General features: G+C 44.8%; 1 long non-coding RNA gene across 4 annotated transcripts; it reads right to left on the reverse strand.

Moving 5' to 3' along the window:
- Window positions 1–1,552: 1,552 nt before the first annotated feature.
- Window positions 1,553–50,028, reverse strand: LOC141041629 (uncharacterized). 4 transcript variants are annotated; one of them, XR_012202391.1, is made up of 11 exons: window positions 49,691–50,028; window positions 49,049–49,134; window positions 48,729–48,827; window positions 6,169–6,354; window positions 5,173–5,400; window positions 4,608–4,803; window positions 4,145–4,288; window positions 3,634–3,800; window positions 2,627–2,989; window positions 2,515–2,537; window positions 1,553–2,145 (listed from the first exon to the last, which is right to left on the reverse strand). It is a non-coding gene; the product is annotated as an uncharacterized lncRNA (long non-coding RNA). The 4 variants fall into 4 exon arrangements; XR_012202390.1 differs by having other exon boundaries at window positions 2,515–2,544; XR_012202389.1 differs by lacking the exons at window positions 1,553–2,145; window positions 2,515–2,537; window positions 2,627–2,989; ... (3 more) ...; window positions 5,173–5,400; window positions 6,169–6,354 and adding an exon at window positions 36,374–36,685.
- Window positions 50,029–72,089: the final 22,061 nt, after the last annotated feature.

The following is a 72,089-nucleotide window of genomic DNA, read 5'->3' on the forward strand; positions in this document are numbered from 1 at the left end:
GCTTGCTGCAATGTCACCACTTATCCTTTTGATACCCATTAAGCTTTGCTAGTCTTGATACCCATGGTAATGGGATTGCTGAGTCCTCGTGGCTCACAGATTACTACAACAACAGTTGCACGTACAGGTAATGCGATAATCATGACGTGAGAGCGATGTTTACTTGTTTTGGAGTCCTTCCACTACAAAAAAATACACTTCTGTGATGATACGTGTTTGTCACAGTAGGTCACGTTTTCTGTCATGTATGTACATCAATGACAATTTTATTACAGAATCAAGATAGTCATACCTGTGCTGTCGTAGAAGTGTTCCATGACATTACCAAAATTATCATAATGGAAGTGTCCACTTCCATGACGATAAATCGCGCGTCACAGAAGTTCTTTCGTCAAGGGTGACCGACATGTGGCATCCACCGTAACGGAACGCCGTTAAGCTATTGGGTCCGGTTTTGGATCCGATAACCCGTTAACAGCCCCGACCAATGGGGATTTTCCACGTGTAAAATCATCATTGGCTGGAGGAAACACGTGTCGGCTCACCGTTGGGACAGATGTCATCCACTCGTTGGACCCAAAGCGCCTATGATACGTTGACACATCACACGGCCCAACAGAGGCCCATTCCTGTGAGAAGGCCGGCCCGTTTGACTTGGTCAAAAGGGGGCGGGCCGGCCCACGGCAAGCCTGTTAACGGCCTGTTCGCATATAGCCCATTTACAGCCCGCTAACCCGGGGCCCGTTTACGGCCTACCCGAATTAGGCCCAGTAGCGTCATCTGGGCCGTCCAATATAATTCTAGCCCGTTTTAACTTCCGGCCCATGTATGGCCCATGACGTCTTTCGGCCCATATGAGGCCCTTAGTAACCCTCTGCGCATTAATGGCCTGTGGTAAAATTGGCCCGTAATGAACAGTGTATCACTTTATACCCATTAACGGCCCATTATTCCGTTGGGCCATTTCCAGCCCATGTTATCTTTCGGCCTTCTCAGGGCCCATTTATTCTTGGGCTCCTTTCCAGCATTCGTTTACTTTCGGCCCATTACTGTCATTTTCTACTTGTGGGCCAAATTCAGCCCGTGGTTACAGTCGGCCCGTTTGTGGCCCGTTAATACGTTGGGTCGTTTCCATAGCGTCATCAAATACGGCAGATTAATGATGGCCCGTTATGGTCGGCCCATGAACGGACGATTTTAACTCTAGCCCATTTACGGCCATAATGTGGTTTGTTATTGGCCCATGTTTGGCCAACCGATCATACGGCCCGTAGAAGGCCCATTGATGATACAGCCCGTAGAAAGCCCATTGTGTCTACGGCCCGTATAAGGCCCATTGTTTCAACGCCCCGTAGAAGGACCATTGTTTCTACGGCCCTTAGAAGGCCCATTGTTTTTATGGCCCGTAGGAGGCCCATGTTAACTACAGTAAATATGTAGCCCATGGTTAATGTGGCCTAGTTTTAAAAAATAGGTTATTGCGGCCACTAGCAACCGCGGAAAAAGAACTGCACTGACTACAAGAAAACAAATAAACAAGACAATAAGGAAATAAATAAGCAAGCAACTTACGCTAGGCTATCACGACTATTACACATATTACATCCACTGGGCATCAAAGTTCGCCACCAGTGCAAATATAGGGAACAAAGCAGCACATAAACGCCGCATCAAAACAAGTCCAGAACTAGAACCACTTCAGAAGAGCTCAAGAAACAATATCCTAGGTACCCATAATGCTAGCAAGATGCTTAGCAAGCTTATTAACTTTCTCTTGTTTGGCGCTTAAATCCTCCAGCACTTGCTATTGCACCAGAAAGTATGCATCAGAATTCTGCAAGGACTTCCTCAGTCCTTCGGCTTCCTGTTGCATAACATCTGATCGATGTCTTTCAACTTGAGGTTGAGACTCAAGAAGCCAAACTGATTCAGGCAGCGAGTTCGAAGAGCTGGTGCCAGTAGTAGTAGCCAGTAACTCAAACACTACATCAAGACAGGACTTTGGGGTTGTCTCAGTGTCTTCAATATAGTTTTTATCACCTTTCTTGGAGACCAACAGGGATGTCTCACTATCTTGAACCCTATCTGCATTACTTCCTTTACCATTGCATAACGGGGTACCTTCTCCAATATTTTATCCGCGTTCTAAAAGAGAAACAAACAAACACATCACAGGTTTACAATGTAGTATATGAAACTCATTTTGGTAAACCAGTTCAGTAGTAAGGTGGACAGGATAACAGCATGAAACAAACATATATCTATATAGTATGGTCACTGTATGGTCTATATCATTCTAGTTTATGTTGCCAAATCAAGATAGATACAGTTCGAATCATATCTATTTAAGACAAAGCAGCATAGACAGAATATAAGTGTGGGAAACTACACAGCAATAACAACACTTGTAATGTGCATGGCATGACAACATAACTGTTTATTCAATTGAAACTGAAATCAACATAGAGCAAGTTACAATAGCAAACACGTTAAAGAAACAGGTTTAAAACATACCTGTTGTGCCATTGGAGTTTCAACTGCATCCTTCAAATTTGAAATTAGTTGGTATGAGTAAATACAGTGATGCAAGAGCAAAGTGGTATGAACCATAGCTATGGCACCTGACCTGAGAACAATTCTTCTTCTGGTTTAAGCGTTGACTTGGGGTTCGGAGTGGTGGTCCTCGTTCTTTGGGCACTGCAGTTGCCTTACTAACTGTTCGTGTTTGGGTGCTCTGTGGTGGAGACGGTGTTGTGTCAACAGGAACTAGGTTACTATCTGCTGGGGTTGGGGTTAGAAGGGGTGTAGCTGGTTCTCTGTCCAACTGGGTAGGGGTACAATCTGCGTGAGTTTGGGTTATGTGTGGTGGGGCTGGTTCTTGGGCAACTACAACCGTGGTTCTATCTCCATCGACAGGTAGCACGATCTTTTTTGAAGACCATGTTTTTACTCCCACAAATACTGCCATCACCCCGTCCAATTGAAATGGCTAATAAACAAGAAAAGTAATTGAATGTACAGACATTGTAAGATAGACAGGTGCAATGGATAGTAGGGAAGAAAACAGGGCATGAAATAATTCACATTTATGTTGTCTAACCAAACAGAATAGCAGGACATAATTTCACATATATGATGGCTAATTAAACAAGATAGCATGACACAATTTCACATGTATGATGGCTAACTAAACAGGATAGAATGACATACTTCAAAATATGATGACTATGTAAACAGGATGACATGATATAACTATACGATGTGTCTATTAAAGTGGTTGGCATTCCATAAATCACAAACATGCCGTCGATGGAAACATGATGGCATGATATAATTCACGGATAGAATGACATAATTCAAAATATGATGACTATGTGAACAGGATGAGATGATATAACTATATTATGTCTTTAGAAAATGGGTTGCCATGCCATAATTCATATACATGCTGTCTATGCAAACATCATGGCATGATATAATTCAAATATATGATTTATATACTCAGGAAGTGAGCAGAGGGCAATCGCATATATGATGTGTCAACTAAGGAGATGGCATTCAATATCGTGTATATGATGTAAAAACTAAGCATTGCAATACAACATATGCATGATATGAGTAATGTAACCCTACCAAGTTTGAGCATACACCTCAGGGGGATAATACGACTGGTTATCTGCCTCTGAATCCTCCTCTGAAGAGCTATCTGTAACCAGCAAGATGTCTACTTCAACAGGTAGCATTGTCTGCTCTGAAGACCTTGTTTTCACTCCAGAATTCTCCATCACCAATTCAAATGGCTGATGCACAGGAAGAGCAGTTAAATATACAAACATTGTCGACAAAAGCAATGAGAAATACAAAAAAGGACGGCATGATATAATTCACATATATGACGCTTGGCTAAACAGCATGGCATTGCATAATTCACATATATAATGCCTTGCAACAAGATAGCATTGCATAATTCACATATATAATGTCTTGCAACAAGATGGCATTCCATAATTCACATATTTGGTAATTAGACACTAAACAGGTGGCATTCACATAAAGCATGTCTAAACTAAGAAAATGACATAGCAATGCAAGATACCATACGCACGATATGAGCAACATAACCCTGCCAAGTTAGAGCACGCACCTTGGGGGGGAAATAGGACTGGTCATATGTAACCTCCTCTGAGGAGCTATCTGTAACCAGCAAGACATGTGCTTCGTCAGATAGCATTGTCTGCTCTGAAGACCTTGTTTCCACTCGAGATTTTTCCATGACCGTGCCGAATGGCTGATGCACAGAAAGAGTAATTGAATGTACTAAAATTGTTGACAAATTTAACACGTAATAAAAAAATGATGTCATTATATAATTCACATATAAGATGACTGGCTAACCAGGGTGGCATTGCAAAATTCACATATATGATGCCTGGCTAAACAAGATGGCATTGCATGATTCACATATACGATAAAGAAACTGAACAGATGGCATTGACACAAAGCATGTCTAAACTAAGCAGATGACATCTTTGATGTATACAGTAAGCAATGCAAGGCACCATATGCATGATATTACCAACATCAGCATGCCAAGTTAGAGCGAAGACCTCATGGGGTAAATAGGAGTGGTCTTATGCTTCTGAATCCCCCTCAGAACAGTTATCTTCCTCTTGATTACGATCTGAAATGGGTGGAGGGGGGCTGCCTTTGCGCCCACCATGGAGCGATGTCTGCATGAAATTTTATTGCCACGCAAGGCTCGTCTCTTTTGCTCTACATGTTCAGTTCCACTGTGTACGATAACTGACATGCATAGGAATAAAACATAGTGAGATTATGTAAGGAGTGCATGCACAAATCCAGAATGATGGTAGCAAACTGTGGATAGACCCAAAACCAATGATAGCAGGCAGATAATAGCTTTAGTTAAAAAAATACATATAATGGCTCCTTTAATGTTTGTTTGCACCCAACATGAAACTCATAGTAGACACCCGAGATTAACCAGATAGTATTGATTGTTGCCCCAATATGTACCCCACAACCATTTAAAAACTCAAGTTTCAGCATAAGTTTGGACCTGACTCGGAGTCTAATAGGTGAACACGACGATAAAGTAGCATGTCATCATATTAAGCATGCATAACGTAAGCAGACATGGAAGAGTGCGACCTCTCTCGCGGACCCGTGTAGTCCTCAAGGTCATCTGCTCAGTTGATGATGGTAATGCAGTTGTCGTGGCTGCCGGCGGCGGGGAAGAAGATCTGAGGCAGCGAAAGACAGTCTGGAGAGCGGATCCCTGCTGTGGTGAACCCTTCCGTCGTTGGAGCAGCTAAGCTGGGGTGGAACACAGCACCGCAGGAGCAGGACAAACCACACAAGGTCTTCTTTGACACATATCTGTAACAGAAGTAATTGTGTAAGGGCTTGTTTGAATTTGAGGATTCCAACAATGCAGGGATAGGAAATAGACAGGAATAGGATAGGAATGCACGTGCAAAATAGAGAATTTAAAAACACAGGATTTCTGCCAATCTGGGTGTTTGGTTCACAAGAATTGGAAGATCACAGGATGCAAATAAGCATGGTGAGATTAAGTCAAACCACAAGAAAATGTACGGTTATAATACTATTATGCTACTATCTCTTAGTCTTGTGCTTCATGAATAGGAATTTGAAAAGGAGGACAAGTGGAAATTAAAATTCCTATGGTTTTTCTTTCAAGGAGACACTAAAGGAACAAATCCTACAGTTTTCCTTTGCTCCATTCCTTTGCACCAAATTCATGAAAAGTAGTACCATAGGAAACTTTCCAATTCGTATGTTTTTCATTCACTTTTCCTTGCAAGCACTGGCGATTCTAGTAGACAGGCTTGAGCAAGGAAAAGCCTACACTAAAAAATGTTTTTGTGCTACTTCTATTACTTTGGACCCAGGCCACTGCCCTACTAGCTCAACTCCCAGGGCCATCGACAAATGCATAGCTCAAACGCGCAGAGATAAATAATGATGGCATTCAAGAGAGTCCATCACAGATAGCTAAGTTGCCTGGTACCTCACTGCTTGTCATATAGTAGGATAAAATAATCATATTTCCTGTTACTCCGTGTTCTCAGTGGACAATATATATAACATGTAGAGTAAAAAGATATGCAACAAGTGTACAACCTCTTTGGCGAAGCCATGTCGATCTCAGCATGATTGGGTTGGCCGGTGAGGATGCTCCGGCTGACTTGGCTGTCGGAGGAGGGGAAGAAGATCTTAGGCGTCTGGAGATGGAGCCCGAGGTACTGCTCCGCTGTGATGGAGGGTTTCGTTGTTGGAGCAGCTCCGGTGAGTTGTACGACGCCGAGGCTGAAGCAGGACAAGAGAGACAACATTAACCTGAGTGGAATTCTAATAGCATCTCCAATAGATGACGTAAAATACATAACCACAAAGTGCTAGATGTATACATCAGCTGCTCATCTCTGAACTTAACTGTCGAAACTGGATTTAACTATCGAAACTGAACTTAACTGTCGAAACTGAATTTTGCTGTCGAAACTGAATTTTACTGTTGAAACTGAACCCACTAGAGGTGAGGCTACACGTCAGTCGACTGACTTTTTCATCTCTGGTCAGTAGATTTTGCAGCCATTGGATACGAAATCAAGGGGCTGCAGTTCATCTTCAACCTCCACCCCCCTGAGCCGCCAGCCACCACCGGCCAAACAGCCGCCCGCGGCCGACGGTGTGCCGCCCCGCCCGACCCGAAAACACTCCCCACCGCCGGTCCGCCGCCGCCCCGGCCATCCCTCTAGGCCCCCCCATGCCGAGCTTTTTCTCCGGTGATCCCCACGCCACCGCCCCACCACCGCCGGCGACCACCGCCCCCACCCTGAACTCTAAGATAGATAGTGGGGTGTCTCTCCGGCGAGCCACCCTCCCCGCTGCGGCTGGTTCTTCCTTAACTCCGGGGAGCCCCCCCCACCCCCACCCCCTGAAAATCGACTGACCCAAAAGTCGATTCAGTCGACTGAAGTGTAGTTAAATCGGAGCAGCATCGCAAGCAAGAGCAAGAGCGAGAGCAGCAGCGTGAGCAAGAGAAGACAAGGCAGGGGACCGAGAGCAAGAGCAGAGCAGCAGTGCGAGCGACAGCTAAAGCAGCAGCAGCTCCTACTGATGTGGACGTCGCCGCCGAGGGAGCGACGCCATGGAGGAAGTGGTCGGCGACGCCGCAGTGGATGGAGCCGCGCCGTGTCGGCTCGGGACCGAGCGCCGGCAGCACCGTGAGATCGAATCAAGCAGAAAATGTGGCGATTAGTGTACAACCTCTTTGGTGCCGCCGATTAGGCCGCAGCTTCATCCGAGGAAACGGTGATGATGATGCTCTTCCGGTGGTGCAGGTGAAGACGGCGGTGAGCGAATGGAGGTGGCGCGAAAGACGAGGGGAACATCGGGGCAGCTCCTTGGAGGTGGAGGACGGGGTGGCTGGACCAGCAGGACTACCAGATCGACGACGGATCCTCATCCGGTACGGTGGATGAGGGACGTCGAGGTGTTACTGTGGACGATGTCATCGGGGAAGAGGCTCCGGCTGGGTGGCGAACGAAGGAGGGTGTGGGGCTTCGCGGGTTTTCCCGGCCTCGGTGTACGAATGGGTGGGCGGATGGGATGGGAGTGGGGAACTATGGCTTAGGGACGCGCTTGTCCGAAATGTGGGGTAAGTTATGAAAGTACCCCCACCGATTTGAGGCGGTTCTTTCGGTTCAGGGGTATCACGGGCATTTCGTGTGTCGGGATTTCACAGGAGGTGGGAGTCTTCGCGCGCGTTGTAATTTTGGAATAGCAAGGCGCGGGTTGAGATGGAGGGAGTTGTCGGAGCACAACGAGACAAAATTTATCTTAAATATTTCGGGGTAACAAGGCGCGGGTTGAAGAGGCAGGAGTTTCACAGCACGATAGACAAAGACGCTAGCTTGAAATTTTGGCATAACAAGGCGCGGCTTGAAATTTCGGGAGAACAAGCTTAACGTGTACCAAAAAAGACGATTTAGACTAGTATGATATACTACGTACAATGTGTTTAACACGCACAACACACACAGACACCATTTAGACTAGTAAGGTACACGTGCATTGCACGCATGAGATTTGGCAACCAGATTATGAATAAATACCACATTATAGCATGTAAGCTTTGAGTCATATATGCATGATGTAGATGTTCATTTAATTCTTATAGTTTATTTCATTCAAAATCATTTAGTTTTTATAAGAAAGCTAATCTATTTTAAGATTCATGGAATTGTGCGTTGTAAGGCATAAAGTAAAAACAAATCATGTAGAAAAACATTTGGGCAATTATGATACAGAAGATTCTAGAACAAAGAAGAAGTGCTTGTGTTTTGAGGTTTGTGCATTATGCTTAAGTTCAACCATAGAGTCTTCTAGATTGTACATGTGGCAAAATCTGTTGGAATCTAGATGATATCCAACGGCCAGTAGTGCTCAAATTTGCCAGCTCTGCACCATCGGATTGGCCTCATCCAACGACCATCTTTCAAAGTTAAAGTTATCCGCACACTATATAAAAAATATAAAATATAATATATATATATAGGGGTATAGATATAGATATGTGATGCGAAAGCCACCCATCATCTCCAATTAGAATAGTGTGTCCATGCACGGATGGAATGTGGCCAAACAATGTCTGCCATCGGTATCTCAAATTCAAACCTGTCTGACCTTGTTCAATGTGTATACATTATAACATGCTCATTTCCAAACCACACCGCGCAGATCTCCGTTATATTCATGCATGCATGGGTTTTCAAACATCATGATCTCTTATTCAAATATTTGAATTCAACTTTACATTGATTATGACCTCACCTAGTCTTTTACACCCACACATTGGTCTTCTCTTTATAATTGTACCACTAACTTTCTCTCGTGCATGCATGCACACACACTACCAATCGGCATTATCCATCGCACACATGCAATCTTTTTCTTCAGGTCGGTCTCCCATGAAGGCGCACACACACATCCCCCTCTCCAACATATCGGGCATTCTTTATCTCTCACGTGCATGCGCAACGATCAATGTTCCTCTATGTGTGTGTATATAGCTAGGTATTTCATAGTTTTCCACATAAACCGATCAATCTATATATCTAGTGAGGTCTCACCCTCTTTCCCACGTCCAGATCGATCAATCTATACCTCTCTATATAGGATTACATATATAGCTAATACACCCACATTAATTATATATCCAACGCCCCCCTCTCACCATCCATGCCTTCCGCTTCATCTCTCAGACGCGCGCACAATGGCGAAGACAGGGGGCAGCAAGGGCCCTGCCCCAACCCCCTTACATCACTATATATCGAGGCTAATATGAATGTGATCATTAGACAATTGCTGGTAAAAATGGTTTAAGTTGATGAATTGGCCCTCCTCGTAAAGGATTAGCAATGCTTGGCCCCGTAGCTCATGGGACATTTTTCATGGCTCCGCCACTGTGCGCAACAGCGCACGTTTTCGCCCCCTCTCTCTAATCGATCTCGCAGTTGTGCACTCCTTCATAGTCTCCCTCCACTCGGCCCCTCGCACTGTCTTCTAGCCCCCACCGGATTTTGCCACATGTACAATCTAGCAGACTCCATGGTTGAACTTAAGCATAATGCACAAATCTCAAAACAACAGTGGTTCTCCTTTGTTCTAGAATCTTCTGTATCATAACTGCCCAAACTTTTTTTCTAGTCGAATTGCAATTATTTGTTTTTACTTTATGCTTTACAACGCACAATTCCCTGAATCATAAAATAGATTAAGGGCTTCTTTGATTCAAAGGATTCTCAAAGGAATTTTGGAGGATTCTAATCCTTAGGAATTTTTCCTATCTTGGTTGTTTGATTCGTAGGATTGTGAACCATAGGAATTTTTCCATATGATTCATTTGCACTAGATTGCATAGGAAACATCCCATCCACTCAAACCTCTTTGAAAGAATTCTGTGTTTTTTCTATGCACAATCAAACACTCGTACAATCATGTAGGATTCAAGATGACATTCCACTCTAATCCCATGTTCTTCCTATTCCCGCGTTTTGGAAATCCTACGAATCAAAAAGGCCCTAGGTTTTTTATAAAAACTAATTGATTTTGAATGAGATGAACTATAAGAGTTAAACGAAGGTCTACATCAGGCATATATGACTCAGAGCTTACATGCTATAGTGTGGTATTTATTCATAATTTGGTTGCAAAATCTGACGCGTGCAATGCACATGTACCTTACTAGTACTTCGAGTATGTGCAGAACACAATGGCACGCTACACAGTGTCTCTCTTACGGTTCATGAAGCCACGTGGCACATGTGGAGGCGTTGTCGCCACATCCTTGTGTGGATTGATCACAGTGACGTGCTGCTGGTTCCAGAAGAATGTACTCATCCTCCCTGAGCCACACTAGCGGTACATGCACGAACCAAAGATGTGCACTATAACACCCCGCATGTAACTTGCCATATTTGTAACTCCGACTCTTGTCATTTTCGGCTATGTGTTATGATATTCCCTCCGTGGGCGGGTTTTGTTTTTTCCGTTTTGCATTTTGTCATGTCTTGCATTTTCATATCATGTCATCATGTGCATTGCATTTGCATACGTGTTCGTCTCTTGCATCCAAACATTTTCCCCGTTGTCCGTTTTGCAATCCGGCGCTCCTATCTCCCCCGGTGCACCCCTTTCGTTTTCTTTCGTGTGCGGGTGTCAAACTTTCTCGGAATGGACCGACGCTTGTCAAGTGGCCTTAATATACCACCCGGAGACTACCGGTCAAGTTTCGTTCCATTTGGAGGTCGTTTGGTACTCCAACGGTTAACCGGGCATCCGCAATGTCCATTTGAGTGTCCAGCAAAAAACCCCTCCAAAACCAGCCCAAAACCCACCAAACTCTCTTCCATGCTCTAGGTCGTTCGATCACGATCGTGTGGGCAAAAACCGCACCTCATTTGGAGCCTCCTAGCTCCCTCTACCTATAAATATGTGAGCATCCCGAAAACGAATCGCAGTCCAACCCTAACCCTCGTCCCTCTCCGCCGCCGGACACGTCCGGGCGAAGCCGGACGCGTCCACCCGCGCCGCCACTGCCACGTGGCACGTCGCCGTTCGTCGCCGCCGCCGAGGCCCGCCGGCTCGCCCGCGGCCCTCCCGGCCCGTCGCCGCGCCCTCCCGCACGCGCCTCCGCGCCACCGCCGACCGCCGCCGCCCAGGGCTCCGCCGTCCGCCGCCGCTCCTCCCGTCGGTGGTCCTCCTCCGGCCCCGAGGTCGCCGGCCTTCTCTCCTTCCCTGCGCCGGCGCCGCTCCCTCCTCCCCTCCGGCAAGCTCCGGCGAGGGCTCCGGCCACCGTGCGCCGTACCCTACCGAGCCCGAGCTCGAGCGAGTCCGGCCAGATCCGATCGGTAGCCCCGTTGACTTTCTCCTCGAACCCCCCCAAATATTTTCTAAGTCTTGAGATTTTAACAGCATATGTCCATGTTCCTAGTTGCATAACTTCTTGCATGTAGCTCTGATTCGTGCATGTAATATGTCAAATTGTTTGTCTCACGATGCTCTTCATTTTGTTAAATTGCAGCATGTTCATTAGAGGTCATCTTGATGCCCAAATCTATGTTGGAAGAGGGCTAGTTGCTGTTATTCTCTGGTTCTTATCAGAACTTGGCGATTTGTCATTTTTGTATCATTAAATCTGTGCATCTTATGGGCATGAGCTCTACATGTGTTTTGGAGTACGCCATGCCATCTTTCCAAGGGTGTATGCCATGTATTTTTGTGATCTCTGTGCTGACTAGCACAAGCATGCAAAGTAGGCTCCGTAATGTTTCTGATTTCAGGGACTTGGTGATTTCTCCACGTCTTTGTCTGCTGTTATTTTGTTGCCATGTAAACTTGATGCTACAGAGAGATCCATGCATTGTTTGGAGATGTTCAGTAAGGATGTTTTGTATCTATAGTTGTAATATATTCATTCCTGCAATTTTTTGCAATTGTGGCGTGCCATAGCATGACTAAATCTTGCTCTACTTTTGCTATAAAATATTTCTGGCAGATTCTTAACATGATATGCAATCTTGCCAAGCTTATTGTAGTTGATCCATACATGCTATGCTTTTGTTCTTGCCATGAATAGCTTCATAAACATGCCATCTTGCTGTAGGTGTGATTGGTTTGTCATGCGTTGCTCTGTAGTGAGTGCTTCAAGCTCACAAAGATGCCTACATATTATTATTTCTGCCATGCTCTGTTTTCTGCTAAGTCTGAAACCTGATAACGAAACTTGCTATGTTTACATGCTTGCCATCATATCTTCTGGTCCGTTTTGGCTTATGGTCAGTAAGGGACTTTTTCCATGTGCATTTAGAATAACACTACCATGCCTTGTTTTGCTATTTTAAGTTCCTGTAGCATGTTGATTTCGTGCTCTGAACATTGCTACCTGATGCTGTTATCTGCCAAGCTTATTTTAAGTTTTCTGCCATGTGCATTTAGAATAACACTACCATGCCTTGCCAAGCTTATTTTAAGTTTTCTGCCATGTCCAGTTTTTCACTAAGTCTGTGATCCTGTTATCTTTTGCACTTTTGCCATGCTTGTTTGAGCTTGGTATGTTGTGATCTAGCCATAGCTCAGTGTTCATCTTTTGTCAAGCATCTCCTGTAGATTACTGCCATGTGCTTTGTTGCTATGTTGGAGTGCTGTAGCTTTGTTGCTGGTTGCATTTTAAGTGCTATCATGCTGTTAATCGCAGATTCGTGTCATTCTTGTTTTGCTTGCCATTTGCAAACCGTGCATCCGATTCCGGTGATCTCTATATCGATTTCGACCGAAATCATCTCATCTTTCCAATGGCATGCTTGGTTTGCCAAGTTACTGCCATGTTCATCATTTTCCTTCCGGAGCACGCATATGCATCGCACATCATATCTTGCATATCATACATGTTTTGCATCATGTTGCTTGTGCATTTCTCGTGGTTGATTGTGGTTCCGTTTGTTTGTGTTCTTGTCTTGGGTAGAGCCAGGAGACGAGTTCGTGAACGAGGAACCTGTTGAGTACGCTTACGAGGATCAAGCTTTCGACAACTCTGAGAACCTTGCAGGCAAGATGACCACCCCTCGAAATCACTTCTATCTTTGCTTTGCTAGTTGTTCGCTCTATTGCCATGCTCGCTACCTATCACTTGCTATATCATGACACCCATTTTGCCATGCCAGCCCCTAACCATCCTTTCCTAGCAAACCGTTGTTTGGCTATGTTACCGCTTTTGCTCAGCCCCTCTTATAGCGTTGCTAGTTGCAGGTGAAGTTGAAGTTTGTTCCATGTCAGAACATGGATATGTTGGGATATCACAATATCTATTATTTAATTAATGCATCTATATATTTTGGTAAAGGGTGGAAGGCTCGGCCTTATGCTTGGTGTTTTGTTCCACTCTTGCCGCCCTAGTTACCGATATACCGGGATTATGTTTCTTGAGTTTGCGTTCCTTACGCGGTCGGGTGATTTATGGGACCCCCTTGACAGTTCGCCTTGAATAAAACTCCTCCAGCAAGGCCCAACCTTGGTTTTACCATTTGCCACCTAAGCCTTTTCCCCCGGGTTTTCGCGAGCCCGAGGGTCATCTTTATTTAAACCCCGGGCCAGTGTTCCTCTGAGTGCTGGTCCAAACTAGAGCCACTTGCAGCGCCACCTTGGGGAAACTCGAGGATTGGTTTTAGCTGTACGTAGTGTTCATCCGGTGTGCCCTGAGAACGAGATATATGCAGCTCCTATCGGGATTTGTCGGCACATTCGGGCGGCTTTGCTGGTCTTGTTTTACCATTGTCGAGATGTCTTGTAAACCGGGATTCCGAGACTGATCGGGTCTTTCCGGGAGAAGGTTTATCCTTCGTTGACCGTGAGAGCTTATGATGGGCTAAGTTGGGACACCCCTGCAGGGTATTATCTTTCGAAAGCCGTGCCCGCGGTTATGAGGCAGATGGGAATTTGTTAATGTCCGGTTGTAGATAACTTGTCACTTGACCCCAATTAAAATACATCAACTGCGTGTGTAGCCGTGATGGTCTCTTCTCGGCGGAGTCCGGGAAGTGAACACGGTCTGAGTTATGTATGACGTAAGTAGGAGTTCAGGATCACTTCTTGGTCATTGCTAGATGACGTCCGTTCTGTTGCTTCTCTTCTCGCTCTCATTTGCGCAAGTTAGCCAACATATATGCTTTTGCCGCTGCAGCTCCACTTATTACACCTCCCTTTCCTGTAAGCTTAAATAGTCTTGATCTCGCGGGTGTGAGATTGTTGAGTCCTCGTGACTCACAGATTCTACCAAAACAGTTGCAGGTGCCGACGATGCCAGTGCAGATGATGGCGTCGATCTCAAGTGGGAGTTCGACGAGGAACGTGGTCGTTACTATGTGTCTTTTCCTGATGATCAGTAGTGGATCCCAGTTGGGACGATCGGGGATCTAGCATTTGGGGTCGTCTTATTTTCATCTGGCTTTTGGCCGTAGTCGGTCTATATGATTGTATTTTGGATGATGTATGAATTATATTCATGTATTGTGTGAAGTGGCGATTGTAAGCCAACTCTTTATCCCATTCTTGTTCATTACATGGGATTGTGTGAAGATGACCCTTCTTGCGACAAAACCACTATGCGGTTATGCCTCTAAGTCGTGCCTCGACACGTGGGAGATATAGCCGCATCGTGGGCGTGACAAGTTGGTAATCAGAGCCATCCCCGACTTAGGAGCCCCCTGCTTGATCGAATCGCTGGCGTTGTTTAGTCTAGAGCAAAATGTTTTGAGTCTTAGGATTATATATATCGGAGAGTAGGATTCTTTTTATTCCTCAGTCGCTTCGTCGCTCTGGTGAGGTCTCCTGACGTAGAAGTTTTGACTTTTCTCTCCTCAAATTTCACTAAAAAAAAATTTAGGATCACGCGGGTATCTTGGAATCGTTCCGATGGTTTTGTGACGAGAACATTGTTCTTGGTGCCCCCTGACATTTAGGAGTGGTGGCAGTGTCCCGGGGAGTTGAGCTCCGAGGTGTTGTCGTCACAATTTTATCGTTGCAGTTCTGGAATACCTGAGTTTCGCCGACATCGAAATCTCTTTTATGCAGTTGTTGGTGAGATCACCTCGACGCCACCTAGTAATGGGGCAGGAGTTCGGGAGTATTGCCATAACTTGTATAACGGATGTTTTTCGAAGGTTGAGGTAAACGATTTCCGAAGATTTCTTGGTAATGTGTTGACGGATGGATACAGCTTGATCTAGGGATTGCTAGTTTGGGTGATATATTTTGTGTCCCCTGTATCCCCACCACCAGATTGCATAACCAGAAAGTTTCGGGAGTTTATAAGTGGGAATTCAAGTAACCTTAGGATATCTTTCCGACAGACGCATGATATGAGATTGGGGTTCGACGTCTAGTGGTCCGCCTGTACACGGTTGATTTTACAGTGGTCTCGTAGTGTCTTAAAGAGTCCATGGCTATGCCGACTCGGGGACGCTTCGTATGTCATGTGCACAGCCTTGTACATGATGGTGCTGTACGATTGAGCCCGTGTGGGCCCCACCACGAAAACTTCGGCCGAAATCTCTATCATATGTTTGTTCCGGCTTATTCTGCAAGCCAATACTTTGTTTTATTTTGAATTGTGGTATTCGAGTTGCTTCGAATTCATATGTTGATTCCATATCTTTTTCAAGTGGCTACTCAACTTATGGAAGTGTGATGATTTACTACGGAATTCATTCGTTCATCTTTGTTCGAATGTTTATTGTGAAGACTATATGTTGCAATTTCTATCCGTTGATTCTACTTGTATATTTGTCTATCAAGATGCTAACGGATGTCACCCTCTTCAGGATGGCTCCACCAACGCGTCAGAATCCGGATCGCAATGAAGGGAGTCAAGCTAACCCTCCGCCACCACCTCCACCTCCAGAGGCATGGCAAGCTATCATGGCAGCCACCAACGCCAATGCTCAGATGATTCTGCAACTCTTGCAAGAACGTACTCAAGGGCAAGGCAATCAAGGCAATCAAGGTCAAGGCAACAATCAGTTTCACTTTGCCACTCTCAACCAGTTTCTCGCAAATCAGCCCAAGTCTTTCAGCTACTGTGCCGAGGCCACGGATGCCGATGATTGGCTCGTGGACATCAACAAGCATTTTGAATGTAGCAATGTCAGGCCTGAGGACTATGTTAAGTTTGCTTCTTTCCAGCTCAAGGACCAAGCTGCTGATTGGTATCAACAATACAAAGATTCCAGAGGAGGTCGTGTGATTATTTGGACTGACTTCTGTCGGGACTTCAAAGCGCACCATATTCTACAAAGTGTTGTTGAGAGCAAGCGTGAGGAGTTCCGCAATCTCAAGCAAGGCAACATGTCTGTGTATCAATACAACATTCAGTTTCAGAAACTTGCTCGCTTCGCTAAACAAGACGTTCCTGATGAAAAGAGCATGATCTATCACTTCAGAGGTGGCCTTAAAGAGGATCTGCAGTTAGCTCTCGTTCTTATTGAGCCTACTCAGTTTGATCAATTCTACAATATGGCACTGAAGCAAGAGGCTGCTCAGCTCAAGTGTGAGGCTTCTAAGAAGAGAGTCAGAGACGCAGTTCAGTCTTCTTCTTCCTCACTTGTGACAGCTAAGCAACAGAAGTTCTGGTTGCCTCCTCCTCCTCCGTTTCGTCAGCCTTACCAGCAGAAGAACAAAGGTGGCCATGGTTCTTCCAACTCTGGCTATCAGAACAAGTCTCAGAATCAAGCTCCAAAGTCCAATGCTCCTTATCACCGTCCACTCTCAGAGGTGACTTGCAACAAATGTCAGCAGAAAGGTCACTATGCTAACAAGTGCTTCAACCAAAGGCGCCTTCCTCCTCCTCCTGTCAGATCTTCCAGCAATGCAGTGGTCAAGCATAATCCAAAGTCTGCAAAGGTGAACATGATGAATGCAGCTCAAGCGGAGGAATCTACTGATGTGATAATGGGTAATCTTCCTGTTAACGATATTCCTGCAAAAGTTCTTTTTGATACTAGTGCATCTCTTTCTTTCATATCAAGACCTTTTGTTGCCAAGCATGAATTTGTGACGGAAAAGATCCCTATCCCGTTGAAGGTTGTGTCTCCGGGCAAGCAAATGGCATCTAATAATTGTGTCCCGGATGTTTCCATCAAGATGGGCGACTATAAATTTCAGTCTTCTTCAATTGTTCTTGGTGACTCGGATATTGATCTTATTCTCGGGATGGACTGGCTTTCTAAGCACAAGGCTCAACTTGATTGTGCTGCCAGGGAAATTCAATTGACACACTCGTCTGAGGATGTGATTATTTATGCCGCTCGTGATGAAACCATTCGGTTTTTCTCTCTCAACGAGAAGGGCGAATTGAATGCCATCTCTCAAATTCCAGTCGTTTGTGAGTATCAAGATGTTTTTCCAGAAGAGCTTCCGGGTATGCCTCCTCATCGGCCAGTTGAGTTCGTTATCGAACTAGAGCCTGGCACTGAACCCGTTTGCAAGCGTCCATACAAGCTTGGACCCAACAAGCTGAAGGAATTGAAGAAACAGCTCGATGAACAAGAGCGTCTGGGTTTGATCAGACCGAGTTCTTCTCCATGGGGTTGTGGTGTTCTTTTTGTCAAGAAGAAGGATGGCATGGACCGACTTTGTGTCGACTACCGCCCATTGAACAAGAAGACAATCAAGAACAAGTATCCACTTCCCAACATCAATGAGCTATTTGAGCAACTCAAAGGGGCTAAAGTATTCTCGAAGCTTGACCTTCGTATGGGTTATCATCAGATTCGCATTCGTGAAGAAGATATTCCCAAGACAGCATTCAGAACAAGCTTTGGTTCTTATGAATATACTGTCGTGTCTTTCGGCCTTGTCAATGCTCCTCCAGTGTTCTCTCGGATGATGAATTTCATCTTCAACCCCTATACCAACGAATTCGTCTTGGTGTATCTCGATGATATCTTGGTCTTCTCCAAGAATAAGCAGGATCATGCCAAACATTTGCGATTGGTGCTCGACAAGCTCAGAGAGTATCAATTCTATACGAAGTTCTCCAAATGTGAGTTTTGGCTCGATGAAGTTCTTTTCCTTGGCACATCATCTCTACCAAGGGCATCGCTGTTAACCCCGAGAAGGTGTCCGCAGTTGTGAATTGGGAACCTCCTCAAAATGTCAAGCAGCTTCGCAGTTTTCTGGGTCTTGCAAGCTATTGCCGAAGATTCGTTGAGAATTTCTCCAAGATTGCAAAGCCTCTTTCCAACCTCCTTCAGAAGCATGTGAAGTATGTCTGGTCTCCTGAGTGTGACGTTGCTTTCAACACTCTCAAAGAGAAACTTGTCACAGCTCCTGTCTTGACTCCTCCTGATGAATCCAAGCCGTTTGAAGTTTTCTGTGATGCTTCTCTCCAAGGTCTCGGTGCTGTGTTAATGCAAGAGAAGAAAGTTGTGGCCTATACCTCTCATCAGTTGAAGCCTAATGAGAAGAACTACCCACTCACGATCTTGAGTTGGCGGCAGTTGTCCATGCATTAATAACGTGGAGACATCTCTTGTTGGGAAGACAAGTGGACATTTTCACCGATCACAAGAGTCTTAAGTATATCTTCACTCAGCCCAACCTCAACCTCAGGCAGACTCGATGGGTCGAAATGATTCAAGAGTACAATCCGAGTATTGAATATACTCCAGGCAAGGCTAATGTCATTGCAGATGCTTTAAGCAGGAAGGCTTATTGCAGCAGCTTAATTTCTCAAGCTATTCCAACCGGATCTTTGTGAAGCTTTCCGCAAGCTGAATCTCCAAGTTGTTCCTCAAGGCTTTCTTGCCAACCTCATAGTCTCTCCTACTTTGAAACATCAAATTCGTGAGGCACAACTCCTTGATGCCATGGTGAAGAAGGTGAAACATGGTATCGACAAGGGTCTTTCCAAATACAAGTGCTATCGCATTGATGACAGAGACACTTTATTCTTCGAGGACCGGATTGTGGTTCCTAAAGGTGATCTATGGAAAGTCATAATGAATGAGGCGCACAATTCTCTCCTGTCCATTCATCCTGGAAGTACGAAGATGTATCATGACCTCAAGCAGTCGTATTGGTGGACTCGAATGAAGCGAGAGATCACTCAATTCGTGAATGAATGTGATGTCTGTCGAAGAGTGAAAGCAGAACACCAACGACCAGCTGGTCTCCTCCAACCTCTTGCTATCCCAGAATGGAAGTTTGATCACATCGAAATGGACTTCGTGACTGGATTTCCCAAGTCCAAGCGCGGAAATGATGCTATCTTCATTTTCATTGACAAGCTTTCTAAAGTGGCTCAATTCCTTCCAATCAAAGAATCCATCACAGCAGCTCAGCTAGCAGAGCTTTACACCTCCAGAATTGTCTCCTTGCACGGCATTCCACAATTGATTTCTTCTGATCGTGGAAGCATCTTCACATCTAAGTTCTGGGACTCCTTCCAGAAGGCCATGGGCACTAACATTCGCTTCAGCACAGCTTTCCATCCTCAAACTAGTGGCCAAGTCGAGCGAGTCAATCAAATTCTTGAAGATATGCTCAGGGCTTGTGTCATTTCCTTTGGCATGAAATGGGAAGATTGTCTTCCATATGCTGAATTCTCCTACAACAACAGCTTCCAAGCGAGTTCGGGCAAGGCCCCATTCGAGATTCTCTATGGCAGAAAGTGCCGTACTCCTCTCAATTGGTCAGAGACTGGTGAACGCCAACTTCTTGGCAATGACTTAATCACTGAAGCTGAAGAAATGTGTAAAGTCATCCGTGATAATCTCAAAGCCGCGCAATCGCGTCAGAAGAGTTACTATGATAGTAAGCATCGTAATTTGGCTTTCGAGATCGGAGACCATGTCTACCTCCGCGTCTCTCCAATGAAAGGCACTCGTCGCTTCGGTATCAAAGGGAAGTTTGCCCCTAGATACGTGGGTCCTTTCAAGATCACTGGCAAAAGAGGCGACCTCGCCTATCAACTTGAGCTTCCTTCCAACTTCGCGAACGTGCACGACGTGTTCCACGTGTCACAGCTCCGCAAGTGCTTCAAGGCGCCTGAGCGCACTATCAACTTCGAAGAGATTGACCTCCAAGAAGATTTGTCTTATCATGAGCACCCCGTTGCTATTCTTGAAGAAACTGAGCGCGGGACTCGCAACAAGTCAATCAAATTCCTGAAAGTGAAGTGGTCGCACCATTCCGACCGGGAAGCCACCTGGGAACGCGAGGACCATCTCCGTTCCGAATATCCGGAGTTCTTTCAGTCCTAGATCTCGGGACGAGATCCTCTCGTAGTGGTGGAGTGTTGTAACACCCCGCATGTAACTTGCCATATTTGTAACTCCGACTCTTGCCATTTTCGGCTATGTGTTATGATATTCCCTCCATGGGCGGGTTTTGTTTTTTCCGTTTTGCATTTTGTCATGTCTTGCATTTTCATATCATGTCATCATGTGCATTGCATTTGCATACGTGTTCGTCTCTTGCATCCGAACATTTTCCCCGTTGTCCGTTTTGCAATCCGGCGCTCCTATCTCCCCCGGTGCACCCCTTTCGTTTTCTTTCGTGTGCGGGTGTCAAACTTTCTCGGAATGGACCGAGGCTTGTCAAGTGGCCTTAATATACCACCCGGAGACTACCGGTCAAGTTTCGTTCCATTTGGAGGTCGTTTGGTACTCCAACGGTTAACCGGGCATCCGCAATGTCCATTTGAGTGTCCAGCAAAAAACCCCTCCAAAACCAGCCCAAAACCCACCAAACTCTCTTCCATGCTCTAGGTCGTTCGATCACGATCGTGTGGGGGAAAACCGCACCTCATTTGGAGCCTCCTAGCTCCCTCTACCTATAAATATGTGAGCATCCCGAAAACGAATCGCAGTCCAACCCTAACCCTCGTCCCTCTCCGCCGCCGGACACGTCCGGGCGGAGCCGGACGCGTCCACCCGCGCCGCTGCTGCCACGTGGCACGTCGCCGAGGCCCGCCGGCCCGCCCGCGGCCCTCCCGGCCCGTCGCCGCGCCCTCCCGCACGCGCCTCCGCGCCGCCGCCGGGGAACCCCCGCGCCGGCCGCCGGCGCCGCCGACCGCCGCCGTCCACCGCCGCTCCTCCCCTCGGTGGTCCTCCTCCGGCCCCGAGGTCGCCGGCCTTCTCTCCTTCCCCGCGCCGGCGCCGCTCCCTCCTCCCCTCCGGCAAGCTCCGGCGAGGGCTCCGGCCACCGTGCGCCGTACCCTACCGAGCCCGAGCTCGAGCGAGTCCGGCCAGATCCGATCGGTAGCCCCGTTGACTTTCTCCTCGAACCCCCCCAAATATTTTCTAAGTCTTGAGATTTTAACAGCATATGTCCATGTTCCTAGTTGCATAACTTCTTGCATGTAGCTCTGATTCGTGCATGTAATATGTCAAATTGTTTGTCTCACGATGCTCTTCATTTTGTTAAATTGCAGCATGTTCATTAGAGGTCATCTTGATGCCCAAATCTATGTTGGAAGAGGGCTAGTTGCTGTTATTCTCTGTTTCTTATCAGAACTTGGCGATTTGTCATTTTTGTATCATTAAATCTGTGCATCTTATGGGCATGAGCTCTACATGTGTTTTGGAGTATGCCATGCCATCTTTCCAAGGGTGTATGCCATGTATTTTTGTGATCTCTGTGATTACTAGCACAAGCATGCAAAGTAGGCTCCGTAATGTTTCTGATTTCAGGGACTTGGTGATTTCTCTGTCTTTGTCTGCTGTTATTTTGTTGCCATGTAAACTTGATGCTACAGAGAGATCCATACATTGTTTGGAGATGTTCAGTAAGGATGTTTTGTAGATATAGTTGTAATTGATCCATTACTGCAATTGTTTGCAATTATGGAGTGCCATAGGATGACTCAATCTTGCTCTACTTTTGCTATGAAATATTTCTGACAGATTCTTAACATGATATGCAATCTTGCCAAGCTTATTGTAGTTGATCCATACATGCTATGATTTTGTCCTTGCCATGGATAGCTTCATAAACATGCCATCGTGCTATAGGTGTGCTTGGTTTGTCATGCATTGCTCTGTAGTGAGTGCTTCAAGCTCACAAAGAGGCCTACATATTATTATTTCTGCCATGCTCTGTTTTCTGCTAAGTCTGAAACCTAATAACGAAACTTGCTATGTTTACATGCTTGCCATCATATCTTCTGGTCCTTTTTGGCTTATGGTCAGTAAGGGACTTTTATCATGTGCATTTAGAAGAACACTACCATGCCTTGTTTTGCTATGTTAAGTTCATGTAGCATGTTGATTTCGTGCTCTGAACATTACTACCTGATACTGTTTTCTGCCATGTCCAGTTTTTCACTAAGTCTGTGATCCTGTTATCTTTTGCACTTTTGCCATGCTTGTTTGAGCTTGATATGTTGTAATCTAGCCATATCTCAGTGTTCATCTTTTGTCAAGCATCTCCTGTAGATTACTGCCATGTGCTTTGTTGCTATGTTGGAGTGCTGTAGCTTTGTTGCTTGTTGCATTTTAAGTGCTATCATGCTGTTAATCGCAGATTCGTGTCATTCTTGTTTTGCTTGCCATTTGCAAACCGTGCATCCGATTCCGGTGATCTTTATATCGATTTCGACCGAAATTATCTCATCTTTCCAGTGGCATGCTTGGTTTGCCAAGTTACTGCCATGATCATCAATTTCCTTCCGGAGCACGCATATGCATCGCATATCATATCTTGCATATCATACATGTTTTGCATCATGTTGCTTGTGCATTTCTCGTGGTTGATTGTGGTTCCGTTTGTTTGTGTTCTTATCTTGGGTAGAGCCGGGAGACGAGTTCGTGAACGAGGAACCTGTTGAGTACGCTTACGAGGATCAAGCTTTCGACAACTCTGAGAACCTTGCAGGCAAGATGACCACCCCTCGAAATCACTTCTATCTTTGCTTTGCTAGTTGTTCGCTCTATTGCCATGCTCGCTACCTATCACTTGCTATATCATGACACCCATTTTGCCATGCCAGCCCCTAACCATCCTTTCCTAGCAAACCGTTGTTTGGCTATGTTACCGCTTTTGCTCAGCCCCTCTTATAGCGTTGCTAGTTGCAGGTGAAGTTGAAGTTTGTTCCATGTCAGAACATGGATATGTTGGGATATCACAATATCTATTATTTAATTAATGCATCTATATATTTTGGTAAAGGGTGGAAGGCTCGGCCTTATGCTTGGTGTTTTGTTCCACTCTTGCCGCCCTAGTTACCGATATACCGGGATTATGTTTCTTGAGTTTGCGTTCCTTACGCGGTCGGGTGATTTATGGGACCCCCTTGACAGTTCGCCTTGAATAAAACTCCTCCAGCAAGGCCCAACCTTGGTTTTACCATTTGCCACCTAAGCCTTTTCCCCCGGGTTTTCGCGAGCCCGAGGGTCATCTTTATTTAAACTCCGGGCCAGTGTTCCTCTGAGTGCTGGTCCAAACTAGAGCCACTTGCAGCGCCACCTTGGGGAAACTCGAGGATTGGTTTTAGCTGTACGTAGTGTTCATCCGGTGTGCCCTGAGAACGAGATATGTGCAGCTCCTATCGGGATTTGTCGGCACATTCGGGCGGCTTTGCTGGTCTTGTTTTACCATTGTCGAGATGTCTTGTAAACCGGGATTCCGAGACTGATCGGGTCTTTCCGGGAGAAGGTTTATCCTTCGTTGACCGTGAGAGCTTATGATGGGCTAAGTTGGGACACCCCTGCAGGGTATTATCTTTCGAAAGCCGTGCCCGCGGTTATGAGGCAGATGGGAATTTGTTAATGTCCGGTTGTAGATAACTTGTCACTTGACCCCAATTAAAATACATCAACTGCGTGTGTAGCCGTGATGGTCTCTTCTCGGCGGAGTCCGGGAAGTGAACACGGTCTGAGTTATGTATGACGTAAGTAGGAGTTCAGGATCACTTCTTGGTCATTGCTAGATGACGTCCGTTCCGTTGCTTCTCTTCTCGCTCTCATTTGCGCAAGTTAGCCACCATATATGCTTTTGCCGCTGCAGCTCCACTTATTACACCTCCCTTTCCTGTAAGCTTAAATAGTCTTGATCTCGCGGGTGTGAGATTGCTGAGTCCTCGTGACTCACAGATTCTACCAAAACAGTTGCAGGTGCCGACGATGCCAGTGCAGATGATGGCGTCGATCTCAAGTGGGAGTTCGACGAGGAACGTGGTCGTTACTATGTGTCTTTTCCTGATGATCAGTAGTGGATCCCAGTTGGGACGATCGGGGATCTAGCATTTGGGGTTGTCTTATTTTCATCTGGCTTTTGGCCGTAGTCGGTCTATATGATTGTATTTTGGATGATGTATGAATAATATTTATGTATTGTTTGAAGTGGCGATTGTAAGCCAACTCTTTATCCCATTCTTGTTCATTACATGGGATTGTGTGAAGATGACCCTTCTTGCGACAAAACCACTATGCGGTTATGCCTCTAAGTCGTGCCTCGACACGTGGGAGATATAGCCGCATCGTGGGCGTGACATGCATGCACGCCACGCACGCACTCATTCCCTCGCATGCACACGCGGGTACACGGGCGGACGCAATTTTGTCCAAGATCCACCCCATGTGATAATTTGACGCGTGTAAAGTCCTTCACTTCATTGATGGTCAATTAATACAGCGCATGCAAATTGAGTGGACGTGAGGGCGGAAGAAAGACATTACTACTCCACTGCGCGCATGTGAGTAGTTAAATCATGGGTTGCTAGTAGTACTTCCATTGGTCTCCTTCGTATTTTGTGCCAATTTTTGACTGTAACATAATATTTACGCATCTGAGCAGTGTAGTCTACTTGGAATTTATGTTCCAGTAAACTCATCGAGAGCCGTTTCGGGCCTTGAAACCAAAACCCATCAATTTTTCTTTACCTTGTTCCCATCACATTCGAAAGTACTAGTGCTACAATTAAGTGCAAGCCTGCTCACACCTACTAGTACATACCAAACCTGAACGTGTCCCCACTATGTAGGTATTAGTACTAGTGCTAGTAATTAGGTTATAAAAAGGGGAACTACCTAACCGAAAATTACTCTACCTTTCCTCCTCATAAGTGCTTCTTCTTCGTCCGTCCTTGCCATGTCCGGTGCGCAGAGCTCTAGGTCAAGAACTACTCGTAACAAGGGAGTGGCAAACAAGGCTGCGGAAAAAAAAGAGGGCTCGTCGCCAGGCAGAGACCTCGAAAGATCTCTCACGGGCTGGCGATGGCTCCTAGGAGCGCCCTAGCCGCGGAGGCTAACATGCCGAGCTGGCAGCGCTAGAGTCGTTATCCCTTGACGGCATGCTCGATCAGCTCAATAAGCACCTCAATAAGCATAAGGAGTTCATCCACGGCTTGGTGGGGCTGCTGAAGGAGAGCCTCGATGACATGCCCGCTGAGCTCAATAAGCAGGGGGAGTTGACCGCCGGCTTGGTGATGCTGCTGAAGAAGAGCGTTGCCTCGGAGAAGAAAGCGACCAGCGAAATCCTGCAAACTTCAGGAGGACAAGGCGAAGCTCTGCCACGAGCTCGACCTGCTGAAGGAGAAGAACGCCGGCTGGAAGAAGCTACATGAGAGTAGTAGTTCCTCGATGAAGATGCTGCAGACCCTCGTCATGGAATAGAAGGAGGAGTTGGCGAAGCTCCACATCAAGCACCCGGCTGCTGTCAAAGTATGTAATGCGGCCGTGGAACAGATGATGAAGGCTCATGTCGAGAAATCCCGCGTCATGAACAGAATGAAGAAGATGGCGGAGGAGACGCGCACGGAGATGGAGGTCGTGGAGGTGATGAAGAAGCAGTTATGACTCCGCGGCGAATTAGATCATTTGGGGTGATAATCTTCCTTCTTCTTTTGCTCCTGTGTTTCTTCTTTTTCTTCGCGTGTTTCGCCGCACGTGTCACGTTCTCTGCGAGGCATGAATAGAACAATGCTAACAATGAGATGACTAGCAAATTAGATCATTTTTTATCGCCATATGGCACTGGGCTGCCGTGTTTCGTGCTCCTCCGTCGTAGTACTATTCCAGTGGAAAACTTGAGTATACCGCACGGTTCCTTGCTCCTCCTCAGGTCATTGGCACATTTATACGAGCAGTCAAATCACAAGGCCCCGCCTTATAACAGTAATGAGCCGTCAAATCACAAAGGCCCTCGCCTCTCGTGAAAAGTACCAAGCTAGACTGCCCCGCCCTGTAGCCTTTTAAAAATGTATACATTTGTACAGTAGTAGTATCGATGGATTGCGCCATGGAGCAAAACTAACAAGATGAAATTAAAGAAAAAAGGTGGTACATATAGAGAGCGCTCGTCGCCAAACTATGCATAGACTAGTAACATAGACTAGTAACTAGTCTATGTTACTCTCCACTTTGACCAGCCAAAGTCGAGGCGCGGTTACCAACGAGGGCCTGGTTGTTTCTATACTTGGACAACTCACCCGTCTGCATGCGCACCAGGCAGACGAAGCTCGTGTCGTGTTGGTGCCTTGTGCGGCCTGCACATTAACCAAAACCTCGCGCCTCCATCTTAGCCTCCGCGTTTTAAACTTCTCAATCTCAAGGCCAAGGAGCAATGTGAAACCTATGATAGAGCCAATCAGATGGTTGAGAACACTACAATTCGTAGCTACAGATGCGTGTGTGAGAGAGGACGAGTGTGTGAGTGCACCTCTTCTCAGAGTACAAGTGTATGTGGGTGGCATCAACCTAGGGAGCAGTGATGGTGCGTGCGAGAAGTCCCGAGAGATAGGTGTAATGCGTCTGAAAAAAGACTAGTCTATAGCTCGCCATGAGGCTATTCTTGTCGAACGCCAAGCGTAAGATATGTATCCGACGGTGCCAGTTTTTGCATGTACACAGCAGTAGAAAAAGAACTAGTACCATGGCATATGCTACACCACGGCCGACAAAACGTGCCGACGTTACGCCATCCGGGAATAGTGCCGCACTTCGAAACTAGAACCGTCAATAAATTTTGAGCGCGCCTCGTCACATTCCAAATTACTACTACTACCACACTATATTTAATTGCAAACCTGTTCACACCGATCACAACCTAAACGGTTTCCCACTTAGGAGCGTATTAGTAGTACTCGGTTATAAATACTACTTGTCGGTGGAAAACGACACCTATGGGATCACAAGAATCCCTACTACGGTTGCCGGGGCGCGGGGTTGTGAGAAGAGCAGGATTAACAGTCAACACAAAGATCATTTACCCAGATTCGGGCCGCGAGGATGCGTAATACCCTAGTCCTGCTTTGGTGTGTATTTGAGAGAGTTCTTGAGCTCTCGAACTAGCTACGGTAGCTGCGTAGTTCCAAAGAGCCGAATCCCTCTCCAGTATGCCATGGGCCTCCTATTATAGTCGAAAGGGGCTGCCACAATGGCACATAGGAGGTGGAAAGGTCTACAGTGTTGTGAGCTTATCGCCCGTATTACAGGACAAGACGCATTTAATGCATAGCTTAGGTGTCCCTTAGCTTTATCGGGGACGGGAACGAGGCCCGTCCCGTTCTTCGCCGCCTCGCCTTGCTTCGACACGCGCCCAGGCCAGCGATGCATGCGGCGCCATGTAGGCAGGCAGGCAGCTGAGGTGGCGTGGTGGTAGGGTCCTCACGAAGATCTGCATGCCACCACGCAGGTGCTTACTGAGTTGGCTCGGAAGCCGCCCGTCGCCACGTAGGTGCCTGCCCAGCTGGTTGGGCTGGCAGCTGCATGCGAACGGTGGTGAAGTATTGGCTGGTGCGGGCCTGGCAGTGGCCCCGCTGACGCCCTCGGCAAGGGTCTTGCCGTGGCGTTGCAGTCGTCCCCGGCAAGGCGCTTGCCGAGAGGCTTGTGGATCTCCTCGGCAAGGATCCCGCCGAGGGTCGGCGTTTTCTGGTTCTCATCTGATCTCGCATATCTATGGTCTTGACAAAGATCTGCATGCCACCGCAGAGGTGCCTCCCGAGCCTTGGTTCCAACGTAGTTGGTTGGTTTGGAACCTGTGGGCTCAAGGGTGGCTCACTCTGTTGGCGTCGGGCGTGCCGCCCAGGCAAGGCCCTTGCCGGGGCTGTCGAGGCTGCCCCGGCAAGGGTCTTGCCGGGGGAGCCTGCTTCGCCTTTCTGTCCTTCGTGTTCTTGGTCTTGGCGTTGTCTTGGTTGTCTTGTGCTTCAGCTTGTCTCTGGCTTTCCTCCTTTGCCCTGCTACGTGCGGTCGTGGCGCGCGGCTCTGACTGCCCATGCACAAGTAAAGGGGTCAAAAGGAGAGCCCCTACTTTTGTACACTGACACTACTATGCTAAGATGACTACACATTCCTCCTCAACTCCTCATCCACAAAAAACAATCAAGTCAATCAAGCCATAGCCAGCGTGAGTTCTGGGTCGAGAGATTTCCACCAGGGAGAGGTGAGCATGGAAGAGGAAGCACGAGAGATGTCCTGCCTCGCCACGAAAGTAGCCGACATGTCCAGCCGGGCAGTAGTAGCAGCACAGAGGTCCCGCCGCGCCGCCGAAGCAGCACGGAGGTCCCGCCGTGCCGTCGATGTAGCAGAATGGTCCGGCCACGTAGCGGAAGAAACAGAGATGTCCCACCGCACCGCCGAAGCAGCACGGAGGTCCCACCGCGGCGCGGCAGCCTGGGAAAATTTCTCGCGGGCAGGCGAGGACTCTTACAGGCGCATGCATGCGATGGTCCATAGCCAGATGAATCAGATCTCCGGCTGGGCGAGGTTGCAGGACGAGGCTACCGGCGTCATCCGGCAACTAGGGAGGGCAATGCGAAGCTCCGAGGCGAGCGCGACCTGCTTAGGGCGAAGATCGCCGGAAGGGCGAAGCAGGAGGAGGAGAACGCTGCCTTGTTGCAGAGGACGGGCGTCATCATCAAGAAACTTATGGACGAGAATGCCATGCTCCGCACCGAGCACAACAGGCTGGTGGAGGAATCCATGGATGTTGCCAAGCAGCATATTAAGGACATGAAACTGATGAAAGAGATCATCGCCCGCTGCGAGAACTAGTCTCCGTGACCTGCAGCGCATAAAGAAAGTAGAGATCAGCGAGCCAGATCATTGTATGCGTCTTACTTCTTCTTTTGCCCTTGTGTATTTCGGGCGTAGCCGCATGTGGCTTTTTTTATTACCTTCCTAATTATGTAAGACAATTATTATCCACTCTCGTCGTCCTTATATATATTCATCAGTCTTGCTATAAGTCGCAGTAGATGCTATATAGGTCCGTCGGATCTTACATCAAGATCCGTGCAAAATTTTCTTTTCAGATTTTCTTTTTTCTCTCTTAAATCTCAGTCGAGTGAGACATTGCCATGCCATTAAACAGAGGCTCGGGCGCCATTAATGGAAATCTTGGGAGAGAGGTGGATGGTAAATGGAGGTTAAAGGGCTCTCCTCCCGATAAGCACGCGCAGGGGTCTGATCGCACGCCTCCCGTACTCAAATAGCTACCCTGCACGGCACCTCCTAGCTAATAAAAAAAGGGGACGCATGGCGGCACGTAAATGGTAAATAGAACGCCTGCGGTTTCAATAATACTTGTGTTTCCGATAGTAACGTGACAACACTTGTTCCAAAATGACTTTGTTGATTGTTAATGTGTGCCATGTCATGACACCAAGCCAAGTTTCATGATTTTCATTCGTGTTTCGGATTTACAGAATTAAAAAACCAAGTTTCTCAATGTTTCCAGCCGAGCCATGATGCCCAGATGTTTGAATTTCATTCCCATTTCTGGCATGGGACCTAGAAATTTACCCGAGGACACACATGTGATTTTTCAACCAGCTTTGGTGCACTGGAGCATGTGCTTGTATTAAAAATTTGAATTATGCACACAAAGGTGACACGTTCCCTCTCAGAACCACAGGCCTTCTTGAGAGAAGCTCCGGTTTGCAAGAAACTTATACCAAAACTTGTTCCTATTCTGCAATTTTTTTTACCACAGCATGGTAGTACCATGACATGACACCATGCCAAGTTTCATGATTTTCAGGCGTGTTTTGGATTTACAAGAATTTTAAAACCAAGCTTCTCAATGTTCTCGGCCGAACCACGATGCCCAGATATTTGAATTTCATTCCCATTTCTTGCATGGGACCTAGCAATTCACCCGAGGACACACATGTGATTTTTCAATCAACTTTGGTGCACGGGAGCATGTGCTTGTAGTTCAAATTTGAATTATGCACATTAAATGACCAGAAACACAATTAATCTATACCTACTAATAAAGCAAGGTGCGTTTCTCCGATTTTTTCATCCGTTCACCGCCGAAAAGATTTTTATTTTATTCGAGGTGGTACTAAATTTGTTTGCGTCCATCTATTAGAAAAGGAAATATTCTTTTGTCCAGAATTTCGTATCTAGGCCACGCGCGCTCCGGCGCAGTGAAACAAGCCCACTTAATTTACTACTCACGTAGTGGGAAAAACACTATTTGCCGCACTGTACGCCATATAGTCGCAGCTTCGCACAGGGCGGCCAAAACTGGACCGGCCCATTTTATTTTTTTTCTTTACTTATTATTTTCCATTTTATTTCCTATTTATTTTTTATTTTTTCCCATTGAACTTTATTTTTTTTGTAAATACAAAATTTTCAGAATTTAATTTTGCTTCAATTTTCGAACACTATTAAGAAGTTTAAAACAAATACATTTTTGAATTGTTTTTCTGCAATTTTATTTTTCTCGCTCCAAAATTTGTTCAAAATTCAAAAAATATAGTTTTTTTTCAAATTTTATTCATATTTTCCAACAATAGTTATATATTAGAAAATGTTCGAAATACGGGCTCTGGCCCAGCGAAGTCAGCCCACTTAATTTACTGCCCACATAATGAGGACATTCCTATTTGCTGCATAGTGCGGCATATAGTTAGAGCTTCGCACATGACACCAAGATGGGCAAGACCATTTTATTTTTTTCCCTATTTTCATTTTCCTTTTTCTTTCCTGTTTATTTTGTCTTTATTTCCTTTGGAAATTTCTTCGCTTTTCGTTAATTTGAAATTTTTAGATTTCAACTTTGGTGAAATTTTCGATATTTTTTCACAATTTTGAAACGCATACTCTTTTAAATTAATTTTTTGGCATTTTATTTTCTTTTTATCGTTCCAAAAGTTATTCAAAATTCATAAAATGATAGTATTTTCTAAATTTGTTTGAAATTTTCAAAAAAAAGTTACATTTTAAAAGTGTTCAAGATTCGAAATATATTATTTTTTACTGAAATGTTCACAAATTGAAAATAATGTCCGCATTTCAAAAGCACAATTTTCTAAAGTAGTTCTGAATATTGAAAACATGTTCCTGTGTTTAAAAACAATCACAAAGTCAAAATATATTCGTCATTTTATAAAAGGTTAACATTTTCAAAAAATGTTTCGATTTCAAATTATCTCTCCCATTGCAACGCACGGGCATATGTGCTAGTGTATAAAAAAGGCCAAACGAACCCGGAATAATTTCAAAATTTAACAGGGCACTCATATAGTTCTATGTTGCCTCTGTAAAGAAAATCTGGGGGGAGGCAGAGTATATTGTTTCGCACACAAAGGTATAAACAAATAAAGAAATTAGCATACCTATTTAATTCTTGGGTTATTATTATTTATGCCACTAGTTGTGTATCACTACTCAGTTTTGCCATTAGAAGTTACAACTACTCAAAAAATGCCATCGATCCGTGAGATGCCTGCTCAAAAATGCAATTAGATATCTAAAAATGCCATCGTTAAGTTAGATGTTTTCTCAGAAATGCCATTATACATTGTTATTTTCACGTCAAACCCGTTGACCATGTTACATGACAAAAATAAGCCGATTCTCACAACGATAAGTTAATGGTGTCCAGCACAACACACCCCTCAAAGAAAACTAAGCACCCTGGAATTCTTTGACAAAACTAAGCACCCTGAAATTCTTTGACAACTAAACTGCTGGCTATATGATGTTGGCCATATATATTGTACGTATATAATGTGAAGAAATGAGTGGTAGTACTATACCAACTAAAAGATGAAATGTACGAAATATAACGAGAAGAAACATAACATAGTTCTGGTGGGGGCTTAGCACAACACACCCCTCAAATAAAAATAAGCACACCAGAAATTAAACTAAGCAACTAATCCGGTAGACACTGCATTAGGACCACCATGAGCAACGACACTGCCACCTTACTCGGAGTCCTCGTCCACGTCCTCGACTTTGTCCTTGTCCCTCTTCCTCTTGGGCGATACTTCTTTGCTTGAACCGCTCACTTGGCTCTTGCTCTTCATCCAACCCTTGTAGATATTGAAACAAAGGTAGCCATCCATTGCAGCGTAGTGGATGTGGTCTATATCTAGTACAGTCCACTGCCATGCGCGATGAAACGTGTGCGGAGGTTTCTTCAGTTCACCGTACGAAGGATGAACCATGGCTCCTACCAGGGTCAGCATTGAAGGCTGATCAAGGGAGGGCACCCGCCCTTCCTTCTTGAGGTCGAAGGGGTCGCGTACAACGAGGCCTATCGAACCCAGGATTTCATTGTCGTTCCTAAAGTCTACAGTAACGAATTTGACTCGGCCGCCCTTGAGGAACTTCTTAAATTCCTCGCACTCAACGTCGGCATGGCATATGTGGTAGACCAAGCATAAGCCATGCACGCAAACCTGGATCACGGCGGGCTTCTTCTTCTCTGCCTCCTTTAGATTCTTCTCGCTTCCTAGGACTGTGGTTTACTCAACATCTAGCCCAGCGACCCACTCATCATTTGAGTTTTCGGACATGCGTTTGAAGCGAGCAAGGCATTCTTTCACCGTTGCGGAAGAACGGGTGTAGATGACGTCGAACTCATCACCGGTGATGGTTATAACCTTGTACTCACCGCCGATCATGGAGATTTGGGACGCCATGGATTTGGGAGGAGGGTTAGGATTAGTGGAACCGCCGTAATGTGAAAGGACGGGAAGACTAGGAGCGGTTTATCGATTGTAAAAATGTCGAGTGGGGAGGCGTGTGCGAATGGCAGGGTAGTGGCTTGCCTGGTGGATAAATGGATTCATGCACAGTACTATGGGGGCCTAATTAGATGTCATGTCTACTCGACGCCCAATTAAATGGCTTTCGATGTCATGTCAAGCGTCGGAAAAATTACAGGTGATACGAAGCTTTCCATTCTCCCATGATACGGGCTTCTGAGAGCCCTTGGATCTGAGATCGAATGGTTGCATGGCGTGATTCTAGACCTATGGGTGAATATCCTATCCTGGAGGGTTATTCTGCAAATTTTCAGCAACTTAGCATACGACCATTCGATCTCAGATCCAAGGGCTGCCAGCAGCCCGTATCATCGCCGCGCCTACCACGACCGTCGCCTCGCTCACGCGGTCGCGCCCTTGGAGGTTTAACACGGTGCGTTAGGCTATCTGATTTTGGCATGTCATACATAGTCATCACTTAGTCACTCATACAACAAGGTTAGCTATAAGGTTGGCTATAAGAGTATTTTTTGTTTACTTCTCTCTATCTCTTTCTTTGTAGTATTTATTGCATTTGCCAAGGAGTGATCACTTCCAATGAAATGGTGCTTAGATGAGGTGCTATGGGAATTAAATGGCTTAGCAACTCAAGTCCCCAATGCATAGGTGCTTAGTTTTTTGTTGCTAAGTTTGCTTCATCTAGGTACACGCGCTTATCACCGTTTCTTCCTGGGGTCACCAAACTAGTCTCTCTCTTCTTAATTAACTTGCCACATCAGACTTTATGCCTATGTGGCAGGCTTAGCACCTGTAGGATCAAGTACAATAGTGGGCTATAAGCCCGCTTTACATGGCATTTTTGCATATGTGGGGGAAAGAGGCAAGGAAAAATTGGAGGAGTGGGCTCTCAAGCAAGAGCCAGCCTCTACATGGTGGAGCATAGGGAGAGGCACCTGTATGGAGGTGGTCGGGAATCGGGAGACTCACGCCGGTCATAGCGTCGTAGTTAAAATGATAATGGCAAGTCAAATCACCGGGCCCCACCTGTCCAACAGTAAATCACTGTCAAATCACACAGCCCTACGTTTGCAGCAGCCTACTACCTCATCTTCTCGCGTCTCTGTCGAACCGACTAGGCGGAACTGCCCCGCCTACCGCGCGGGAAAAGCCCCGCCCTCGACTTTTAAATAGTATAGTATACTAATTTTGTATCCATGGATTGCGCCATGGAGCAAAGCCTCAAGAAAACGGCGGTACACATGTACGGAGTACACAGCACACCCGTCGCGTTCGCGTCGCACCTCAGACGGTCGGTCGGTCTGGCATGCCGCTCTCCGAATGGAACGCGCGACATATTGCGTTTGCACACACATGTGGGACCGCAATTGAGAACCGACCATAGGCACACTCCCCGGCCCCGCAAGTCGGGTGAGTTAATAGAAGAGAGAGACGAGCGATAGTACTACTAGAGAAGTGTTGTAGGAGTACATACGTTGGTACCTAGACGATCCCTGCAAGACACGGAAGATCAGTTCGTCCATGCATGTGACCAGACTCCAGCAGACACGCCTGGATTGGCTATCGTCTACATATCATGCAGGATGTGTTGTACAGGGTTGTAGTTCTGGTGAGAAATCTAAAAAAAGGTTTCTTGTCATCTCGCAAAATTAGGTGTCATGTGCTTCGGATCACTGCAAGGGTTAAACAGCGACAACTGAGTTGGGCTAGTCATTGGGGGCACATGCACGAAGACTACTCGGCTGCCATCTAGGTCAAGCTGGTGTTAATTAGGACATCTATCGACGGACCCCTTTTCTACGAGTTTATCTTTAATTTGAGCTTTGATCCTCGTCTAGTTTGTCCGTCGGGATTTATCTTGTCTCCTTTGGGCAGTGAGGTTATGATTTCTTGTCATGTGGCATTTTTCGTGTTATATGTTATAATCCGGTGCTTCAGAACAAAATGACGACAACTGCGTCTCCGGGGCACGTGCATGAAGACTTCTCGACAGTCATTGCCGAGGTCAAGCCGGCTCCGGCCGGTAGACAAAAGAAAACTAGTACTCCACTATATAGGCAGGAGCCTCTGCGCTTGCTTGCTAGTGTTGCTCTCTTCACAGTGTCTCGTCCTCTCTAGATCTAAACACGACAGCGGTGGCCACACACACTCTCTCTCTCTACTCACCGCTGGTAACAGATCCAGCCGGATCCTCTCCACCGGGGAAAGTGAGAAGGTGCAACGTTCATGCGGTCGTCCTCGGCGACGGCTCTTACCCACCGCCGGTGCATCTCGATCAGCGTGCCTTGCCGTTCTCTCCTAAGCATCGCTGGCGAGGGAGGGCCTCCCACCCTTTCTTCCTCGCTGCCGTAGTGTGGGCAGATCCGGCCCCCCGCCGCCCACCTAGCGACATCCCGGCGACCCTCGGGTATAACTTCCTTCGAAATCAGCCTTGCTCTACTTCCCGAGCTCCTGACGTCGCTACATTTGTATCTTTTACTATTTCTCAGGCCCCCTCGTAGATATGATCGATCGGCTGTTCGAAAACCACCTAATTTTTTACTGTTAAGAGGTAAAACTAGTTCATGCACTCGAATCTAGTAGTACCTGATTCAAACAAGGAAGAAAGGGGGTGGGGGTGGGGGAAGATTTGTTACCTGAATCTAGGACTTGGTCGAAAGAGGAAATAATGGGGGCGAATAGTAGCAGAGACTGGCTATCCAACTGGTCTCTAGGTCTAATAGGGAAATAAAGGGAACGCAGTACAAACTCAATATAAACCCGATCTATTGGTTGAAAAGGAAAGAAAGTGGGGACTGGGGGACAAGTCAACAGAGTAAGTCCAGCACTAGATTTGCTAGCCTCACACAGTATAAGGTGGCTATATACCGAACAAAAATGGGACCAACCCAGATATCCTCTTGTGATGTTTGTTGCCCCGAGCCGCTCTTATCTAATGCCACTGGTAAAATGTAGCAGTCGCACTGTTAAAAGTAAGGACACGTTAAACCAATGTTGTTTTCAATGTAATACCTCCAGTAATATGAATCAATGGCACTTTTTTCATGTCCTGCTAAATTTCCCATTAAGATAAGTTGCTTCTTTTCGTTAGAGATGCAACTGTCCTGGTCCGCCTACTCTCCCGTGCCCAAATACCAACTCTGTAGCAGCTGTTAATGTCATGTTGGTGGTAAAATGAAGCAATGGCACCATTAAAGTAATGTCGTATTTAATGGTTGTCATAGTTAATCCTAATGCCCACACTAATATCTAGCAATGCTGCTAGAAATTGCTACTGTCCTTGTACGATTGCCATTCAGATAAGGAACATGTTTTTTTCATTTGATGCATGTTTCATCACTTGTTAGTCACCCTCCTTTCCACCTTTTTTGTGCAAACAGAGATATTCATTTCACGCTTGATCTTAGTTGAACTGCACAAATGATATCCAAATTATAGTTGAACATTCCAGTAGCTTCACGACCAACCTTGATGTTGCTCAATTTTATTGCAACTAATGAAGAAGATAGGGACTAAAAGAGCCAGCTTCAGCATCCCAGTCTAAGCACTCCCGGCCTTCATCCTTGCGACGCACGGTACACCTCGTTTGCCACCTGCTCGACCCTAGTGTCACTGATAAAATGAAGTAATAATACAGTTAAAATAGAGCGAGTGTCCTCTCTATCATTTCATTTCCAATGTAGATAAAGAAAGTGCTTCTCTTTGTTAATGTATGTTTCATCAACTAGTCCCATTGTTAATGTTTAAGCGTTTCTGCAAACTGGGGTGCTTAATTTTAGTTGATCTGCACAAAAATAGAGATTTGAATGTCTCAAGGCCCCTCCTTGTACTACCACTGTAAACTGATGTTCATCACTGGCAGAAGATGTATCAGGGAGACTTGGGACGATTTCCAGTATGAGGCGTGTCATACCGTATGAGACGTCGCAGGGCCCATATCGCCCTCGCAGCATGCCATACTATGATACTATCGCAATATTTTCTTCTATTTATTTTGCGTGTTTCATCAACTAGTGCCACTATAATGTAATCACGCTTTTTCATTATTTGTGCAAACAGGGTTATTCAGCTGCATTTTGGTGGAACTGCACAAATGTACAGATGGAACCGGCATATATGCAGAGTGCGAGGTGTGCCAAGTAAAAATTACCAACACCAACCATGCTCCATGCACGCATTGGCATCCACCACCACCAGTGGGATGTGTGGCACTCTCTGTGGACGGATTTTCTCGGCAGAAAATCCTCTAACCAAATACTAGTAGCTTATATTGGCAGTTTTCTAGGGAGTACTCTTTTCTGAAAGAAGCACCAATCTATTTTTCTTTATTTGTACACAGTGTCACAACTTTGACCCAAAGGTCCAGAGCTATTTAAGGGTGATTGGCGTAGTACTCGGAGACTGATTGTAAGCATGATTTTCATTAGCTGTCACACTGATTGAAGCATGAGCAGGTGGAAGATTAGGTTAGTGCGAAGCTTACCTTAAACCCTACCGCCGCCGTTGAAACGAGGCGAGCGTCGAGGGAACCGTGGAGAATGGCGGGGAAGCGACGTCGTGCCATCCGGCCTCCTCAGGAACGGCACACCGTACTCGATCGTTCATTATCCTCTGGGTGCTCGACCTTTGACCTGTACGCCCACCACCTCCGTCTGACTTTCGCCTCGGGCGGATCTGTCTGCTCCATTGCCCAGAGGAGATACTCGATGAACTCGAAGGACTGCGGCGTGACTGCCGCCGAGGAGTACATGTACATCGCCGCCCTCATCGCCGTCGTCTCGCTCTTTCGCATACATTGCCACATGGCCCTCACCGTCCTTGAAATCTCCCACTCATTGTCAAACCAAGTAAGGATCGCCTTCAACCTGGCTAACTTTGTCTGGTCACCGCCGGGGATCTTCCTGATTCGCTGCTGCATCCTCTCCATAAATGTCCTTCTGAGTGGTCCGGTGCTAGCTTTGGAAGATGGGAGGAGAGACGGTGGTCTTGCAATAGAGAAGAGGGAGAGGCGAGACGGTGGTTTTGGAAAGGAAATGATGGAGAGGAGAGGAGGTGGTTTTGCAATGGAGAACAGGGAGAGGCGACACGGTGGTTTTGGAATGGAGATGATGGAGAGCAGAGGAGGTGGTTTTGCAATGCAGAAGAGGGAGAGGCGACACGGTGGTTTTTGAATGGAGATGATGGAGAGGAGAGGAGGTGGTTTTGCAATGGAGAAGAGGGAGAGGAGCGTGCGGCAGCGATTTAGGATTGGACGAGAGGGCCGGCGTGCTGTGACTGGACCAAAATCAAAATCAATTTACCCTTCAATTAAGAAAGCGACCCCACATTAACTAGTCTCCCTTTTATTCTGGGTCATAATTGACCATGATTTTCACAAATAAAATATATGTTATACGTTGCAAAAATAATATAATTTGAAAGTACATTCAGATACGAACCAAACGATACAATTTTTGGTGACATGCATTCACATTTTGCTTGTCAAATACAGTACATGGTCAAACTTTGACCCAAAATACGCAAAATAAAAAAATACTTCCAAGACCAGCGCCGCTCTTCCGCTCTTCTCCTCTTAAACCACCGCCGCTCCTCTCCTGTTCCAATCTAAATCCAGCGCCACTCCTCTCCTCTTCCATTCAAAACCACCGCCCCTCCTCTCCTGTTCCAATCCAAAACCAGCGTCGCTCCTCTCCCGTTCTAATCCAAAACCAGCGCTGCTCCTCTCCTCTTCCATTCAAAAACCACCGCCGGCGAGTGAAGGTGCTGTGGAGAAGTAGATCGATGGAGGAGTACAACCGATACGTCAGGATTGCAGACGGCGACCCTGTGAAGCTAGCTAGGATGTTGGAGATACAGTCTTGGTTTGACAACAAGGACCAACTAGCGGCGACGGCGACATCCATGGCCAAATATCTGCAACAGAGCGAAAAGGTGGCGATACTACCGGAGGGAGTCGCGCGGGAGTACATAGAGCTGCTCCTCTGGGCCATGGAGCAAACACATTCACCAAATCCGATCGTGAGGGAGCGGTGGTGGGAGTATCGATCCCAGATGGAGCATCCACCAGAGATTGAAGGATCAAGCATCTACAGGGTGTCGTTTGTGAGCGTGTCATGCCAGAGCGAGCCGGTGGAGTCTTCGTTGACCGAACCCAACTGCAAGAGGAGAAAAACAGTTGGTCCGACGACGCTTCCCCGCCATCCTCTCCCTCGCCGTTCACATCGTATCACGGGGCGGCTGTGTGCCACTGAGGAATAGGAGGGACTGCCCCCCCCCCAGCCCAATAGTCGGGCAGGTTGTGAATTGTCAGGAGGAGCTTAGGGTTGTTAGTATTTGCAGGTTGTGAATTGTGTTTTGTGTTGTGTATTTTGAGAGTACTTTCAGATATAAATGTCTTTTGAATTTCATTTTTGCAGTATTGAGCATATGAAGTATTTTATGAATTCTAGAGATCTACTTTTAGCACTCAAAAATGTAGTTTCATAGGAGTATAAAAGTGCAGACAATGTGATTCTCAGAGAAGAAACTGCAAGTTTCAGTTTCAGATAAGAAACTCCAAGTTCAGTTTCAGATAAGAAACTGCAACTTTCAGAGGCAGAGCATTTATATTAACACGGCCTTTTCAAATAGTGTTAACATCATGTTGGAAGTTTTATTCATGGTCGAAACTAGAACTACCAGCCAGTTAACATCATGCTGATCAACATTCATGCATAGCACATCTTCATATGAAAAATGCCCACAATGTCAAGTGTGCGAAAAACAGAGAAAACGAGGGACGAAGTTTTGCCTAGTGTTGGACGTGGTGTGCGTAGATGACAATTGGGATCCACATGTCAATAAAGGCAGAGGCAACAATTTTGGAGATATTTTCTCTGCACAGGTGGAATCGAACCCGGGCGGAACAGCTGTCGGGTAGTGTCACTCGGCCACTAGGCTAGTTCAGTTGTTTCGTTACTAATAAGGCACTTCCTCAGGTGGTCGGATCTCCTCCTGCACCTTTGTGCGCTCGCCGCGATGCCGATGTCTGTCGTTGTGAACATGCTGAACAAACGAGAGGAATCTGGAGAGGACTATACGTGGAGAGGCAGACAGTCGGGACCCACCAGGTCTATGGCCGTACGCAAGCAAGTGCCTCACCGAAAAGATACTTCCTCCTAATGCTATACTGACGTGGGGCTTGTCAACATAGTTACATTTTTTAGGTGCTTCAACGTAGTTACTATAGGAGATAAATTCACAACGAAGCCGGGGAGCTGGCAAGTATCATTTATTATTACTAGGGCAGCAAGTATCAGCTGGGTTTTGGGCTGCCCCGTCTAGGCTTTCTTTTTTAACATGCGTAGCCCACGACCTCGGATGGGAGGTCCATAGGCCTGTTTGTATTTTCTTGAGGGCCGTCATGTATCGACCGGCCTATGGACCTCCCATCCGAGGTTTTATTTTTCCTGAAACATCAGCAGCCCAATTTATGTTTTTTTTGAAGAAAACGCAGAGGTCTCTTCTATTTTTCTATATAAGAATAGGAACGCCTGGTCCAACTTATGTTTCCCTTCTAACTATATTATATATATTTAAATTATTTTATATGTTATTATATATTATTGTTATTGTCATCATATATTTAACAGATACTTACATATGTAAGAAAACAATAACCACATCTTATTAACTTATAAAAATAATTTCTTAACAATAAATCCTGGATTTTTTTGGCAACGAAAATCCTGGTGATTATGTACAAAAGCTTGGTAAGATTTAAGGACCAATGTAATAATAAATCACTTATTATTTAAATATACATATATAACAAAATGCTCAGCCCCTGTTTATTTTTTGATAACATTGCTGCGCCCACCCCAACATTATAATTAGAATCAGCCCAGCAAAATCGTGTATTTCGAGAAAGTGAAAATGGCCTGTAATTTTTTAGGAAAAACATAAATGGGTCGCATGGACGCTACATTATTTGTTCACCTAGCCCAGCTAATGGACTGTAATTCAAAAAAAAAAGAGATCAAATTGACTATAAATTCTATCCCGCAAAAAAAAGACTGTAAATTCTGAAAAAATGGGTTGAATACGTGCCACATTTTTGGATGCTGAAACGTGGGCCAATAGGTCGAAGCCAATGCAAGTCGTTGTCAACTTAGTCAACAAATGATTCTGACATCGTTAGCCATTGGATTTACATCCAACGACCGGCATCCATCTTCAATCTCTCGTCTTCTTCCTCCAACGCCGCCGGGACCACCTGCTCCCGCCTCCTGCTGCTAGCAGCTCTGCTTAGCATGCTTCGCTGTGAAGTGCTACTCCACCGTTGGCCAGGCCATCCCTCCACCCCTCCACACCTCCTGTTCTTCACCACCGACTGCCGAACCAAACCGCACCAGAACCAGTTTACCCTCGTACACCTCTCCTTCTGCGACTCTACTCCCGCATCTTCCCATCTCCGGCTCGTTGCTGTCCGGGGCCTCGCCGTCGTCCACCACCTTGGATGCGCTCGGCGCGGAGTGGTCAACGTGGTCAATGAATGACACCATCGGAAGTAGACTGTGCGTGGAAAGGCTGACAGCTGGGTCCACGGCCGCACGCATGGAAACGCCTCCTTATTACGCCCAAAATAATGATTCCTCCACCTGACAGCTGGGACCCACCGGAAGGGCCTTTGTATTTCCAGAAAAAAACGTTCCGACTGGTGACAGGTCGGACCCACCAGCTATATCTTCGCACGCAAGGAAGTGCCTCCTTATTACGCACAAAAAAATGAATACCCCAGCTAGCTGGGACCCACAATAGTGGGAGGCTGACTTGTGGGCCAACTAAGTTGACGGGGACGGAGGGCTTTGTCAACTTAGTCAATATGAACGATTCTAGCTCCAGTGACCGTATGATGTCCATCCAATGTCCGCAGTGCTTCTTCAACCTCTTATCTTGTTGCTCCAGCCGCCCAAACCAGCACCGGTCGTGCCTCGTGCTCCTGCCTCCCGTGGCCGGCTGCGATGCCGCGGAGGCCTCACCGCCCCCTACTACTCCCACCGCTGGCCAGGCCATCCCTCTACTCACCCACACCCCCTGTAATTCTGCAGCGACGGCAGCCTCACACCGCAGCGAACCAGTACACCCTCATACTCCTTTACGTGTGGGCATCCACTGCCGCGTCTTCCCGGGCTCCGCATCGTCCCCTTCCTGGGCCTCGCCGTCGTCCACCGTCCTGGTGCTCTCGGTGCGGCGTGGTCAACGTGGTAAAGGAACGGCTTCCATCAGACGTGGACTGTACGTGGAGAGGCTCACAGCTGGGTCCACGGCCGCAGCAAGGAAGTGCCTCCTTATTATGCGGAAAATGATGATTCCTCCATCTGACAGCAGGGACCCATCGGACGGGCAACCGTATTTCGCAAAAAACGTTTTCCCCTGACTGCTGGGACCTACCAGCGACATCTTTGAACGCAAGGAAGTGCGTCCGGGCAAAAAAACGATTCGCCCCTGACTTCTAGGACCCACCAGCTACATCTTCGCACGCAAGGAAGTGCCTGACAGTCGGGACCCACCTGGTCGAAGCATACGTAGCGTTGTCATTCTAGTCGCGAACGTGTACGTACATACTGGTCCATGTAGAGGTGTGCACGTGTCATAGTAGAGGCGCGCACGTAGCATGTACACGTACGTACAGCGGCCAGTGTGCAAGAAAGAAAATACGGCCACGTACGTACATACGGGCAGGGTCTCAAACGCCTACTCGCGCATACGTACGGCCAAGGCTCGTGTACATGGCTGGGTCGGAACGGAGAAACAACGTCGTCGTCGTGTTCATGGGGAGCCTACCGGCTGGGTCGAAACGGAATGCGTCGTCGTGTTCATCAGGAGGGCTTGAACGGAACAACCGATGGAAACGAGGCCTGGCGTACCGCGGAACGGAGGAAACGGCCTTGTGTTCGACCGGCCACGGTCGAAACGGGATCCTGTTCATCGGGAGGGGTCTGGCGTATCGCAAAACGGAGGAAACGGACCTCCTACGGTCGAAACAGGGGTCCTCTTCATCGACAGGGGTGTGGCGTACCGCAAAACGGAGGAAACGAACTTGTGTTGGAGCGCTATGGTCAAAACGGGGGTCCTGTTCATCGGGAGGGGTGTGGCGTACCGCAAAACGCGGCTCTACGGGATACTGTTCATCTCCACCGTCGACCCCCTCCAGCCTCCACGGGCTACTGTTCATCCACCGTCGACCTCCTCCAGCCTCATCCTGCAACTGTTCATCCACGGGCTCCTGTTCATCCAGCCTCCACCGCGCACTACTCCACCGGATACTGTTCAACCAGCCCTCTCCACGGGCTCCTGTTCAACCACCCCTCCATGGGCTACTGTTCTTCCAGCCCTCCACCGTCTACTGTTCATCCAGCCCTCCACGGGGTGGTCCTGTTCATACAGCCCTCCACGGGGTCCTGTTCATCCAGCCCCAACCGGCTCGATCGATCGGGGTCATGTTCATCCAGAGGTAACACCACGGTGTCCTGTTCATCCACCCCCACTGGGAACTGTTCATCCAAACCCCCCCAGCAACGCTCACTGTTCATCCAGAGGCAGCATCGATCGGCTTCAGTTAGCAACAGTAGCGAAGGAATCGCTCGATCGGGTTCGGTTAACAGCCATCGATCGATCGCTCGGGTTCAGTAACGCGTAGCCTGCAGTGCAATCACTCGGGTTTAGTTAGAGCCCAACGCCTCGCACCCACGCACGTGCGTGTACGAGAGAAACGCGCATCGCTCGGCCCCGACCACCCACCGTAACCGGGAACACCCCGATATTTTCCTCGCCCTCGCTTCTACCACAGTTTTTTCCGTCATGGACGGCCTAAAGAATGTCATGCAGCTGCGTCTCCGGCTCGCCCAGGACGAAAAGCCCATTTTCTGTCATGATTTTTTGTCATAGAAGTAGGAGCCCACCACATCTATGATGATACCGGGTTTTGTCACAGTTATCGTCGTAGAAGTGTCATAAGTACGACAGAAATAAATTTCGTTCGGACCAAAATGTCATGGATGTGTCTTTTTTTGTAGTGTTCTCCTTCTTCGTCGATCTTGGGATAGGTTCCTGGTCGGTAGCCTGGGTTAGCAGGGTGGATGTCGTTTTAGTTTCTGTTTGTGTTTCATCCGTAGTCGGCTGTTGTTCTCATGTATGATGTTTGATGTATTCATGTGGCATTTCTATGTCTTGTATGTATCCCCAACTATTATGTAATGGTACGATGTAATGATATCCACCTTGCAAAAGCGTGTCAATATGCTGTTCTATCCTTGGCGGGACCTTTGAGTTCCTTTAGGATAGAGTCGCATATTGGGCGTAATAGATAGACCTTGACTAAACCACTGGTCTTGTATTCACAGAAGTGGATCTACAAGGTGGAGCAAATGCTCTGCCCGGGCGCCGCTACCTGAGGGGGAGAGGACACTGCTGCTCATGGCCCTCCTAGTTGAGGAGCCGCATGTAGTGATACCCAAGGGGTTAAAACCCCAGAAGGGCAAAGCGGGCCTTCAAACGCGGGGGACCTCGGTCACCCGATCCGAGGAGACCCACGCCTCCTCCGCCCATGAAGACGATGTGGAGAAGGACAAGGGGAAGAGAACCCTTCCCTAAAGGGGAAGAGGGTGGCATCAAAGGACACTAAGGCCGAAGCACGGGCGAAGGGACAGAAGAGAGCGAGCAAGGCCCCTGCCGAGCACGCCAGCAGGCCCAATCCGCCAGAGAAGATCACCTTCTCTGACGAGTCGGATGACGACCTCTGATACGTCTCCAACGTATCTACTTTTTCTCACGCTTTTCCTCATGTTTTGGACTCTAATTTGCATGATTTGAATGAAACTAACCCCGGACTGACGTTGTTTTCAGCAGAACTACCATGGTGTTGTTTTTGTGCAGAAATAAAAGTTCTCGGAATGGAACGAAACTTTGCGAGGATTTTTTATGGAATATATAAGGATTTTTGGAGCCAACAACCCCAGAGAGGGGCCCCTGGTTGGGCACAACCCACCAGGGCGCGCCCCCCTCTCCTAGCGCACCCAGGTGGGTTGTATCCACCTGGTGGCCCCGCTGACGACCCCCTGATACTATAAATTCACATATTTCCAGAAAAAATCAGGGATAAAGAATTATCATGATCCACGAGACGGAGCCGCCTCCAAGCCCTGTTCTTCCTCGGGAGGGCAGATCTGGAGGCCGTTTGGGGCTCCAGAGAGGGGGATCTTCGTTCTTTGTCATCACCAACCCATCTCCATCGCCAATTCTATGATGCTCCCCACCGGGAGTGAGTAATTACTTCGTAGGCTCGCTGGTCGGTGAGGAGTTGGATGAGATTCATCATGTAATCGAGTTAGTTTTGTTAGGGCTTGATCCCTAGCATCCACTATGTTCTTAGATTGATGTTGCTATGACTTTTGCAATGCTTAATGCTTGTCACTTTGGGCCCGGGTGCCATGAATTCATAAACGGTTCAGATCTGAGTTGTTTCAGGAGTTTATGAACTCATATCTGAACCGTTTATGAATTCATCATTATATCCATGTTTTAGATCCGATCTTGCAAGTTATAGTTACCTACTGCGGTTATGATCTGGCAACCCCGGAATGACAACAACCGGGCCCACTCCCGGTGATGACTTTGAGGAGTTCATGTATTCACTATGTGTTAATGCTTTGTTCCGGGGCTCTATTAAAAGGAGGCCTTAATATCCCTTAGTTTCCAATATGGACCCCGCTGCCACGGGAGGGTAGGACAAAAGATGTCATGCAAGTTCTTTTAATAAAGCACGTATGACTATTTACGGAATACATGCCTACATTATATCGATGAACTGGAGCTAGTGCCGTATCGCCCTAGGTTATAACTGTCACATGATGAATATCATCCAACAAGTCACTGATCCGATGCCTACGAATATATTTATATTGATATTGCTGCGTTACTACTGCTATCATCACTTCTACACTTGCTACAAATTACTACTATCACTATTACTATTACTGTTGCTGCTGTCACTATTATCAAAACTATCAAACTACTGTGCTACTGATCACTTTGCTGCAGATAATTAATCTCTAGGTGTGGTTGAATTGACAACTCAGCTACTAATACCTTCAAATATTCTTTGGCTCCCCTTGTGTCGAATCTATAAATTTAGGTTAAATACTTACCCTCGAAAACTGTTGCGATCCCCTATACTTGTGGGTTATCAAGACCATTTTCTGGCATCGTTGCCGGGGAGCATAGCTATATTTGTTGAGTCGCTTGGGGTTATTATCATATTATCACTATGAAGAATCTGAAGGATCCTAAACAGAAGATATTTCCCTCAAGTACGAGGGGAGGTAAGAAACTACCATCCAGCTCCGCTTTAGATTCACCTTCTCTTATGGGTAAACTTGCAACACCACATGCTATGAATTCTAGTATGTCGCAAGTTATTGATGATGCTACTTCTACTATGAATGATGCTTATGATGATTCTAGTACCTTGCTTGATAATGATGATGTGCCACTTGGTGATTTTCCTGATAAACAAATTGCTAGAGTTATACAACATGATGTTGTTGAATCTGATGATGAGCCTCAAACTGAAACTCCTGAAACACCTTCTAGAACAAGCCTTCCTAGATATGAATTGCCTAAGTTACCAGAAGGTTATGTTATTAGTGAAGAAGCAACTAGAGATATTCTTGCTTGCAATGATAGAGATGATCTAGAGAAATTACTATGCAAGTATAAAGAAAAATCTTTGAATGCTAGAATAAAATGTGATCCTAAGTTTGCTGCTTCACCTATCTGTATTGCTGATAAGGATTATGAATTCTCTGTTGACCCAGAGTTAATTACTTTGGCTGAATCTGATCCTTTCCATGGTTATAAAATGAAACTCTTGTGGCACATCTTACTAAGTTGCATGATATAGCCAATCTTTTTACTCATGATGAGAAAACTCACTATTACTTTATTTTCAAATTATTTCCTTTCTAATTGAAGGGTGATGCTAAAGCTTGGTACAATATTCTTGCTCCTGGTTGTGTGCGTACACCCCAGGATATGATTTATTACTTATCTAAAAAATATTTTCCTGCTCATATTGAACAAGCTGCCTTACAGGAAATATTTAACTTTGTGCAAATCAAAGAAGAGAGTCTCCCACAAGCTTGGGGGAGGCTTCTCCGGTTACTTAAAGCTTTGCCTGATCGTCCTCTTAAGAAAAATGAAATACTTGATATCTTCTATAATGGACTAATCGATGCTTCGAGGGACTTCCTAGATAGTTGTGCTGTGTTTTCAGGGAACGAACTATTGCTCCAGCTGAGGAATTATTGAATAACATATTGAAAAATTATGATGATTGGACTATTCCTGAACCACCACCTAAACCCACTCCGAAGAAGAGGGGTATATTATATCTCAGTCCTAAAGATATGCAAGAGGAAAAGAAATCAATGATGGAAAAAGGTATTAAAGCTCTGCCTCCTTCGCTTTGGGCCTCTGGTTCGCAGGAGCCGCCTGGCGGTGCTCGGCCGCCTTCCCTTCACCTCCACGGTGCAGGACTACGCCGACCGTTTTCAGGCCCTGGCATGCCATGCGTCGGGTGTGACGGCGCAGCAGCGGGCCGACCTCTTTGTCGGTGGACTTCCGGATCACATCTGCATGGACGTGGAGCTTCAGGGACCCCAGGATCTCCAGTCGGCCATGTACTACGCCAGCGCGTTCGAGCGTCGCACGGTGGCCATCCAGCAGGAATCACCGTCCCGGACCGCTGGGTCGCTACCCGGGTCGGATTCCGCGCCGGGTCGGCCTGCGCAGGCTTCTGCGGCACCCCTCACCGCGACCGCGGCGCGCCCGTTCCGCCGGCTCACCTCAGCCGAGATACTCGAGCGTCGCCACCAAGGGTTGTGCTTCAACTGCGACGAGCCCTACACGCCCGACCACGCCTGCCCGCGACTCTTCTACCTGGAGGTTGCAGACTACATTCCGGAGGACGCCGTCGCCGCCGACCTGGCCGCCCCAACTGTCGAGAAGGTGTTTGACGCTGGTTGATCGCCTCGAGGAGTTCCGCAAGCGCTTCCCCACCTTACAGCTCGAGGACGAGCTGTTTGTGCAGGCGGGGAGAAGTGTTATGGCCGGTTTAGCTAGGCCCACAGGGCAGTAGTTAGGGGCTTGGCCCACAAGTTATCCTAGGTTAATTCTTATGCAAGTTATCTTAGGTTAATTCTTATGCAAGTTATCTTAGGTTAATTCTTATGCAAGTTATCTAGGTTATAAATATAGGCTGTAAGACTCTTTTTGGAATCAAGCAATAAGAAGAATATTATCTCTATTGCCCGGCTCCTAGAGAAGCCGGAACCCTAGCCGCCTCTAACCCTAGCCGCCGCCGCCATCCTCCTCCTACGCGACGGCGCCCAGCCGCCGGCGCGCCTGCTCATCGCCTCGCCCTACTCCATCCTTCCCCTACAACCTACGGAGCAGGCCCGGTAGGATCCCTGGTTCTACCACAGCCCCATATAAACATGGAATGGTGTAATAAATCAAGATCCATAAAGTATTTGTTCAAGTACATCCACAAAGGAGAGGACAGAGCAACTGTAATTTTGGGTGCAGAAATAACCATGACGAGATACAAATGTACCTTGATGCACGATACCTATCTGCAGGTGAAGCATCTTGGCGTATCTTTGGATTTGAACTTCAGCACCGGCAGCCTTCTGCACAGAGACTGCAATTCCACCTTCAATATGAGCAAATAGTCAAGAGACCTTAGAATATTTCTATTTTACTCTATGTAACCTTCTTCAAATGAAACTTCATACGGATTTCAGATGAATCAGGTATTTCTGCGGACACACATAACTATGTTTGCAAATTTGATATATCACTAAAACAATCTGTGGTCTGTGCATTGCATAATCAGTATTAAAAAAAAGAACTAGATGGATCATGAATGTGTACCTTCAGTTTACTAAGTATCCGCAGTTTGGATCTCACGACTCATGCCTTGATCTGTCTCATAGCTATGACATGACCATAATATACATCTGTCAATACAAAATAAAAGATCCATCAACATCTCTTCCTTGGGCATGATCGAGCACAAAGTGGCAATATTTTCGTGTTTCTATGTAAATATACTTGGATGATTTCATTAATGATGATTCAGGTCATACATCCGACCAAGCAAGGGCTAGATTTGATTATTATTTTCATAATATGCCAAGATCAATTCTGTCAATGGCGATCTGTGTGGTGTCATTAAGCATGGAGCGGTTGGATCTTGATTCCATGTTATATGCCTAAATGGTGACGAATGTGGTCTGCTCTACAGGTATGACGGTGAACACATATTACAGGTTAGATCCTACAAATTCAAACAATTTAGCTCAGGCAAAAAAACACAAAATAAGCTAACACAGGTGTATCGATTCAGCTAAAACAGTCTCCTTGACGACTCCTCTACCACCCATCTCTACACCACACATACATCACCTCACCGCACATCTACACAGACCCAAAAGGGAAATAAGGCATCCCTCAAAGCAAGTTTCCAATTCTTAAGATAATACATACACAAAATCAAATGATTTAACCACGCACCTGATGTATCCCATAGTGGTTGCTTTGTAAGATTTATCGCTAAGAAATTGAAGGATAGGGAACAAAATATACGACCAGTGGCTGGATCGAAGGCTTCATTTTGGGGGAACGGCGAGTGGGGAGAGGAGGCCAGTCGGCGCCGGGCGTGGGATTGGAACTAGCAGCGACTGGGCTACGCACCCCCGGCGGATTCCTGGATCAATCTTTGCCATGGCTGAAGATATCCATTTTTGGGAGATAAGGGAAGAAATGGCAGGAGGAAGAAAGTATAGCACGCAATCCACTCAAGATTATTCGGCAACCTTTGCCTTTCTTTATTTACTGGACACATGGGTCGCAGTATAGCAGGATTATAATACGCTACTATATATTTCTTTAACTATCTGTTACACCGCACACGTGAGCCCCAAGAGAATGGATAGCACAAGCATGTGCATATTCACGTTGCACACAAATATCAGATGTACAGTGAACGACTAAGAAGAAAAACATGAAAATAAAAAAATGTTATATTAAACATTAAAAAAATGTACTCACACTAAAAAATATCTTTTCAAAATTGGAGTTAGAAAGCTCTACTTTTGTTGATTTAAGTAATTATAAATAGCTGACATGTTAAATATGCATGAAAAATAAACATCACTATTTACGTGCTTATTAAGTATAATAAATAATAATTGCTTTCCCTTATGTCTATATCTTTTATGTTGGCCTTGGCCCGGTAAAGAACGAGCAAAAAAACTTCACAAACAAACATCAAATAGAAATACCATAAATAATGTTTTTCGAGTATCATGCGCGAATCATTAAAATCTAATACAGACAAAAGTCGTATACATATTTCCATTGCAAATATAATAAAATTTCAACCATAAAATCTTTCATAAAAAATTCAATGTTAATCTTAAAAAGACAATAACAACAAAAACCTCGAGTAAGAAAGAACAAAAAGTCTAAAGAATTCATCTCACATAAGTTATCTACAAGAACTACAAAATAATATTGTTTGAAAGCACTATTTATTACCAAGTGACAAAATTGAATACTCGCCTATATATGTCATGATCGTACCTAATTTTAATAAATTTCAGATTTCAAGGTATTCCCTTTTTAGAAATATACATGATCATATAAGATATTATTAATATATCAAACCAGTCTCAATTCGATAGATATATTGCCTTACTATTGTCAGTGGCACCGTGTGCATTCTGCCTTTTCTTGGAAATTATTCATAATATACTCACGTAATAGTCCAAGGGATACGACTCCTGTTGTCTCTTTTTGTATGTCATGTTTTTAACAATGTACAAAAATATATTTTTGTCTTGAACAATATTTGCATAAAACCAACAGTAAAAGTTCTAGCCCGTGTTGTCGCACGGGTTGATGACTAGTACTTATGAATCATTTTTGAACGGTATGAAGTCGATGAATTCAGTAAGCACTACCTTCTGTCCTTACTTTTTATTCTCTGTTTTTATTAGTTAAATAAAATAAAATGCCATGTTTTGTCTGTTTTCAGAATTTCCCGTGCAATAAAAAAATCACCCAAAAAATAAAAGTTCTCAGAATGCCCTAAAAATTTTATATGATTTTTCCCTGAATATTTAAGGATTTTTGGTACAAAAATTACCAGAGGGAGGTGCACCAGGTGGGCACAACCCACCTGGGCACGCCAGAGCCCCCGGGCGCGCCCTGGTGGGTTGTGGTCCCCACGTGGGCCCCCTCACTTATCTCTTCATCCCACATTGTCACCTATCTCCAGGATAAAATCACTCTTGCTCTCTCTCCTGTGTTCTTGTTCATTTTGCTGTCATTTTCGATCTCTTTACTCGACGCTCCATTTCCAAAACTGTTTCAGGGATTTGTTGCTTGGTATGTGACTCCGTCATTTGTCCAATTAGTTTTTGTTCAGTGGTTTATACTTTGAATAAATAGCTACTCTTGGTGTTGTTGTCGATGTGCTTGCATGTTTAATTCTTAGTGTTCTAAGTAGTTTGAATGCTTGTTATGGCCTCTATGTATCCCTATGAGTAGTTGCTATTAGTTTTGTGAAGTTTTGTTGGAAAAAATTTATGAACTAAAAATTCAGATTTTTGTTCATAGGAAGAATTGTACGCGGACATGAATATCTTCAAGAAGTTTGGCTCTAGGAAAAACTCCAAGGGTGTTATTGGGGAGTCTTCTGACAATGATCTCCACCTTCGAAGGTTGGCAGAGGTACGGCCGTGCAAATGGCCGCACATCTCGTTCCTACAAGAAGCTGGAATTCATGATGAGTTCATGCAATTCATTGCCAACGCTGGTCTCACCGACTTCATCGCATATGAGTGTGACCAGCACCAAATCCTCACAAATGTCTTTGTTCAAGCTTTACATTTTTGCCTAGAAATAATCCTCCTGAAGTGAGCTTTGATTTATATGCTGAAAACCACCAGATACCACTTACTAAATTTTGTGACATATGCATGATCCCGTCTGATGGGAGCTTGGCTGAGCCTAGGCCGGCTGAGTTTGAGGATTTCTGTCGCACTTTGACAGTGGGTGATGAGAGGAGAGTGTCAGCCATCACTGCCGGTGGCTTACATTTTCCTGCTGTTCGTTACTTTGCACTCTTTATTACCAAATGCTTGCTTGCTAGGGAGAAGGTGGGTGCACTTAGTTCACCAGACCTTGCTGTTTTACATCGCGCAATAGAGGGCGACAACACTTATAGCTTGGGAGCTATTGTGGTTCGTCGCCTCCATCTTAATAAATCACAGGGAAAAAATACATGGTGGGATTTTTGCCACTCGTTTGGCAGATCACTTCGAGGTTGCGATACGCCCTCATGATGTCCCTCTTACCACAGTTTACCTAGACCGTGCAGCCATGCATCACCATCACTTTCTTGCACATGACCGTTCTGATCTTGCCATCTTAATAACTCGTGATGTTATCCCCTTGCCTGCACCTGCTTTGTTTGATTCTGTTGCCAGGGGCGGATACCGGATTATGCCTGCAGACATCCTCGCGTACTGGAATGCTCAGGCTGGTGCCGAGGCTGCACAGGCACCTCCGCAGTGGGATGTGTGGATGCCCGCTCCTCAGGATCCCTACTACCCTCCAGGCTACTGACCGATTACCAACTTAGGCCAAAAGCCTAAGCTTGGGGGAGTACGTGTTTCTCACGACATTACATTCATGTTCACATATTATTCTGTCTGTCCGTGCTCACACTTTTTCAATGTATCATCCATGCTTAGATTTATTTTCTTGCTTTCTTCTTGTGTGTTTGAAAAACTTGAGAAAAAACCAAAAAAAATAGTCGTAGTAATTTACTTTCTATGCATGCTTAGTAGTAGTATTAAAAAGAAAACCCAAAAAGATTTCCTTATTCTTCTTTTGCTTGTTAGGGGGGTTTTCCCGTGTAAATAGTTTTTCTCGGTTTTGCTTTTTATTTTGCTTGTTGAAGAAAACCAAAAACTCCAAAAATATTTCAGTGTGTTTCTCTGAATTTCTTTTCTTCTTATTCGAGTCTTACCGAGGAGAAGACCACGATGAAAATATTGAGTGGCTCTCATATGAATAACTGTTGAACTAATAAAGAGCCCATTTTACCTTGTCTTCTCCTTTTGAATAAAATGTTTTGCAAATTCCAGCTTAGTCCATGGCACTCTTTCACTATTATTACCTTTTTTCTTATCATTCGGTCATGCAGGTGAAAGGCAATAATGATGACTTGTTCCTGTTGTGTAAATATGTTTAACCTAGTGCCCATGATTCAGCCCATTACAATTAAACATGTTTGCAATGACAATTGGAGATTATAGTTTCTCATGCCATGCATAAGTAGCTAGGAGTCAATAATGATTTATCTCTGATATCGACATAGCGTTAAAATGATTGTGATGTAGTATGATGATATGGTATCCTCCTCTGAATGTTCGAGTGGCTTGACTTGGTACATGTTCGTGCATTTAGTTGAATCAAAATCAACATAGTCTCTATAATGTTTATGTTCATGGTGTTCATATACTACTCATGCTAGTGTCCAATGTTACTTATGCATAATGCCTGGTCATGATCGTTATTGCTCTCTAGCTGGCCGCTTCCCAATCTTAATTGCTAGCCTTCGCCTGTACTAAGTGGGAATTCTCCTTGTGCATCAAAACCTTGAACCCAAAGTTATTCCAGATGAGTCCACCATACCTACCTATATGCGGTATTACCCTGCCGTCCTAACTAAATTTGCATGTGCCACCTCTAAAAACTTCTAAAAAAATTATCCTTTTTGTGTGCCTGGATCGTTCATGGAACGACAGAAGGTGGTCGATATCTTCTGTGCTAAGCATGTTATCCTCAGGTCGAGTGTTTATTCACTCGCCATCGCACGAGGAAATGGGCGGTATTAGGGGTGCCCAGCCCCAAATTGCAAATATGAAAAAGAGTTCATCTCTTGAATAATCAAACAAAAACTCCCAATGGAGTCAAAACTTTTACTTTACGCTTGGGGACCGCCAATAGCGTGCTTAGCATTGAAGATGTTGATAACTGATGGTCGTGAAGTGAATGAGAAGGGGGCATGTCTCAAAATTATCATTTATCTCTGTTTTAAAAATTGAGCTCTGGCATCTGCAAATCACTGCTTCCCTCCGCGAAGGACTTTTTATTTACTTTTATGTTGTGTCATCACCTTCTATAAACCAAGCGCCAGAAACTGAGTAGAGCACAGCTGTCATAATTTATGCATTGTGTATAGCTAATGTTGGGTGCATCATGACTGGATCTTTTCTACCATAAATTATAATGTTTAGTCACTACTTGAACTTTGGAGGTGCTCTGCATTTATGTTTTGCGGTCTCAGAAAGGGCTAGCAAGATACCAGTATTGTCATATCATATCATGGTTGTTTTCACAACATGTTGTTGTTTGAGATATCTTATTATTGCTCGCTGATACACTCCAACGTATCTATAATTTTTTATTGTTCCATGCTATATTATATTCTGTTTTGGATGTTTAATGGGCTTTATTATATACTTTTATATTATTTTTGGGACTAACCTATTAATCGGAGGCCCAACCAGAATTGCTGTTTTTTGCCTATTTTAGTGTTTCGAAGGAAAGGAATATCAAACGGAGTCCAAACGGAATGAAACCTTCGGGAACGTGATTTTCTTAACAAACGTGATCCAGAGGACTTGGAGTGGACGTCAAGCAACCAACAAGGAAGCCACGAGGCAGGGGGGCGCGCCCTCCACCCTCGTGGGCCCCTCGTGGCTCCACCGACCTACTTCTTTCTCCAATATATACCTACGTACCCCCAAACCATCAGAAACAGAGCCAAAACCCTATTTCCACCGCCGCAACCTTCTGTACCCGCGAGATCCCATCTTGGGGCCTTTTCCGGCGCTCCGCTGGAGGGGGCATTGATCACGGAGGGCTTCTACATCAACACCATAGCCTCTCCGATGATGTGTGAGTAGTTTACTTCAGACCTTTGGGTCCATAGTTATTAGCTAGATGGCTTCTTCTCTCTCTTTGGATCTCAATACAAAGTTCTCCTCGATTCTGTTGGAGATCTATTTGATATAACTCTTATTTTGCAGTGTGTTTGTCGAGATCCGATGAATTGTGGGTTTATGATCAAGATTATCTATGAACAATATTTGAATCTCCTCTGAATTCTTTTATGAATGATTGGTTATCTTTGCAAGTCTCTTCGAATTATCAGTTTGGTTTGGCCTACTAGATTGATCTTTCTTGCAATAGGAGAAGTGCTTAGCTTTGGGTTCAATCTTGCGGTGCTCGATCCCAGTGACAGTAGGGGAAACGACACGTATTGTATTGTTGCCATCGAGGATAAAAAGATGGGGTTTATATCATATTGCATGAGTTTATCCCTCTAAATCATGTCATCCTGCTTAAAGTGTTACTCTGTTCTTATGAACTTAATACTCTAGATGCATGCTGGATAGCGGTCGATGTGTGGAGTAATAGTAGTAGATGCAGGCAGGAGTCGGTCTACTTGTCACGGACGTGATGCCTATATACATGATCATACCTAGATATTCTCATAACTATGCTCAATTCTATCAATTGCTCGACAGTAATTCGTTTACCCACCGTAATACTTATGCTATCTTGGGAGAAGCCACTGGTGAAACCTATGGCCCCCGGGTCTATTTTCCATCATATTAATCTCCCAACAACAAGCTATTTCTGGCGCTGTTTATTTTGCTTTCTTTACTTTTAGTCTTTACCATAAAAATACCAAAAATATTATCTTATCATCTCTATTAGATCTCACTCTCGTAAGTAACCGTGAAGGGATTGACAACCCCTTTATCGCGTTGGTTGTGAGGTTCTTATTTGTTTGTGTAGGTGCGTGGGACTCGAGTGTGGTCTCCTACTGGATTGATACCTTGGTTCTCAAAAACTGAGGGAAATACTTACGCTACTTTACTGCATCACCCTTTCCTCTTCAAGGGAAAACCAACGCAGTGCTCAAGAGGTAGCAAGAAGGATTTCTGGCGCCGTTGCCGAGCCTATGCACAAGTCAAGACATACCAAGTACCCATCACAAACTCTTATCCCTCGCATTACATTATTTGCCATTTGCCTCTCGTTTTCCTCTCCCCCACTTCACCCTTGCCGTTTTATTTGCTCTCTTTTTTCGTTCGCCTCTTTTTCGCTTGCTTCGTCGTTATGGCTAGTCCCTTATCTACTCCGTTGTCTCCCGAGAATGAAAATCTTAATTTTAAACAAAGGGAGGGAGAAAAATCTAAAAGATGCTTGGTACAGAATTTGCAATGTGCAAAATAGATCTACTAGGAAGCAATCTACTTCCGTTCTTCTTCGCAATTTTTATGTAGGCATCACTCGTTGGAATAGATATATTCTTGATACCATTACCGGAGGAAATTTCTTGGGTAGCCATAGTTTTGATTCTTATAATGCTATGATAGATTTGTTTGGCCCACCACCTCTTTTGGTTAATGGAACTATTTTAACTTTGGAACATGTGATGCAACGGCTTGAAATTATTGAAAATAAAGTTGCCACCATACAGTTGATTGAAAATTTGGATAGAAAGATCCACAACCAAGTAACCCAATACGGATCTAAGGTAGGAGTTGCTCTCAAACATTTTAAAGAAAAGGAACCTATGGTTAATGAAAAGATAGATCAAGATTCCTCGAGAATTGATAAAATTGAGGATATTATTACCAACCTATGATCTGCCTTTTCTTCCGTGAAAAACACTCCTTCTAATGCTAAGGTTGCCAAATTGATGTATGTTCCTAATAATAAGGGTGAAACTTCTAGTAAGGGAAATGCGGACCTCAAATCCATAAGTGTTCACCCCAACTTTTTCGCTATCCTTAAGGAACCTTTTGCTACAAATGATTTCTTGATTTTGTGCCTAGGAGTTTGATAATTAATAAAAAGAAAGAAACTCCTAAGGGTTATAGGAGTCTTATTAAAGAATTGCCTACCAAAGATTGCAATACCTAGATCTATCCTTGTTTTTACGCCTAGCTAAGGGCGTTAAACGATAGCGCTTGTTGGGAGGCAACCCAATTTTATTTTAGTTTTTTTTCTTTTTTACTTCTGTTTAGGAATAAATCTTTGATCTAGCTTCTGGTTAGATGTGTTTTTATGTTTTAATTAGTGTTTGTGCCAAGTAAAACCTATAGGATCTTCTTGGATGATAGTTATTTGCTCTTGCTGAAAATTCCAGAAACTTTCTGTTCACGAAAACAATTGTTAAAAATCACCAGAACGTGATAAAATACTGATTCCAATTGCAGCAGATCAATAAACAAATTATCTAGGTCGTCCTATTTTGGTGGAATTTTTGGAGTTCAAGAAGTTTGCGTTAGTTACAGATTACTACAGACTGTTCTGTTTTTGACAGATTCTGTTTTTCGTGTGTTGTTTGCTTATTTTGATGAATCTATGGCTAGTAAAAGAGTTTATAAACCATAGAGAAGTTGGAATACAGTAGGTTTAACACCAATATAAATAAAGAATGAGTTTAATACAGTACCTTGAAGTGGTGTTTTGCTTTCTTTCACTAACGAAGCTCACGAGATTTTCTGTTAAGTTTTGTGTTGTGAAGTTTTCAAGTTTTGGGTAAGGATTTGATGGATTATGGAACAAGGAGTGGCAAGAGCCTAAGCTTGGGGATGCCCAAGGCACCCCAAGGTAAATCCAAGGACACCAAAAAGCCAAATCTTGGGGATGCACCGGAAGGCATCCGCTCTTTCGTCTTCGTCCATCGGTAACTTTACTTGGAGCTATATTTTTATTCACCACATGATATGTGTTTTGCTTGGAGCATCTTGTATGATTTGAGTCTTTGCCTTTTAGTTTACCACAATCATCCTCGCTGTACACACCTTTTGAGAGAGACACACATGATTCAGAATTTATTAGAATACTCTATGTGCTTCACTTATATCTTTTGAGCTATATAGTTTTTGCTCTAGTGCTTCACTTATATCTTTTAGAGCAGGGCGGTGGTTTGTTTTATAGAAACTATTGTTCTCTCATGCTTCACTTATATTATTTTGAGAGTCCTACAAAACAGCATGTTAATTTGCTTTAATTCAGAAATTAGTCATAATATGATAGGCATCCAAGATTAGTAAAAACTTTCTTATAAGTGCGTTGAATACTAAGAGAAGTTTGATGCTTGATAATTGTTTTGATATATGAAGATGGTGATATTAGAGTCATGCTAGTTGAGTAGTTGTGAATTTGAGAAATACTTGTGTTAAAGTTTGTGATTCCCGTAGCATGCACGTATGGTGAACCGTTATGTGATGAAGTCGGAGCATGATTTATTTATTGATTGTCTTCCTTATGAGTGGCGGTCGGGGACGAGCGATGGTCTTTTCCTACCAATCTATCCCCCTAGGAGCATGCGCGTAATACTTTGTTTTGATAACTAATAGATTTTTACAATAAGTATGTGAGTTCTTTTGACTAATGTTGAGTCCATGGATTATACGCACTCTCACCCTTCCACCATTGCTAGCCTCTCTAATACCGCGCACCTTTTCGCCGGTATCATACACCCACCATATACCTTCCTCAAAACAGCCACCATACCTACCTATCATGGCATTTCCATAGCCATTCTGAGATATATTGCCATGCAACTTACCACCGTTCCGTTTACTATGACACGTTCCATCATTGTCATATTGCTTTGCATGATCATGTAGTTGACATCGTTTTTGTGGCAAAGCCACCGTTCATAATTTTCATACATGTCACTCTTGATTCATTGCATATCTCGGTACACCGCGGGAGGCATTCATATAGAGTCATATTTTTGTTCTAAGTATTGAGTTGTAATTCTTGAGTTGTAAGTAAATAAAAGTGCGATGATCATCATTATTAGAGCATTGTCACAAGTGAGGAAAGGATGATGGAGACTATGATTCCCCCCTAATTCGGATGAGACTCCGGACGAAAAATTTAAAAAAAACAAGAGAAAAAAACAGGCCATAAAAAAAGAGAAGATGCCCAACTAAAAAAATGAGAGAAAAGAGAGAAGGGACAATGTTACTATCCTTTTTCCACACTTGTGCTTCAAAGTAGCACCATGATCTTTATGATAGAGAGTCTCCTATGTTGTCACTTTCATATACTAGTGGAAAATTTTCATTATAGAACTTGGCTTGTATATTCCAATGATGGGCTTCCTCAAATTGCCCTAGGTCTTCGTGAGCAAGCAAGTTGGATGCACACCCACTTAGTTTTCATTATTGAGCTTTCATACACTTATAGCTCTAGTGCATCTGTTGCATGGCAATCCATACTCACTCACATTAATATCTATTAATGGGCATCTCCATAGCCCGTTGATACGCCTAGTTGATGTGAGACTATCTTCTCCTTTTTTGTCTTCTCCACAACCACCATTCTATTCCACATATAGTGCTATGTCCATGCCTCACGCTCATGTACTGCGTGAAGATTGAAAAAGTTTGAGAACACCAAAAGTATGAAACAATTGCTTGGCTTGTCATCGGGGTTGTGCATGATTTAAATATTTTGTGTGGTGAAGATAGAGCATAGCCAGACTATATGATTTTGTAGGGATAACTTTCTTTGGCCATGTTATTTTGAGAAGACATGATTGCTTTATTAGTATGCTTGAAGTATTATTACTTTTATGTCAATATTAAACTTTTATCTTGAATCTTTCGGATCTAAATATTCATACCACAAATAAGAGAATTACATTGAAAATTATGCTAAGTAGCTAAAAAATTCTGTTTTTATCATTTACCTACTCGAGGACGAGCAGGAATTAAGCTTGGGGATGCTTGATACGTCTCCAACGTATCTAGAATTTTTTATTGTTTCATGATATATTATATTCTGTTTTGGATGTTTAATGGGCTTTATTATACACTTTTATATTATTTTTGGGACTAACCTATTAACCGGAGGCCCAGCCCGAATTGCTGTTTTTTGCCTATTTCGGTGTTTCGAAGGAAAGGAATATCAAACGGAGTCCAAACGGAATGAAACCTTCGGAAACGTGATTTTATTAACAAACCTGATCCAAAGGACTTGGAGTGGACGTCAAGCAACCGACAAGGAAGCCACGAGGCAGGGGGGCGCGCCTACCCCCCTGGGCGCGCCCTCCACCCTCGTGGCCCCCTCGTGGCTCCACCGACCTACTTCTTCCTCCTATATATACCTACGTACCCCAAAACCATCAGAAACAGAGCCAAAACCCTATTTCCACCGCCGCAACCTTCTGTACCCGCGAGATCCCATCTTGGGGCCTTTTCCGGCGCTCCGCTGGAGGGGGCATTGATCACGGAGGGCTTCTACATCAACACCATAGCCTCTCCGATGATGTGTGAGTAGTTTACTTCAGACCTTTGGGTCCATAGTTATTAGCTAGATGGCTTCTTCTCTCTCTTTGGATCTCAATACAAAGTTCTCCTCGATTCTGTTGGAGATCTATTTGATGTAACTCTTATTTTGCAGTGTGTTTGTCGAGATCCGATGAATTGTGGGTTTATGATCAAGATTATCTATGAACAATATTTGAATCTCCTCTGAATTCTTTTATGAATGATTGGTTATCTTTGCAAGTCTCTTCGAATTATCAGTTTGGTTTGGCCTACTAGATTGATCTTTCTTGCAATAGGAGAAGTGCTTAGCTTTGGGTTCAATCTTGCGGTGCTCGATCCCAGTGACAGTAGGGGAAACGACACGTATTGTATTGTTGCCATCAAGGATAAAAAGATGGGGTTTATATCATATTGCATGAGTTTATCCCTCTACATCAAGTCATCTTGCTTAAAGTGTTACTCCGTTCTTATGAACTTAATACTCTAGATACATGCTGGATAGCAGTCGATGTGTGGAGTAATAGTAGTAGATGCAGGCAGGAGTCGGTCTACTTGTCACGGACGTGATGCCTATATACATGATTATACCTAGATATTCTCATAACTATGCTCAATTCTATCAATTGCTCAACAGTAATTCGTTTACCCACCGTAATACTTATGCTATCTTGAGAGAAGCCACTAGTGAAACCTATGGCCCACAGGTCTATTTTCCATCATATTAATCTCCCAACAACAAGCTATTTCTGGCGCCGTTTATTTTGCTTTCTTTACTTTTAGTCTTTACCATAAAAATACCCAAAATATTATCTTATCATCTCTATTAGATCTCACTCTCGTAAGTGACCGTGAAGGGATTGACAACCCCTTTATCGCGTTGGTTGCGAGGTTCTTATTTGTTTGTGTAGGTGCGTGGGACTCGAGCGTGGTCTCCTACTGGATTGATACCTTGGTTCTCAAAAACTGAGGGAAATACTTATGCTACTTTACTGCATCACCCTTTCCTCTTCAAGGGAAAACCAACGCAGTGCTCAAGAGGTAGCACTCGCTAGCTGATTATGTCATTGATATGAATCATTATAATCCTTAGGAGTTATTGTTGACATGGTTAGTTATAATGTTGGCTGAAAACCTGGGTGCTGTTTAAGCTTATTTATGCAAACAAGAGCAAAAGAGTTCATATAAGTTTTTTTCTCACTTTCAGTTTATCAATTGAATTGCTTGAGGACAAGCAAAGGTGTAAGCTTGGGGGAGTTGATACGTCTCCAACGTATCTACTTTTTCTCACACTTTTCCTCTTGTTTTGGACTCTAATTTGCATGATTTGAATGAAACTAACCCCGGACTGACGCTGTTTTCACCGGAACTACCATGGTATTGTTTTTGTGCAGAAATAAAAGTTCTCAGAATGGAAAAAAACTTTGCGAGGATTTTTTTGGAATAAATAAAGATTTTTGGAGCCAACAACCACTAGAGTGGGGCCCCTGGTTGGGCACAACCCACCAGGGTGCGCCCCCCTCTCCTGGCACGCCCAGGTGGGTTGTACCCACCTGGTGGGCCCGCTGACGACCCCCTTGATACTATAAATTCACATATTTCCTGAAAAAATCAGGGAGAAAGATTATCGCGATCCAGGAGATGGAGCCACCGCCAAGCCCTGTTCTTCCTCGGGAGGGCAGATCTAGAGACCGTTTGGGGCTTCGGAGAGGGGATCTTCATTCTTCGTCATCACCAACCCATCTCTATCGCCAATTCCATGATGCTCCCCATTGGGAGTGAGTAATTCCTTCGTAGGCTCTCTGGTCGGTGAGGAGTTGGATGAGATTCATCATGTAATTGAGTTAGTTTTGTTAGGTCTTCATCCCTAGTATCCACTATGTTCTTAGATTGATGTTGCTATGACTTTGCTATGCTTAATGCTTGTCACTTCGGGCCCGGGTGCCACGAACTCAGATTTGAACTGTTTATGAATTCATCATTATATCCATGTTTTAGATCCGATCTTGCAAGTTGTAGTCACCTACTACGGTTATGATCAGGCAACCCCGGAGTGACAACAACCGGGCCTAGTCCCGGTGATGATTGTAGTTTGAGGAGTTCATGTATTCACTATGTGTTAATGCTTTGTTCCGGTTCCCTATTAAAAGGAGGCCTTAATATCCCTTAGTTTCGAATATGGACCCCGCTACCATGGGAGGGTAGGACAAAAGATGGCATGCAAGTTCTTTTAATAAAGCACGTATGACTATTTACGGAATACATGCCTACATTATATCGATGAACTGGAGCTAGTGCTGTATCGCCCTAGGTTATAACTGTCACATGATGAATATCATCCAACAAGTCACTGGTCCAATGCCTACGAATTTATTTATATTGATCTTGGTGCGTTACTACTGCTATCATCACTGCTACACTTGCTACAAATTACTGCTATCACTGTTATTGTTACTACTGTCACTAGTACCAAAACTATCAAACTACTGTGCTACTGATCACTTTGCTGTAGATAATTAATCTCCAGGTGTGGTTGACTTGACAACTCAGCTGCTAATACCTTCAAATATTCTTTGGCTCCCCTTGTGTCGAATCTATAAATTTGGGTTAAATACTTACCCTCGAAAACTGTTGCGATCCCCTATACTTGTGGGTTATCAACCTCCTCAAGATGGGGAGGGAGAATCCTGTGCCCCGCATGTATGTTTGTTATGATGTTCATTATTCAACAAGTCTTTCTATCAAGATAAAATTTATATGAGCAATTTCTTCAGTCCGCCGAGGGTGCGTCTTAGCGGTGACTCCTCGAACGTGCTGCCACCCACCAGCGGGATGCCCGACCCTGCCGCTCCTCCTGCATCTCAAGAGGAGCTGGGGGAAGCGACGTCTACTCCGCCCCATGGTTAACACAACAGGGGCAGAAGTGTTGGTCGCCATGGCCGAGGTCGAGACCTCGGCCCAACAGGGCCAAGGGGACGGGGTCCTCGAGGTCGTCAAGGAAGGGCTGGGCCAAACGTCGGCCCACCCGAAGCCAACTCCAGCGCTCACGCCTAGTTGGAGACACTCATGCCCAGCACTTCGGTTCTGGGTTATGAGGTTCCCCCACCCCCGCCTCCCGCCCCAAGGCGGGCTAGTGCGAGGTGGACCGAAGAAATGGAGGTATCCCTAATGGGCTCCTCCCTCAAGGAAGAGCACCATGCATTGATCAGCGCAACACTACATGGCTTTCCTTCCATAGAGGCCGAAACGCGTGAGGTCTTCAAGGGCCTCGTCACGAGCTTCAAGGTATTCTTCTGTACTTATATTAAGAATAACCTCCATGCTTAGATTTATTTGCAAATCCGTGTATCTATCCGAGGACGTTTTCACTTATATTACGACATAGTACTTAGACAGTGTAGCCAGTGAGTAGCCCCCGAGCCCAAGGATAGTTTCAAGAAACTGGCTTTGGGATCGAAGTAGAGTATCATAATTTTATAAATGAGTAGCCCGAAGACTCCGGCAGGCATCATAACATGCATGTGCGGAGTATTGCTAGTTGGGATAGGGGCTAATTGTAAAATGTTTCTTTGCAGGTTTCTAGCTTGGCTCCGAGCTCCGCCTCCGAGGAGACTGCGGAGATGAACTGGAAACTTTAGAGGTCCCTAAAGGACCTCAATTTGATGAACAAGCAGATCCAACAGTCTCAAGGTAAAATCCAAAACATTGTCAAATTTACTTTGGGTAAGGATAGCTTTGTGAAATAGAAGCTAGTGCCGAACCATTTGAATGACAACGGCTTTGACCAAGCTTGAGGGGCTCAAGGCCAAGCTTTTGAAAGCTCAGCAAGAGGCCCAGCAGCAAAATGCTGCGGCCACCATGGCAGAGAAGGACCTAGCCGCCGAAAAGGTGGCTAGGGACAGGGATCAGGCATGGGTCCTAGAGGTGTACGAGACCCTGAAGGGCATGTACGAGGAGCGCGATGCCCTTCAGGTCAAGGAGGAGAAGGTGAGTGAAGAGCTCAAGAAGCTCCATCTTGCGCACTCCGAGCTCCAGACCTAGACCAAGGCCAACCGCAAGGTGCTCTAGCAGGTGGAGCAAATTGTCGTAGGTAAGCCATATTTACTTCAGTGTGTTTTTGGAAGCAAGGGGTTCGTCAAGCTCACCCAGCTGTGGCACTCCACAAAGGTCTTCACGGATCTCCCGAGGAGTTCATCAGATGCCGTCCACCACTTCGGCGAGCGGAGGGCCATGAGGCGAAGAAGGTGTTCTGGCAATAGTTCCAGGCGTCTCCACGTCCGGAGCTGCTGAATCATCGAAAGAAGCACCTGGTGGAGCTTCTCCGAATGGTGAGGCCGGTGCTCCAGGACCTTTGCAACAATCTGTGGCCCGCGGAGGTGCTTCCCACCAGCTTCTTCGGGCTCATAGTTTGGCTGCAAGAAGCCGTCCCGCAAGTTGCTCGTTGGAAACGATTCACATGCCTGGAAGGGACTCAGCGAGCGCAAGCCTGTATGAAGACGTAGTTTCGGCGCATTGAAGCAGAGGCCCTCCTTTCGCTGCAAGAATAATAATATACAGAAAAAAATCATTTTAAAATTTCAGCCCAATCGGAGTTACAGATCTCCCAGAATTTAAGAAATGGTTTTGGGCCAAAAAACTACAATGCAAAACAGAAGAAAACACACACACACACACAGAGAGAGAGAGATCTCCAACATATCTATTATTTTTGATTGTTCCATGCTATTAAAGCATCATTCTTGGATGATTTATACTCATTTACGAGCAACTTTATATCATTTTTGGGAACTAACCTATTGACATAGCGCCCAATGCCAGTTGCTATTTTTTACTTCGCTGAAAATCAATACCAAACGGAGTCCAAATGCCACGAAACTTTTTGGAGAATTTTTTCTGCCCAGAAGACACCCAGGAGGCCCAGGAAGTGCACCATAGGAGACCTATGGGGCCCAATAGGAACCAGGGCACACCAGAGGCCCCCGGCGTGCCCTGGTGTAGTGGGGCCAATGGGAGGCTTCTCCACCGACTATCAACTCTATAAATACTCTAAAATCCCTAAAACCCCTAGGGCAGTCGAGGAAACACAATTCCAGCCGCTGCAAGTTCCAGAACCACGAGATCCAATCTAGAGGCCTTTTCCGGTACTCTGCCGGAGGGGTCAACGATCATGGAGGAGTTCTTCATCATTACCCTTGCCCCTCCGGTGATGCGTGAGTAGTTTACCACAGACCTACGGGTGGGTAGGTAGTAGCTAGATGGCTTGTTCTATCTTTTTGATCATCAATACAATATTCTCATCTATGTTCTTGGAGATATATTCGATGTAATGACTTTTTGCGGTGTGTTTGTTGGGATCCGATGAATTGGGAGTTTACGAATAGATCTATCATGAATATTATTTGAGTCTTTGCTGAACTCTTTCATGCATGACCTTTATAGCCTCATATTTCTTCTCCATAACTTTGGTTTGGTTTGGCAAACTAGATTGATTTTTCCTGCAATGGGAAGAGGTGCTTTGTGATGGGTTCGATCTTGCGGTGCTCAATCTCAGTGACAGAGGGGTCTATTCCTACATGAATAGATCTTGTCTACATCATGTCATCGTTCTTATTGCATTACTTCGTTTCTCCATGAACTTAATACTCTAGATGCATGCTGGATAGCGGTCAATGTGTGGAGTAATAGTAGTAGATGCAGGAAGGAGTCGGTCTACCAATCTGGGACGTGATGCCTATATACATGATCATTGCCTTGGATATTGTCATAATTATTTGCTTTTCTGTCAATTCCCAACAGTAATTTGTTTGCCCACCATGTGCTATTTTCTCGAGAGAAGCCTCTAGTGAAATCTACGACCCTCGGTTCTATTTTCTATGATATTATTTTCAGATCTATTTATCCAAAAAACCAAAAATACCTTGCTGAACTTTTTATTTATTTATTTATCTTGTGTTTTTTATATCTATTTATCAAATCTCATACAATTTAATCTATCTCAATACCGAGGAGGGATTGACAACCCCTCTTACGCGTTGGGTTGCAAGTTTTTTTTGTTTGTGTGCACGTGTTGTTTACATAGTGTTGCTTGGTTCTCCTACTAGATTGATAACCTTGGTTTCATAACTGAGGTAAAAACTTACTATTGCTGTGCTGTATCATCCCCTCCTCTTCGGGGAATGACCAACGTAGATACAATCAACCAGGAAGAATTTCTAGCGCCATTACCGGGGAGACATCATCAACATCTATCAGGTTCCTATGCATAAACTCCCATCTCCTTGCAATTTACTTTATTTGCCATTTTCCCCTCGTTTTCATCTCCCAACTTCTAAAACGTTTTTACAAAAATACTTGCCTTTTTATTTGCCTCCTTTCCGTTTGCGTTTTTCTTGTTCGATCTTTTGTTTGCTTGCTTTGAATCTATCATTATGAGTGATTTTTGTATGGCAGAAACAGATGGTGGCAGAACTCCTAAAATTAGACGTTGTGGTAATCTGGATGCTAAAACTATTGTTTTGGGACAAGGGAATGTTATAGGAAAATGTGACATACACGAATTCTTAATTGCGTTGGAACTTTGACTTGTGATGATGGTCCTATACTTGAAAGAACTAAAACTTATGCGGAAGCTATTTCAACACTAGTTCTGAAACTTGAGAATAGACTTATTAATACTCATCCTACCTTGCAAAGATTGTTTTATGAGCTAACTATTATAAAGGATCATAAAGCTAAAAAGATAGCCACCCTTGTTCTTATGAATGAATTTGATCACATAGTGCGGGAAGCTAGAGAGATCTTCGACTTTTATGGTATGAACCGTGAAAGACTAGTAATAGATGAGATCCTTTATAATAGTGATTATGTACTAAGACATTTGCTTGACAATGATCACATCTTTGATGAGAACCTTAAAAAGGAAGTTCCCGTTTTGGATATGATCCAACAAGTTCTCAATGATGTTAACCAACAATATTCTTGGATCGTAGCCAGTAATCAAAGGGAATTTGCAAATGGACAACTTGATAATGCTAAAATTTCTATGGATAATGTGTTCCAAGTTATATTCAAAAAATCTCCTGATAAGCACACACCTATAGAAAATAAGAAGAAAGAAGACAATACTTGAAATCTATACATTATGCCTAGCTAGGGGCGTAAAACGATAGCGCTTGTTGGGAGGCAACCCAATAGTTATGTTTGAAATTTTTGATTTTCTTTCCGTTCTTAATAAATATTCAATTGTACTTCTGTTATGATTGTGTTTTTTATGTTTTAATTAGTGTTTGTGCCAATTAAAGCCTTTGGGGTGATTTGGGTGATAGTTGATTTGATCCTGTTGAAAAACAAAAACTTTTACGTCCAATAGCAGAATTGTTAAAAATCACTAGAGTGACGAAAAATTCTGAATTTTTTACACATGATTGAGAGACAAATTTCGTACACTGTCCTTATTTTTCAGAATTTTTTGAGTTACATAAGTATGGTCCAAGTCCAAATTACTACAGACTATTCTATTTTTGACAAATTCTGTTTTGGTTGCATTGTGTGCTTATTTTGATGAATCTATGGATTGTATCGGGGGGTATAAGCCATGGTAAAGTTGGAATACAGTAGGTATAATGCAATAATAAAATATGAATGGGTTTACAATAGTAATTAGAGTGGTGACTTGCTTTATTATACTAATGTATCTCATGAAGGTTTTGTTAAGTTTTGTGTGATTGAAAATTTCAAGTTTTGGGTAAGATCACGATGGATGAAGGAATAATGAGTGAAAAGAGCCTAAGATTAGGGATTCCCATGGAACCCCAAGGTAATATTCAAGGAGAACCAAGCAACTAAGCTTGGGGATGCCCCGAAACTCATCTCATCTTTCTTTTAACGACCATGGGTAATTTTACTTGGAGCTATATTTTTATTCGTCACATATCATGAGTTTTGCTTGGAGCGTCTTGTATTATATGATTATTTGCTTGCTTTGCTTTTTAATTTCTCACAATCATCCTTGCCGGTCACACCTATTCGAGAGAGCCATAATGATGCTATGATTTGTTAGAATTTCTCTAGTGCTTCACTTTAATATTTTGAGCTATCGAATTCCTCTAGTGCTTCACTTATATCTTTTTGAACACGGCGGTGCTTTAATTTTGAAGAAATATACTCTCATGCTTCACTTAAACTATTTTGAGAGATGAAATTTGGAAGAAATATTTGTGCTCCTGTTCTTCACTTAAATTTGTTTCAGAGCTTCTTATAAGCAATGGTAATTTATGAAACTAGTCCCAAAGTGATAAATATTCAAGAGGGATAATAAAAACTATCATGAAGATCATTGGATCCTTTCAATAGTTTTGCGATATGGAGATAGTAATATGTGAGTCATGTTGGTGAGTAATTATGCTTTAGTAGGAATATTGGTGTTAAGGTTTGTGATTCCCTATGCAAGCACGAAAGTCAATAGTTATGCAATGAAATTACATCCTACTTGTGGTGCATTATTCGGTGTTAGTTATGATTAATGCTCGTTTATGTTCATTTTTTTCTTGGTTGGTTGCTTCTCAATCTATTTCCTAGCCTTTCCTTATACAAGCGGGAATACTGCTTATGCACCCAACTCCTTAAAACCAAGTTGTGCCAAATGAGTCCACCATATCTACATAATATCCGGTATTTCCATGCCGGTCCAAGTAAATTTGTATGTGCCAATTCTAATTTTCAAATGAATTTCCTTATTGTATGTCCGTACCGCTCATGAAGCGGCAGGGGATGGTCAATATTTTCCATGTTAGATAATTTAAGCTCACAATGAGTGTTTATTCACTTGCCATTGCACGAGAGTGTGGCAGGGAATAGGGATGCTCAGTCCCTATATACAAAAGAAATTTACTTTATGTTGTCAAATAATAAATTTCTTGGAAAGTGTTGGTATGGAAGGCATCTATGGATATGGCTAGCCATGGATTGTGAAAGAATGGTGGAAAAAGGAATAAACTTTATTTTATTTTTGGGAACCACCTATGATTTATCTAGCATGGAAAGTATTGGGAAATCTCGGTCATTTTCGTTGACGGGAAATGCATGCCTCTCAAAACAATTTTATCTCTCAATTTAAGCTTTGAGCTCTGGCACCTCTACAAATCTCCGCTTCCCTCTGCAAAGGGACTATCTATTTACTTTATGCAATTTTTATTTTTATTTTAGTCTCCATCTTATCTTAAAAAGCACCAACTAGGGCACAATACTATCATACTTGTGCATTCACTACTGCAGGATGCGGCTAACGCGACACTACGATCAGAGACCCTTTGACGAAACTGTGTGCGATGCATTAATAGCAAATGGGGATATAAAAAAACATCGAAAAAGATGCAAAACATTTGGGATGGTAGAGACATCAGACACAGTTCAGATTTTAGTCATGTGTGCGATGCTGGGCATACGGTTGATCCAGCAGAACTGCTTGAGATGAGGAATTACAACAGAAACGGGCAGCAATATTAATGTGTGTGCGATATACGACATACAGTTTCCTCCGATGAACTGTGTGCTATTAGGGAATGCAACAGAAACGGTTAGCCAGATCAAGGTGTGTGTGTGATATACGGCATACGGTTCAGTCGGACAAACTGTTTTTGATTAGGTAAGAGAATGGAAACGGATCTTAACAAGATGTGTGTGATATGCGGCATTTGCGATGAGCCAAAAGAACAGAAATGATTCGTGTAAACCAGATGTGTGTGATACGCAGCAAACAGCCCACTCGGATGAACTGTTTGGGATGACAAATTATAACATAGACGGTTACTATAGTAAGTTCGTGTGCGATTCTGTTTGTACAAAAAACTTTGAAAAATACAAACTAGTTGCTTGCGGTGGCTAGGAGTATCACACACGATGCATCTGCGAGTACTCGTGTGCGATGATTAGTAAGTTACACATAATGAACGGCCTAAAGGGTGATATGCTGATCATGGAGTCCGAGAAGACCGTCATCGGAAGGCCGTCGACTCAGCCTTTTAGCCTATATTTTATTATAATTGTACGCATAAGTAGGTCGTGAGTGTTTTCTGCCTTGCCGCATGTGGCATTTTAAATTATCCTGAATATGTAAGACAATTATTAACCGCTGCCATTGTAAATTTGCCTCAATGGCGAGCAGAGCGCGCGCAGGGACGCCACGACGAGCAACCACGTGGTCAACCTTCTAGCACCCCGTGGGAGACGCGACGACGCATCCATAGGACACGATGGTGATATCATGACCGTGTGTGATAGTGGGCAGACACATACACGTACATCCGAGAACAAGGGCCCATGTTTTGGGCTTCCGATGCGTGGCATATGACTGATCCAAAAGAAGTAATTGCGATGAGGCAGAACAACAGAAACGGGGCTTTGTAGGCCCAGAACCATCAATAAATTTTGACTTTGTTTCTCGTCACATTGCAGATTACAACGCAATAAGTAATTGCAAATCTGTTCACACAGATCAAACTAATATGTGTTCACACCGATCAAACTAATATGTGTTCACACCGATCAAACTAATATGTGTTCATATTTAGCACCGGGCTATAAAAACTACCCACTCGAAAAGTACTTCACAGTTCCTCTCCTCATCACCCACGAAACTGGTCTTTCATGTCAAGTCGTTCTGTCATGACCGGTAGGAGGAGTTTTGGGTGGACATATAACCAGGCAGCGAAGACCAAGGCCGTGGAAGCACTAGAGGGGTCCCGCCGCGAAGCGGCAGCCGCAGCAGAGCTGTCCCAGCGCGCCGCGGTGCCCTCAAACAAGCTCTCACGGTCACACGAGGGCTCTCACAAGCGCACACGCCACGTCGGCGATCGCGATGAGCTGGTGTTGCTGAAGTCCTTGGCCGGCGATGACGACATTCTCGCTGGCCTCATTAAGCAGCACGAGATGGTCGACGGCTTGATGAAGCTACTCGAGATTAGCGATGCCTCGGTTGACAAGGCGACCAGCCTCTTTGAGTAACTCATGGGTGACAATACGAAGCTCCTCAAGGCGAGCGCCGAGAAGGAGGAGGAGGCCGCCGGCTGGAAGATGCTGCATGAGCAAAGCAGTGCCTCGGCGATGATGCTGACAGCGGTCGTCAAGGAACTGATGGGTGACTTGAGGAAGCTCCGGATCAAGAGCGAGCAGGAGTTGGAGGAATCCGTGGCTGCTTTCAAGTAAAGTCGTGAGGAATTGAAGAGGGAGCTGGAGGATGTCGTCGCCCAGCGATCCATCGATGAGTAGAGATAGTAGCGATCTAGATCGTTGTCTGCGATTTCCTTCTTATCTTGCCCCCGTGTCTTTTAGGCTTTGCCGCATGTGGCATTTTAAATTATCCAAAATATGTAAGACAATTATTATCTGCGCCATTGTAAATTTGTCGTCGTATTATCCGTTGCCATTTTATTTGTGGTCGTATTATCCGTTGCCCTATGCGGAAATTTAAATTAGGCTAGAATACGAGTTGAAAACACGAACAAAGCAATTGCTGCCATGGGATCACAAGC

This window comes from Aegilops tauschii, chromosome 2, assembly GCF_002575655.3.
Source record: "Aegilops tauschii subsp. strangulata cultivar AL8/78 chromosome 2, Aet v6.0, whole genome shotgun sequence".
NCBI lineage: Eukaryota > Viridiplantae > Streptophyta > Magnoliopsida > Poales > Poaceae > Aegilops > Aegilops tauschii.